The 72,089-nt window shown below is 39.7% G+C and overlaps 1 protein-coding gene across 2 annotated transcripts; it reads right to left on the reverse strand.

Annotated features, from left to right (window-relative positions):
• Positions 1 to 13,620: 13,620 nt before the first annotated feature.
• BTBD3 (BTB domain containing 3) lies at positions 13,621 to 49,429 on the reverse strand. 2 transcript variants are annotated; one of them, XM_047745421.1, is made up of 5 exons: positions 49,279 to 49,429; positions 22,936 to 23,233; positions 22,341 to 22,431; positions 21,636 to 21,754; positions 13,621 to 18,134 (listed from the first exon to the last, which is right to left on the reverse strand). In XM_047745421.1, the coding sequence occupies exons 2-5, from the start codon at positions 23,076 to 23,078 to the stop codon at positions 17,102 to 17,104; spliced, it is 1,386 nt and encodes a 461-aa protein (XP_047601377.1). In that variant the 5' UTR covers positions 23,079 to 23,233; positions 49,279 to 49,429; the 3' UTR covers positions 13,621 to 17,101. The 2 variants fall into 2 exon arrangements, with proteins under 2 accessions (XP_047601377.1, XP_047601376.1); XM_047745420.1 differs by having other exon boundaries at positions 22,936 to 23,859; positions 49,279 to 49,396.
• Between the last annotated feature and the right edge of the window lie 22,660 nt (positions 49,430 to 72,089).

The raw sequence follows: 72,089 nt of genomic DNA on the forward strand, positions 1-72,089 counted from the left end.
CCCGTGAGAATACTATAGCCATAGAATCTATGAGAAGACACATTCTTAAAATCTTTAAACGATCTGTTGTCTGACTTCATTTCTGGTGCCAACTCTGTATTCGCTATCTCTCGGGGCATAACAAATTACCCTAAAATGTGAAGGCTTAAAGAACTATAAGCATTTATTATCCTGTGCAGTTTTTGTGGGTCAGAAATCTCAGTGCAGCTTAACAGGGCAGTTCTGGTTTGGGGGTCTCTAAACTGATGAAGTCAAGATGTGGACTGAGGCTGTGGTCAGCTAAAAGCTTGAACAGCGGCTGGGGGATCTGCTTCAAGATGGCCCACTCACAAGGCTATTGTCAAGACCCTTTGATTCCACACCATTTGGGAATCTTCATGGCATGCATGGCATGGCACTTCATGGCTCGAGTGTCGTTATCACATGACCCATGGCTGGGCACAGTGTGAATGATCCAAAAAAGTATCCCAGAAGCTATGACGTATTTTATGACCTAGCAGCTAAGATTATTACCTAGCAGCACCATGATCTGTGTGACAGCCTATTGGTTTCACAGGACAGCCTATGCAATGTGTGCAGAACCCCACAGTGCTGTGAATAGTGGGACCCGGGGATCAATGGAAGCCATCTTGGAGGCTTACTGCCACAAATAATTTTGCAGATTTAGATCTACAAGTTAGTGCTCAGAGAATTATTTCCTTCCAGATCAGTCTTTTATATCATCTGAATTTCCTCTTGCCCCCCAGCTTGCTGCTCCCAGGGAATGCTACTTCAGTAGTTTCTCCTAACATCCATAGGTTCATTGACTACCACAGCCAAATGGCAGGATCTCAGCCTACCCCTTTCCTTGTATTTCTCTAGCAGTCACCAGGGTTGGAAGAGGCTGGTTTTATTTGTCTCATGTTTAATTCCTTGCAACCTCCATTTCCGTTACCTACAGTTTTACCTCTCCTAGTTCACTAGTCCACACAGATATTTCTATGGGAACCTCTCCTGGGCACCTTTCCTATCTGAATCTACTGCTGTTGATGTTACTGCATCTGAAACTCTACCCCCAGATGCCTCCAGATGCCCTGGTGTAGAAGAGCCTTCCCAGAAGTACCACACACTCCATGAATTTGGGTGTTGACCTCTCCAGCTAATTGGAAGAGAATTCTCTTTCTGCTCACATGTGTGAGCACACACACGCATGGGTGTGTCTGTGCTCACAAGTGGATGAAGATGCACAGTCCCTTAGTGAAATGTATTTTCCCATTTTAGGCTAAATCTCCCTCCTTACCATGGTGCAGAGAACCCTCACCAGTTGGAACTTTCATACTAATATAACACTTTTGGTCCCCTCTCCCAGCCCATTCCCACTACTGAGAATGAATACTAACCTTCGTTACAGTGATTTTGTTTTCCCTCTTGACCCCAATGCCACTTCCTGCAATCTGACCTCAAGCATCCCACCCTTCAGGTCTATCAAATGTATCTCTGTATGTTTGAACTTGATTGTGGCTCATAAATTCTTATTCTCTTTCTAGTGCAAGTAGATCTATTTGATAGAGAGATCTTAATATTGAAAGTTCTTTGGGAAATATTTTATAAAACTGTTTAAAGCAACTGAGTTTTGGGGTGTTTTGTTTTTTGTTTGTTTGTTTTATTTTTACAAGCAATAACTGAACTAACACACAGATCTCCTAAGAATGAGTTTATATTCTAATGTCTTATTTTATTGTCCTTCTTAGCCCTGGATTCTTTCTTGGATAGGGGACTTTTAGTTTACAGGCCTATTTAAAATGGGAGATTCTCCCTCAACACATGCGTTTTTCCTTTCGTGTGTAACTCTCACTGTCTACACTACAGTTGCCTCCACCTGGATCTCCACTCCCACAAGTCAGAACTCGATCTCAGATGGTGGTGCAGAGCCAGTGGTGGCTTGGCTCAGCTCTTGATCTCTAGGAGGTATCTGTGTCATCCTCTCCCCCGTGACTTTATTTGTCAGGAGCTATAATCAGAGGCAGTAGTGGGGTGGTCCTTTTCCACCTCATTTTAGGACTTTGGAAGACCACGTCCAGCCTATACTTCAAGCAGGGGTCTCCTTAGAAGAAATATGTCATGGAGCACATGTGCTTTTCCAGGACCTCCTGCTTGCTTTGAGACTTGAAGTCTGCAAGGCTGGAGCTCCCATCCCATGTGTGGGTGTGTATGTGTGTGATTGTGTGTGTCATTCCGTTTCCTTTTCCTGGACTTGCTAATTCTGTATTTAATCCTAGTTTTGTTGTTTCCATTTTTCACTTGGAATAGATAACATTCTCACTATTATCTGTTCAGAGAATTGGATGGTAGGGGTGAGGCGTGGAGGTTAGAAAGCACTGAGGTCATCAATCACTGCACCATCCTGGTCTGGAAACCCTAATTTATGTTTTTGAAGATCTCCCCGGCTGCTGTTCAGAAAACAGACTAGAATGGCTAGGTTTGGATGCCGGGAATGTGGTAGAAGGCTGTTCCAGGTGAGAGAAAATGGTGATCAGGGCTAGCGTACAGGCAACAGAGTTGAGGGGAAATAGACAGATGAGAGATCTATTTTCAACACTGAAGCGGCAGGATTTGCTAACGGATTAGATGTGGGAAATGCTAGAAAAAGAATCCAGGATGACCATGTCTTAAGCATTCGGATTGGAGGTCGTGACTTTTACTAAGACTAGGAAGATGAATGAGTTGTTTTTGTTTGTTTGTTGTTGAGAGGGAGTGGCAGCAATGAAGACTTTCATTTTGGAAGTGGACATTTTCAGATGTCCACTTAGAAATCCAAGTGGAGTTGTGAGAAGGCAGCTGAACATGCAAACCTGGAACTCAGGTCTGGGCTGGAGACATACATTCAGAAGTCACTGTACATCTTGACCCAAACCTTAGTGGAGTGAACAATAACCACTTTATTCTGTTCACAGATATCATGGATAAGTTTTGGAAAATGCACAGTGAGGACAGAACCTCCCTCTTCTCGAATAGGGCCTCAGTTGGGAATGATGTAAATGGCTGAGACAGAAACAGCTGGGCTGGGAGGGTCTACTTCCAAGGTAGCTTCCTTCTCCTGTCTCATGCCTGGGCTGAAGGACTGACTCAGCTGGGAATGTCGACCAGAATACCAACATGTGACCTCTCCAGCATGGGTAGTCTAATCCCTATGTGACCATGCAGAGCTCCAGGAGTGAGCATTTCCAGTGACCAGTGTCAGAGCCTTTGAAGACCTAGCCTTGGAAGTCACACAGCATCATTTCACTAGGATCTATGGCCCACCCAAGTTCAAAATAGTAGACTTTGACTCCACTTTGCGTTAGATGGAATGCCAAAGAATTTAGGATCATGATTAAAACTGCTACATCTTCCTTATCATCACTCATTAGAAAGTGGGCTCTGTGGCACAGATTTTTGTCTTCTGTTTTATATACTACTGTATCCCTACCTAGAAATATGATGTTTGTTGGATGAATGAATGAGGGATATAAAGTCATGAAACCAATGAGATCACTCAGGAAGAAAGTATGAAAGGAAAGATTACTGAGCCCTGGGTGTGAGAGGAAAGATTACCGAGCCAACATTTAGGGCCTGATGGAGGAGAAACAGACAAAGTTCTTTCCCATGGATTTTATTAACACTTGCAAATCAGTCAAGGGGACATGCTTATCTAGAACCAATGCCTCAATCTCTGCATCATGCAGTATCTGGGATCCTGGAATTCTCTGTCCTCATGACCTTCAAGGATATTTCCTCACGAGGACAGACATACCACCAGTGTGTGGTAGGCTCCAAGTGTGGCCAAGGCATAGCTCTTTGCTGCTGGATTAGGATGAAGAAAGTTGAATGTATGGGCTAAAGAGACATAAAATCAAGGAAAGGATATGAATTACAGATAGGGACCACAAGTTAGAGTCCTCTCAATAAACCAACATTCCCCAGTAGAGAACTCTAAGAAGCCAAGAGTTTGAAATCTGAACCTGGCCTTCCACATTCCTTTGGAGTCATATTTGTCAAGATACAATGCTAGAGGGGTGCCTGGGTGGCTCATTTGTTTAAGTGTCAGACTCTTGATTTCAGCTCAGGTTATAATCTTAGGGTTGTGAGATTGACCCCATGTTAGGCTTCATGCTGGGCCCTGAACCTACTTAAGGTTCTCTCTCTCCTTCTCCCTCTGTCCCACCCACCTTGCTCTCTCTCTGTTAAAAAAAAAAAAAAAAAAAAAAAAGAATGCTAGAACACATTTTATTTTGTATTTGTTAGCTTGATACATAACTTAAAATTTAGACACATAATATATAGGTCACCATTTGTACCATTGCCTGGGCCCTATAACTGTTAGGGTCAGGCATGGCTAAATTAGAGGGTCTGAGATAGAGGGGATGGTGGTGTTACTTCCAGAAGCTAGAATATCTCAGACTCAACTCCAATCCACATAAACCCTTTCTGCACTTGCAATTAAAATTTGCTAAAATTAGATTATGTTGCCACCAGGGGAACTGTAAGAATGCCCTAATTAATTCATGATCTAAACTTCCAGGCTTCTCCCAGATATGATTAACAAAGATCAAAAATTTAGAATGCCTTTCCCATTTAATTAGGAATCTTATGAAGTAGGAGTCTTGATTTAAGCAGCTAAGCATACCTGTCAATCCCTGCATTTAAGCAGATGCATAATTTAAATTCTAAAATTCAGACGTCCAGCATTTATGAAAACCTTAGTCTATGTTTATACAAATCCAGAGGTTGGTCGATCACAGAGAACCCTTTGTCCACGTGTATGTCTCAAACAAAGTTTACTTTCAAACATGCTTTCAACTATAAGTTATGGGAATGGACCCCACTAGCACTGCAAATATAAATATAGGAGGAAATGGCCTCTGTCCAGGACCTACCTGACATGTATGAGCTCACTGATCCAATTCCTATCACAATTAAAATAATTTTTTATTGCGGGAATTTTTAAACCTATGCAAATATAGATTGTACAGTGAAACCCACATATGCCTCAGCCACGTCAATGATTATCAACATTCCCCTCAATTTTTAGTTTGGTGGAAATTCTATAATAGCCTCAAATCGAATGCTTCTCTTGACTGATGGCAATGGGTTTCTTCTTAGTTTGGACTTGTTTTTATTTTACTTCTTTATTTTTCTTTACTTATCTTACTACCTGAATGAGAGTCATCCTTCTTTGTGTCCTCTCAAACGATGGGATGCACAGATAAATAAATGCATTCAACCCATTTAGGGGTTTTCGTAGCATTCATGTTTGGCCACTTTTCTCCCTTGATTATTGTACAAATGTTTCCATTGTTAACCAGAAAGGAAAATGCTTCTTGGAAGAAATTGGAAAGATGACATCAATTTAACACTGCTTTTTGGGGTTAGCACAAAATGACAGGACAGCAGGAAGCAGTTAAAAAGCTTCCCTTGACAAGAGAAACTAAATGATTCTGAGAGCTGCTCCCAATCAGGCATGGTATTGACTAGAGACCCGCTCTGATAATGACCTATGAAAGACCGTATTCTGGACACGCGCAGCAATTTGTTTTTCTAACCAGGACATCTTAGGGGGAGTTTGGGAAGACTGCACAAACCGTGTGTGAATGGCAGACACACTGCAAAACCTGACCATTTTATTTATTTAGGGGGTAAGGAGCCACTTGTCTTTTCTTGTCCATGGGTCAGGGATCAGGTGTCTGGTGGCGTTCACCTCTTTGTTCCCACCCATTTTCATTACTGTGACAACATGGCACCTCGGGGCTCTTCCACCAGCCTCATCCCTATCTATTTTCCCACCTCTTGTGAAGTGCTCTTTTAGCTGGGAGAGGTGAACACAGTTCTGGAAGAGAAAATTCCCTTGCCTTTCAACATCTTCAGCAATGAATGTGGGGATGGTGGGCAGGAAATGGAATGGATTTTTCACATTCAAAAGCTATAGCTAGAATCCAGTGAGCAGCATGGAATGAGGCCAGTGAGACAAGAAGGGTAGAAAAGGGAGGAGGAATGCATGCAAGCCAAGAGCACCTACCCACATGGGGGCAGACTTCACCCAGCTGTGTGTGTGGGCGGGGGGCATAGCATGCCACCATGTGACAGGTCTCCAATTCACACTGAATGTTACCTCTTGCTCAAATTATGCCTACGGTCATGGAATTTTTTATAAGGGGTAACAATACCCTTTATGGGTGGATATGAAAATATTTAAAGCCTATCACAATTGTCCTATTTCAGCAATTCTTTATATAAGGTAAGTAAATGTTGGAAGCCTAAACAAATGGAATGGCATGAGCTGCTTCTCTCTTGCTTTCTGATAAACCTATTTGGCAAGTAAATCTGAAATTTGGGGAAGGAGTGGACGGATTCAGCAAATCTTTCAGCAGTCAAGATTCTGAGTGCTCACTAGTGGTAACCAAGCATGCCGCTCAGTATGGAAGGATCTGGGACCCTCTGGTAGTTAGAACTTTCTGTACTGTGGAACAGACACAGAGACAAAGTGGCCAGGGCTTTCCTCCAGGAGCACTAGTGAGGAAGGCATTCTTCAGAGAAGAAAGGAATGGAAGCGGCATCAGGGGTATTGGTCGTATTCCCCCAAAGACCAGTGGCAGCAAACAGCTTACTTACAAATGTGCACGTGAGGTGACAACACAGTGCTGGAAAGGTCACATAAGCAACTTGTTCCATTGATGAGGCCTTGGTGATATGGTCACAATGTACAGAGAGATTAAGCAAGCCCTTGGCAAACAGATATTAGAGGAGTATAAATGATATGCCCAACCTTCTGGCTGGTGGACTCGCCCTCAACTGTCCTACCTGCTGAACGTTCCCAGATCAAACACTGCGGGTAGGTCCCAGGTCCGGAATTCCCAAAGAGATGAGAAATGGGAGAGAGGCTCCAGGTAGAAAAGCGGGGGAGACTTCCTGCTTACCTGAGACCTCATCTTTTCTTCGTGTTCCATCCAAACCCCTTTCTCCAGTCCCTCCTGGCCCCAAGGGATGGCTAAGCTGTTGTATCAACCTACAACATCACTTTCCTTCCTGACCCTCTGAGGGCAGACACAGTCTCTCCCCATCTTCCTGTACCTGGAAGAAGCCCATAGACCATGTAAAATTTCCTAGGAGTGCTGCTGTTAATGATAATGAAGAAACGCACAAGGGAAATGCTCTTTCCTATCCATCTCCACTATCTACTCCTGCTTTACTAGGGCCTGGTGTTCTGAGTTAAATTGTACAGCAATACTAATGGGGAGGTATATGAGAGTGGAAGTGACTTAGGAGACAATATCACATCTAACGAGTTGTCCAGTACTCCAAGTGAAGGCTCTGGTTTGAGGAGCTAAAGCTAGGGGGTGAGAAGATATAGTTGTGCCTGGAGGATTGGGACCAAGAAGCAACTTGTTAACAGAACCAACCAACTATGTGGTGTGGACATTTGCCAAATGGATACTTGGGAAGTTTATGCTATGAGTATGAGAAAGATTCCTCCTCCTCTCCCCTATAAAATCTTCATGTTAATTAATGCTTTGGGGGCTTGCAGATTCTTTGTGGGTAACTTTGAGGGGCACTGACTCTGGGGTCCAGGTTACAAAGGAGCACAGGGTCTATACTACATGTGGGCACCTCCAACACTGATGACATGACTAGCCCAATACGATACTCTTCTTTTTATCCACATCCCTTCCTATGTGACTTTGAAGCTCTTCTCGGTAAAGAGGTAGAATCTAATTGACCACCACTTGCTTCTGGGTGGTCTTGGGACTGCTTCTGGCCAACAGAATGCAGAAGTGATGGGGCACAAGTTCTGAGCCCAAGCGTCAAGAGGCCAGGCATGGTTCTTCCTGTTGCAGGTGATTTTCTTGTGCCCTGGACACTGCCATGAAACCATGCCCAGACTAGCTTGCTGGAGGATGAGAGACCATCAGATCAAAGTTGCCACAGTGAAAGGCAGCCAACAGCCACACGTGAGTGAGCCCGATCCAATATGCAGAACTGACAAGACAACCCACAGCTGTTTTTAGGCACCAGTGACTAAATGTATTGCTGTGTGCTCCTGAGTTTTTGTGTTTGTTAAACATTACCCGAGCAACGGGAAGCTGCCACAGAGGTCAGAAAAGAACTGAGAGTGGGGGCAATCAAAGAGCCTGGCTAGGAGTATCCACCTGGGAGAGGAGACCCTACAGGTTGAATGCATAGGCCAGCACATGTCTGAAGGAAGTGACATGGTTACAGAGATGGGGCTCAGAACTGGGATCCCAAACACATCCAGGCACCAAGACCAGTTGGTTAATAATGGTGATCAGAACGCTGGCAGGTGACATGGTCAACTGGATTGGAGTTGGGACCAGGGCACCACTGAACAAAATGGATCTCTGGGCTTTTGAGGTGCAGACAGAGGGCTGGGGGGACACAGGGAGGCTGACCAGAGCAAGAATAACAAGCAGAGATCAGGGTCAAGAAGTCAGAGAATCAGAATCCTTGGTTTATCTCATCCACTAATTCTGACTCTGGTTTTGCTTGGGGCCAGTTCCAAGCTTCATGGGTGCAGGCATAAGCATGAGACTGATTTCTGAGAGTGCAGGTTGCCAGGATCGCCAGCAAGGACCAAGGTGCTGAAGTTAGATATCCACGTGGGTGTGAGGAAAGGTTCCAGGAGGCGTGTCTATACCAGGGATTCCCAACCTGTCATGTGAATCAGGGTCTCCACGCACCTGCCCTGAGCTTCAGATAGAAGTGGCCCCAGAATGAGAATCTCTGGGGTGTGAGGCTCCTAACGGTTTATTTTGCAAAACAGAGAATTCAGCCTTGAGCGAGGGATGGGAAATTAGATGATGTGAAGGCCCTTGTCCATGGAGGCCGTAGCTGTGGCTCAGGAGGTGAGTCTGCAGAGGGGAAGGCAGTGGAAGGGAGCCCTTAAGAACAAGTAAACTCAGAGCTGCCAGGGCTTGGGGGACACCTGTGCTTACTTCAATAAAGACAATTAGCCATTCAATTGCCCCCCTGGGATGTTCACATCCCTCAAAACAAAGGTCAAACCTCCTTTCAACGTACAACAAATAATGTCAATACTTAAACTTATTTCAGTTCCCAAACATCTGGAGAAGGGGTGATACCCAAAATTGTCTAAGACTATCAGCCAAGAATAAAGAGCTAATTTTTGACTCTAGCAGAACCCATACAGGGGTATTTTTTCTTTTACCCGCAGATAGACTCCTATTGGAAAATGTCTTCAAAGGGTATCAAACACACGTGAAATGTACTCACAGTCAGCTCTTACAGACGAGTTTTCTGAGGAATCCTATCCAAGGGGCTAGAATCCACCACATCATTTATCTTTCATTATCATGACCAAACAGAAATTCTTATAAGAAATCTGGTTAAACCAGGAGAGACTTCCTCAATAATACAACTCTTTGTAAACTCTATATGTTCCTTAGGTCTTGACTAGTGACTTAAGAGAGCAGTAACAATGTGATGCTTTTGAATTGTCTGCACTGGCGACTTGTTAAGTCTGTGTCAACTGCAAGTAAGCTTGTTCTCATAAGGGCATAGATGAGGAAGATGGCATACACTTAATTTGTGGCCTTTCGCATTTGGTTTTACTTAACACTTACATGGCACTTCTTGTTTGCCAGGTGCTGTTGTAAGTGCCTTCGAAATTTTAATTTCTTTCATCATCATAATAACCGTCTGAGGAAGGCCCTGTTATTACTGCCCTCTTTCTTGAGCAAACCGAGGTTCAGAGAGGTTAAGTGACTTGCCTGGAGTCACACACAGCCAGAGCCCTGTAGCCTTGCTCAGCGGTATTCTTAACCAGTATACGACGTTTGCTGTTTTTCCCTTCTTCCTAAAAGAATCTTAGAATCAAGAGTGGTTATCTATAGACCAATTCTCTACTAAGGAAGGTAGAGCAAAACAAAGCAAAACAAAACAAACTTTTGTTCTCCTTTAGGAGAAATGCAAGGCAAGGCTTTCCTTCTTCACCAAGCCCTCCTTTAACTGAATGTTACAACCAATGCACACTGGGGACCACCCTTCCACATTTCTAGAATCTTTGCCATTCTCTCCATTCCCTGGCCCCACTGTTGGTGGGAATGCAACTTGGTGCAGCCACTTTGGAAAACAATGGGGAGGTTCCTCAAAAAATTAAAAATAGAGCTTCCCTATGACCCAGCAATTGTACTACTGGGTATTTACCCCAAAGATACAGATGTAGTGAAAAGAAGGGCCATCTGTACCCCAATGTTCATAGTAGCAATGGCCACAGTCGCCAAACTATGGAAAGAACCAAGATGCCCCCTTCAACAGACAAATGGATCAAGAAGATATGGTCCATATACACAATGGAGTATTACTCAGCCATCAGAAAGGATGAATACCCAACTTTAGTATCAACATGGATAGAACTGGAGATTATGCTAAGTGAAGTAAGTCAAGCAGAGAAAGTCAATTATCATATGGTTTCACTTATTTGCGGAACATAAGGAATAGCATGGAGGACATTAGGAGAAGGAAGGGAAAAAAGAAGGGGGAGAAATTGGAGGGGAAGATGAACCATGAGAGACTGTGGACTCCAAGAAACAAACTGAGGGTTTCAGAGGGGAGGGGGTGGGGGGATGGATGAGCCTAGTGATGGGAATTAAGGAGGGTATGGATTGCATGGAACACTGGGTGTTATACACAAATAAAATCATGAAACACATCAAAAACTAATGATGTACTGTGTGGCAACTAACATAACATAGTAAAAACAAAAACAAAAAAACATTCCCTGGCCCCCTTTGGTCTTCATTTGCATTACTCACAGCCCAGCCCTAATTACTTCTGACCCAGTTTATACTTTCCAGAGTTCAGAAAGATGTTCCTGTAATGCAAAGCTGTTTTCTGCTCTATCTCAAATCTCTTTAATGTCACTGGCTCATTCTGTGATAAAAGCCAGATAATTTAGCCTAGCAGATGATGTGCTTTGTGTACCAGTGGTCCAGTTCGTTAGCTGGCTCCATAGTTGGCGCAGAGTAAGTGGCCTCGTTCCTCCACATGTTCCTTTGCTTAAGCCACACTGAACTGTTTGCTGCTTTGCTGTATATCTCCGGAATTCCCTTTGTTCCCCCCCGCTCCCTCCATTGGCATCGCCAACCTCTTCACTAGATAATTCTAATGCATCCTTCAAAACCCATTTCAACATTACCTCTTCTTCCACTGATCTGGATGCCCTCTGCCATGCTTGCACTAGGAAGAGCCAAGGTATTCCTCTCCTACCCTGTATGGGCCCTTCAAAATGGGAAGGACAGATGGCAGCAGCAGCCTACGGAAGCAGTTTCCGTAGTTTCTCAGGCTCCACCTCAGACCCACCCAATCAGAATTTCTGGAGATAGAGCTTGGCAAATCATGATTCTTCTGCATGCTAAGGGCAGAACAGCACTGCCCCGGATCTTTTGAGAGCACATATGTTACTGGGTCTCTGACTCCCCAGGGTCTCTCTTACTGACTGAGATAAAGCAAAGGATCAATAGATGATCAATGGGTGAACAAACATTGGGTTAATCCATTGATTCATTAAACCTTAGGTCTTTGATCTAGGAAACACTGAGTCCACCAATGCCTCCAAGTATTCTTAGAATTGGAATTTGTCTTTAATTTTGAATTGGCTAGGGCTCAGGTGTACTGTTTGTTTTGGCACTATTCTAAGGGGCACTGAAATATTTAAAGTTTAAAATCTGAAGTTTAGGGCTGATCAAGAGAAGCACAAAAATGAACAGAGTATCTCTCAAAAGTACATTTTTACGTATTCTACTGTACAGCAGAAGGTGGTACCCTCTGCTTCAAGCTCTGAAAGATTATTTGTAGCTTTCCTTAAATTGTCCTCTTTGACTATTTTTTGAATATAGTAGTTTAGGAAGAAAAATGCAAATTGCACAGCAGTAAAGACTGCTACATATCAAAATATCTCAGATTCTCTGGTTTCTCGCAACAGTCTTTATGCTATCTGCTGTTTGGGAAGCTTTCTTGCAGAACTTCATGCTAAAATTAAGAAGGCTACTTGTAGGACTTGTTTTTCAACTTTTTTCAGGTGAAATTTTACTCCTCTAAAACAAACTGATGTAAGACATAGCTTGTTAAATATAAACTGCTCACCATCATAAATTTAAAAAAAAAAAAAATTCCTGGATTTTGAAATAATTTTCAGTACTATTGTTCCACAAAGGGAAAAAAAAAAGACACTGTTCTTGAAGTCTAACACACAGGCCCTCCTTCCTTCATAGCAGTTGGACTTGTTACTACCAAACCACCTTAAAGAGAAAGTAGCTGGGATAAATGAACACCGAAGGGTTGGTAGTTGAATAGATAACTTGAATCCCATCCAGTACACAGAATTGTTTAAAGTATAGGTTAAACAAAGTAAAGAGCAGGTGTTTTGTTTAACTATTTATCTTGAGGTTAAGGACTCTATAGATGGCAGAGTATAAAATAGCATCTGCTAGTAAAACTGCTATCTGATGGACATCAGCATGAACAAGCAAATAGAAAACAAGGGTCATAAGGATAGTTAGGGTTGGCATTGGTGGCAATTATACCTCCCCTGCCACACTCCTTCCTTAGAAAGGCTTAAAAGAGGCAGCAGAGGAGAGATGTCCAAGTGAGAACTGCACCCAAAGGTGCAACTGATCTATGTGGCTTGGTGTGTGACAGGGTCAACCAGTCTTCAACCTTTCCTCACAAATACTTCCATCTCACCCATAGGACAGTATCTTGATAGAGAAGGTCTTTTCCCCAGCACTTACAGTGGTTATAGAGATAAGTGAGGAAATTTTATTTTAGAAACATTTACCCAGTTTTTAGTTTTGTTAGATGATATATATTTTTAAAAATGGAGGATAACACTCAATGAAGTGTTGACCAAAGGGAGTAGTTGGCCAATAAATGTAAATGGCTCAGAAAAAAAATGTTGAAATATATTAACTGAAAATTGAAAGTGTAGTCAACTTTCACTGACACATCTCAAAGGCGCCCAGAGTCCTACTCTAATAAACACTTAGGGTAAGCACAGGTTTTCAGGGCCACTTGCTTGTCTTGGCCTCCACATTTCATATGATTTAATTCCTCAGTTTCTGTTTTTTCCTAAGTTTAAGTTCATGGCTTTTGTAGGCAAGCCAGAGTCCACAGGGAGAAGAATATAATTTCCATGACATGTTGATCCTGGATGCCAACAAAGGAAGAGTATCATCTCCAACTGTTTTGGGATATTAAAAACAAGCATATGGGGATTAAGTTTAACTAGCAACAGAGAAAACAGCTGACTTTCCTGGATTAAAGACCTTTGCAATTTAGGTTTTATCTGTAATTAAGCTGATTAGAAAGAAATTTCCAGTTTTTTATTCTCTGGAATAATTCCAAAAATCCTCTGAGTAGGTATGCTACAGAAGCTGAGTAGATAAAGTGATTAAACAAATATATAGGGTTTCATGATAAACTCTAGTATAAAACCAACAGAAAACTGCAGAGAAAAAAATATATGTACATGTATATGAATTATGTACAAGTGTGTGTGCATGTGCATGTGTGTGTATATATTACTCAATATGGGCAAATATAATGGAAAACTCGTTGAGCACATAAAAATTATATTCAAAATTCCCATAAGTTATTTATTTTTTTCATTCAGAGACTTAAGCTATTATAACACAGCAGGAACAAGCAGCACAGGTTACATCTAAAGCTGGATGTATCCACACCCCCTTAGTACAGCCAGATCCACAGACATGTGAGCAACTATAGCATCAGAATGCCAGCAAAGCACGGTTCCATATAGGGAATATAAATGCACCCATTCACTTCCTCTCATTAACGTCACAGTCAGGCTTTGAACAATGCAATTGATTAACATATTCATTGTTCTCGTATGCTTTTGCCTCAAATTTTTACATCTTTAGGGATCAAAGATATGTGAATACTTAGCAAACAAATAGTCCTGCAAAACCATCTCTGTAAAACGTAGTGGCACCAAAAGTGTCAGAATTGATTTTTTACTGTTTCAAGGGACCTAAAAAAATGCTAAGGAAAACAAATCTATGAACCAATTTTATTTTTATTTGCTTTTAACATGATTATACACATTCATGTGTCTAACAAGATCTGCACTGTTACATTAAAAATACAGTACAATAACATTCAACATGAGGTACTTCATATTTATATATTTTTCCTTCATAAATAATGCTGTAAGCTACTAAATTCAAGCACTCTGATGCACAAGTGGCCAGTGTCTTGAATTAGCCAAGCTTATTTAAACACCTTAAAAAAACAAAAAAAAAAAGAAAGTTCAGTGCAATAATTATGTAGAAATTAGACCATTTACTTAAATACTATATTAAGATATGCTTAAAGAATGTTACATTAGAACCGCTAGCCTAGTTCTCCTTTATCCCCAGTATGAACAACGACAAAGACTGCCAGATATATTGGGATAAGCATCTACAGAATATTCTGTTTAATAAAGTTGTGTTTATACACTAGAGTTGCCTGCCTTGTCAGAACAATGGTTTCTAGTTTTTAAAAGCTACAAAATTCGAGATTACCAAAGAAAATAAAGCAAGCATGTTAGCTTTCATTCCATGTTGTTGAAAATGCAAAAGGGAGAATAGGATTTAAAATACAAAATTTCTTATTCTAAATACAGTTTTCAAATTTAACCCACGGCTCTCAGCACCAGCCAATCAGGTGGTGGATATGTCTTTTCTTTTTTAGCTAATGGTAATTAACATAAAACCAAGCTCTCATACCCCCAGTGTACACGATCTACCTCAGCTTTCCCCCCACAGCAGTTCCCTACCCACGTGGAGGGCATCTTGCTAACCAGAACACTGACAGTGAATGTTACCAAATGAACAATCTTCACTCTAAGGTTATCAGACCCACCTCAACAATCTGAGATGATGACATTAGTGCTAAATCAAGTTTCTTCTCCTCTGGCTTAAAAATGAGTGCCTTCTAACCAGGTATACAGCCTACCAATTTGCATGGTAGCTTTGAGTTACTGAAATGTTTAATCATAATTTAGAAGCAAAATCCTTTATAGAAGTATTTTTTAAATTGGAAACATAACCTTTATTTCATAGATACTTTGCCAAAACTACTCTCTGTCATCTTCCTAATAAGAAATAATTGTTAGGTAATTTTGGAAAGTTGTCCTGGGAGTACTCATCTATAATCACCAGTAACAGCTTTTGATCACCTATGCTAACAGCCATAGGTAATGGCAAACATGATTAAAACATTTCCCATAATCCAGTGTTCTCCTCCACCAGGGAAGCTGGCCAAAAGCAACGTCTATGGGGGAAAAGGTGGCCCAGAAGCACAGTGAATCAGATAAGGGTAGTCACTTCCCAGGGCCTTGCTAGGGCCAGCAGGGGAACCATTTCTGTCCCACCTCTCACTGGCCAGGCAGGGAGGAGACAATTCCTGAGTCGGCAAACACACTTGCATGCACATGGACGCACACGGACGCCCACAACGCGCACACACCCGCCCACCCCAGGACTAACCCCTGGCTCCAGACAAGTCAGCTAGGGACCTGCAGAGCAGGAGAAGGAGGTGGCCAGGGACCACACTCTGGGTGGTGGGGGAAGCCATCTCAGGATCACACTGAGCAGAAAAGCTGCCCAGAAACACATGGATACTTCAACTGGAAGTGAACAAATTGGACACTACCAGGGTCACAGGCACTAAACCATCACAAGCCATCACTGAAGGAGAATGTTGAGATGAGCTTTTCCCTCCTTTGTTTGCATGAACCATGTATAAATAAGAGGGCTGGATGTGATGCTGATGCAGTGAATATTTAGGTACCATCAAGTGTATTGCTCAGGACCTTTTTTTTTTAAAACCCTGCAGGCATATATTGGCACTTTACAATGGCCAAAAGCCAAATTCTAGCAGTCTAGGAACAGGACATAACTATAATTAACGAAGATGATAGTATGTGGTCAAAGCAGATCAGGTAGAGTGTATTTTGGAATTTAAAAAAAAAAGAAAAATCAATGAATAAAAGTATCTTATTATATTAACATGTAGTGCTACAAAACTAGTGGTTATTCCATACATCTGAAGAATTGTTTGGTCCTCTTTTCATGGGAAAAAGGGATTAAAAATTCCATACAGTATAACATAAAAACAAGCAAATAGTGGGGATCAGAAGCAAAGTGGGGAAAAGACTGGCTTTTTCAAACAGTGTATTCTATTATGCCATTAAAGAAACTATTGGTAGAATGGGACTTTTTTAGGTTTCCTTTATAAGCTGTTTTAGTTTAAATTAATAGGCCTGTGATTTTTCCCTATTGACAATAAAAATGTGTAATTTAGTTAGTTCTAAAAGACGTGTCTGTATTACAGGTTTGTCTCCTAAACTAAAAGAATAAAAACCTGGTTGTAGTAGAAGTCATGGCCTAAGTAAGCAAATATCCAATTTCCTGTTCTCCTATTTTACATGGATACTTTGCAGTGTTTAACATTTAATAACCTTATGAATTTAGGATTTAAGAAAAAATAATGCCCAGAGTAAAATATTTAAAATGAAGTAAAATAAGAGCTAAACATAACTATTGCCTACTTTCTAAATTATTACTTATTACGAAGGAAAACTTCTTTCAAAATTGTGCACTGAGGTTTACCTGTAATGGGGGGGGGGCAGGGGTTCTCTTTAAAAATAACTCTTTTCATTATTATTTAAAAGTCTTTATTTCTATTTGTCAAAATAAAACCCTAAAGGAAATTCAAGGTGATCTAGAAAGTTTTAAGAGGGACAAAACTGGGAGGTCAGTGGGGCAGTTGGAAAAGAGCACAAATTCTCTCCAGGTGTATAGACGTTAACTCTAAAAACCACAAAGCCTTGATAAGAACTTGGCTCTTTTAAGCATATAGTTAGAAGCTGAATGCTGCATTTTTGCCTGTACATAATTAAAAGGCTGAAAGAAATGAGAAACTGCCTATAGCTTCATTCATTACAAATTACCTGCGCTGATCACATCTCTGCAGATGAGCTAAGCATCAAGCCAGTGGGAACCAGATGTGCACCTCAGAGCTCACACTGGTTCGGGAGGGGTTTTCAAGCATAGAATATGAGTTCAGGGATCTGCCCGCCCTGCACCCCAGTGCCATTGGTGCTATCTGAGGAGCACTGGAACTGGACAGTCACCTTGCCACACTGAACTTCCGTCATGCCTTCCTGTCCGAAGTAGCTGAGTTCATTGCCGTCCAGTATCACGCTGGCTGTGTAGAAGGTGTCTGGCTCAATCTGCACCGGGTACTCGAACCACACAGGGAAGGTGTTGCTGGAGCCGTCTGAGAAGTACTTGCTCAAGTTCTGCCCCAGAACGACACCCTGCCGCTTGAGTTCGATCTTGGCGCTGTACTCCGCAGAGCCGCAGCTGGAGCCGTAGAGCCCAAAGCCGGCAATGAACACTCTCTTATCAACCGCAAACTGGATGCTGTCACAGCGGCCCCGGTAACGCCACTGGTTGCTTCGATAGGCACAGGACTGGAAACGGTGACAGCGCTGGGGAACGAGGCCCTTGCGGGCTTTACTCACAAACTGCAGCTCGGGTTTTTTGGCTGCAGTGTACCAGAGGAAAATGTCGTTGGTCTCATTGAGAGTCAGAACTCCAGACTGGGCAGCACCATTTGCAAAATCATCCAGGGCCATGGTGGGGATGCGGATCAAGTAGAGTGCCTTTCCCAGGACCTTGCGCTTATTCTCAATGCTCAGAGCCAGATCTTGTCGCTGGCATTCCACTTCGGCCCAGTTGAGTGCTGCCTCAAAAACCACAATTTCTTTGGCATTCAGAGTTTCCCTGCGGAGGATACTTTCTAGAGTTTGGAAGTCGATATCGCAAAATCCCTCAGACTTGAGAGCTAACTCGGCCTGGGCATCGATCACCTCCCAGCAACGCTGGGTCAGGTCTGGCTCCTCAAACAGACAGCTCTGGGAGAGGAGCACACAGGCGTTCTTGGCGCTCAGGCTGGTCTCCAGGAAATTAACGCAGGCTCTGGCGAGGTGAGGGACAATGTACTTTTTGGCAGCGTAAAGAGTGGCCAGCACTGTGTCAGCAGCCAAGTCAATTTCATCACAATAGATATATCTGAAAGAGAGCACCCAGCATATAAATGGAACTTTCACAAAATGAGCGTGTCTAGCAAGAAAAGATGCAACTACTTTCAAGTTAGTTCCAAAAAAATCATCTTATGTGACAGTTATTACAAAAACAATTAGGGATTAAAGAAACATCTGAAGTATGTTCATAAATTATTAGTATTTCAACTCAGCACTAAGTTTGTATAATTAAAGACATTTACTTTGTGTTACCATTCTAGCTTTTATTTTATAACCTGCATTCAATGTCTTCTCAAAAAAGAGAAGATACTAATACTAGACCTGTTTGGAAAAAAAAAAAAAAAAAAAAAAAAACCCAAAACCAAAAAAACAAAAAACTGTGTATCAGAGTTAGTATTAGCAAAAAACAAAACAAAAAAACAACAACAAAAAAGGCAAAATTTCTATTAAATACACCATATTATATTTAATCAAATAATCTCTGGAGTGCCTGGGTGGCTCAGTCAGTTAAACATCTGTCTTTGGCTCGGGTCGTGATCCAGGGGTCCTGAGATTGAGCCTGGAGAGCCCCATGTCCTGGCTCCCTGCTGAGAAGGGAGTCCTTCACTCCCTACCCCCTCATGCTCTTTCTCTCTCTCATTCAAATAAATAAATAAAATCTTTTAAAAAAGAATAATCTTATGTTTCAAAAGCTCTCTTTCTATATACATAAATACATATACATAGTTTTATTTTAAAAATTTTCATATATTCAGAAAGAAACAGATGCCTTTAGGGGTACCCAGGTGGCTCAGTGGGGTAAAGCCTCTGCCTTCATTCAGCTCAGGTCATGATCCCAGGGTCCTGGGATTGAGGTCTGCATGGGGCTCTGTGCTCAGCAGGGAGCCTGCTCCCCCACCTCCCCCCACCGCCTACCTCTCTGCCTCCTTGTGATCTCTGTCAAATAAATAAATAGAATCTTAAAAAAAAAAAAAGGAACAAATGCCTTTAATACCATATTAGCAATGATTTACATCTTAATTCTTTTAACCAAGTAAGACCTGAATTTTTCCTAAACACAAAATAAAACCTGAGATTAAGAAAGATATTTTTCAAGTAGTTCTAAATAGACTATCATATATGGATTTCAACATTATCTTCCAGTTGCCTTTACATAGAATCCAACATAGGCTTTGTATCTGGATTTTTTTTTTAAACTCTAAATTCTTTCTTCTCTCCCCCATACATTTCTTCTACCTTCAGAATTAAAGAATGTATTATTTCTGAATACATTTAATTAAAAGACAAAAGCAAGAAAGCCCAAATATGTACTATTTTTATGATTCTGTGAAGTATCTCTATGTCAGGAAATAAAACACTCCTTGGTGATTTGGGGAGATGGTGGCAGTCTCCCAAGATGGTATATAAAAGCAAAAATCATCTGCTTCTTTTAGATAGCCACAGATGAGTACAAGAGTTCAGTGAGAACTACATATGGGTGAAAAATACATAGTGATAACACTTAACTTTTAATTTTTTCCAGTCAAAGCTAAGGTGTTTAGCTACTTGCTGTGAAGTTTTACTTTAGTTACTATATTTTAACTCAGCGAAACACATGTAACAAAAGATTAGCAATGGCTTTTGTAAAGAAAGTTAAAAAAAAGCCCACAGTGATGACAAAAAGAAAAATGTCCACAATCACAAATGAAACCTTCATTTTTGCTCCCAGGAAGCTCTTTCTCTTCATATACCACTGGTCAAGACACACGCACAAAATACTGGAAGCTCAGTACTGCTCTGACCCTGGAACTGTCAAGTGAGCGGTCTTCCCTTTCTCTTGATGACTCCCTTTCTAGGAATACCGGCTCCTCAGCCATACAACACAGCTGTCTGGAAAACCTGGCCTCCACCAGCCCTGGCAACAGTGCAGTCTTGATCAACTACGGCCCGACAGCAAACGGCACCTTACTACATTTCTGATTCTTACCACTGCTGGTGGGCTACACGTATAATTTTAAAAAGCTGTATTGAGATATATTCTAGGTGATATATTTGTAAGAAAAGATGTGAATCAAATGACTCGGGTGAAATGTAGTTCTGTAATTCTTACTCGTGTTTCCTCACCATGAATCTCTCTGGCTGAAACAACACAACACTCCACTGGACTGCAGTGCAGTCCCAATGCTGAACTAGTGTTAGCGTTCTCCTCTGAGACCGAAATGTCAAGTACACAAAGCTGACGTGATCGGAAAAGAAGAGAAAAGAAAACAAAACAAAAAACAAAAAACAAAGCTAAAACTGGTTTCTGTACATTTATCTCTAAAAGATTAGAAAGGTCACTGACTGTTGGTTGCTTGAAAGTGGTGAGTTAGTTTACCTTTTGATACTTCACGTGCTCACTTATCTTTAATTTCCCTATTTCCCACTGTGAAAGTTTCAGTCAGAAGCAATTAGATTTCAAAACTACAACATAAATAAAGAATTGAATACTTTTAAGTTCTACAGCTAACTGCAGTACGTATTTTTCAGTAGGAGCAGACAATAAATATCTTGCAACCTTTTAACCATTTGTGGGGTTATTGTCCAATTATCGTCCAACTTGTTGACACACAGAATGATTTTTTTTAAACAAAGATGTTTTTTCCAGGGAACCTAAATCCCCACAGCAGTAGACAACCTTGAACTCTGTGTATACTTGGTGTGCTAGAAGAAGGATTTAACAAAAATCATAAAACGTTATTTAAAATAATCACTGCAGGTTAATCACAGAGTAGACTACCACTGTCCAGCAGCAGTGCACATCAGAGGAGTAGACTCTATTTAGCTAGTCAACACGTAATGGAGTTTAAAAAAGACCCATGAGACAAAAAACTATTTTTTAAATAAGCATATATCTTACAGCTTCACATCTGTATATTATTAAAGTTTTCCTGTAAAAATACATATAAAACTATAAAAAACTATTCATCTCTCTCAAAAATGTCTCCTCTACCATCAAATGCAAATGCTTTATCCTTGAGAAATGGTATCTGATTTTATATAAGGGTATGCACATGTACATATAGGCAAAGATCAGATTATTTTAACACAGTAAGTTTTACATTTACTGAGAGGAAACAGGAACTCCTAAAAAAACTGAGAAATCTCTTAACTAGTCGTACTTCAACGAGGTATATAATTGCTCAAATTGTGAAACAAAAATATAATTTATGTCTTTGGAGACTTCATACACAATGCTGTCAGAGAGAACATGCGCAATCAGATAATCCTACACGAGAAAGTGATTTTTCTTTGACTGTGAGTCGTTAAAAATCAAATCACTATCTATGTCACTTGCTCCCAAATCCCATGCCAAGGTGTATTATAGATGCCCGCACAGTTCCACATGCTTTCCCCTGAAAGATGCACAGGAGTTTTCTCCAAAAACATTTACAAGGTAAGCAGCACCCTCTTTCTTCATCGGTCTCCCTTTCTTATATTTAACTGAGAAACCAGCAGAGTACAAACACAGCATAAACAAACTCTTTCTAAACAAATGAACGATGCTTACTTCAGCATAGCGAGAAAAGCAGCAGGTTCGACATCTGGTATACGGATTTCATCTTTGTCCTCAGCAAGTTCTCCGTAAAACATTGCATGGAACACAGAGCTCCCAACAGCTAAAACATACTGTGGAGAAAGGGAAATCTTATTTCATGCACTAAACTGAAAGCATTTTCAGCAAATCAGCCCAGAAAAACAACTCTGAACAATCAGGTTTGGTGGACATGGAGCACCTACACCTGCTCTTTCTTCATAGCCAAGGTATAGTGTGTATCTTGCTGTGAAAGCAGAAGATATCAGATGCTCATGCAAGCCAGTCTTTAGGCTGCTAATTACCTCAAGGCTTTAAGAGATTAATGTCTAAGTTCCCTCATTACAAAATAAATAAATCAAATAAAAGCTTACCGAACCAATTTCTAGGGGAAGAGTAAACATGACTTTCCTAACCTGTCGCAACAACTTCCCAGGACTGGAAAGTTGAGAGGGCATGTTTTTGTGTGGGATGTAAAGCAGGGTAGAAAGAAACAAAGAAAAAAAAAAAAAAATCAAGCGTGGCCAAGACCCTTTGGAGAGGCTGTGCCTTCTCTGTGATGGCTGAAACACGCACTGCCTGCCATCGGCAAGCTGCCCACCCCAACCAAGTTTCAGGCTTATGGAGAGGGTCCCTCTTTGTAAATCTCAGGACTAAACCAGTAATGCAGCTGTTGCTTACTTTGTGTCCTGGCAACCGCTGAGTCCCACCTGGTGGCCCAACCACAAAATGTACATCTGCCATCAAATCATTATTGAACATCACCGCATTTCTACAAACAGAGGCAATTCATTAATGTACAGCAGCCAGCATTTTTAATACCTCTCCCAACATACAAAACCCAGGAAAGAATCACAAGCTAAGCAACAGTTTAGCAACTTCAGGGTTAAACTACAAATAAAGATTCCAACTAAACAACTGTTTGTGATCATTGCAAACACATGAGAAGTAACTAGAGTTAAAACAAAAACCCAAAAAGTAATCCAAACTTTTCATTAGACTAAGGACAAATAAGAGGCTTCTATCTTCAAACCTTCCATGGTCCGTGGACACAAGCCTGTCACTTAAATGTTACAGCTTGCAAAAACATTTTTATCTAAGAGGAAAAAACAGCTGTACTGTTTTGGAAAAGATACAAGGCAGTTTTCCATTACCAATAAAGCTTCTGGGAAAAGAGGAAACACAGATTTATGTTAAAATACATTATAGGTTGTGCAAAAGCAGAAACTTCAACACAGGAAAACTTTTAAAGTAAATATGCTGGCTAGGAACTTACCTTTCTCTAATGGTGGGATAGAGACCCTGCCAGTTTGGGGCTGGAATGAGGTTGTTGTTACTGAGATTCTGCTGGTGGTACTGCTGGACAGTGGTGCTGCTGGAGTTGGCTGGTTTTTTACGAGGGAATATATCAGCAGCCATCTTCTTCTTCTTTTTAGTCTTCAAGGTAATTATTTCATAACAAACTGGGGGCAACTTGCTGCTGCTGCTGCTGCTGCTGCTGCTGCTGCCGCCGCCGCCGCCACCGCCACTATTTGTCTTCTTTGAGCTTTTCTTGGACCTATTCTTTACCGTCTCTGGAAGCATCAAGAAGAAGGTGAGACATTTCATGTTCTTTTCCTTGTCATCTACCATGAGTACAGTATGTCTCTCTTTACAGCTAGATATCCCAAACTGGTGCGCACATCAAGGGAAAGAGGCTGGCACGAGCCAAGATGTTAACAGAAACCAACAAGCTGCTATTTTGCTTCTTTTCTCAGCCGGACAAGGTGACCTTTTCACTATGTTGAATAGAAACTGGCTTTAAGTTTTATCCAGAACTGGGTCTGCAAAATACATCTCCATCATGATTCCTATTTCTCTTATTTGCTCATAAAAATAACCCAGTTTCCTAGATCACCTGAAAAATGCTAGACTGAGCGAAGATGACAGGCAGAGAGCCGTAGCGCTTGTTTTCTGAATTAGGTTAGCAAGATGTGCTGGAGCCCTGCGAGTCTGTTCAGCCGGCTGAAGTTGTGTGGTGAATGGATCGGAGGAGAGTAGGTATTACAGCCCTGCAGATGGAGTCAGACAGCCAGTGCTCGGAGCCAATAGCTGAAGTCACCAATCATGATTGGACCAAGCAAAACAGTGACACCTATTGTAACGTGCATAGCTCTGATGTTAAAGGAACAGCAGTTGCATTCTGTTGTCTCCTGTATTACTGTATATTTAAATAAAATAAACAACCTATGAAATAGATCTGCAAACAGGAAAGGAACAGTTTGGGCTCACAGACATCTCTTCAGTAGATGTACATTTTTTATTTCCCCAGTTAAACAAGCAGGATCGATTAACAGAGGGTAGGGACTGATATCTACTCTGTATTTCTAGTAAAATCTTTATCCTGGCAGCATTTAGTTTCAAATACTTCAAACAAAATCCTCCTTTCTTCCCTCTAAAAGGGATTATTATAGCAAAACCATACCAAATAACACACTTACTACAGCTTAATGGAAAGGAATATTGTTTTTCTTTTTGCAGTCCTTTGAATGCAAGTTATGTTCCAGTGCAAAATAAGAGAGATGAGGTCATGTGTTCGTTTTACCTCCCAACATTTTCTAGTTCCTATGATGATCTTTGACAGGAGTCCCAGACCGGAAAATACTTTTAAATTAGACTAAGATTATACCAGTAGGTTTAGCCGCACTGAAACAGACAGATTTTAGACATAAAAAGTAAGATTCAAATTACACAAATCTGCTAATCGGCATTTAAAATTATAATTCACTAAAAATAGGTCAGATGGGCCCTGCTCAGGATCTCAAAATCCAGCCTAAATGTTATGGCTACATTTAACTTGTCATGATTTTAAAGAATATAATCCACAACTTCTAACACAAAACCAGTAATAAGGCTATTCAAAATGATAAATGTTCTGACGCTGCTTAGTTAAAAATGCAAACAGGTTCTCCCTCCTTTGAATCAGAAGAACATATACTACTATGTATATGGTTTTCATGCAGGTGAATCCCCCAACAATTTCTAGCCTTTGATGAGCAAGAAAAAACAAAACACCTGCTACGGGTGCCACACATGCTTATTTATTTCTAAAGACGGACTAATGAGGAGACTGAATCTCACCCTCTACCTGGATTACTCTCATTTGTTTCAGTACAGCAGCCATTTGCTCCCTGTCCCCCCAGCCCTTCACCTAAGGCAGTCTTCATGGCCACAGTCCTGCTTATAGCCCAGGAGTCGTCAGAATAATGACTGCCTGACCAAGCGAGGGCTCTACGAGGCACTCTGATGGTTATTATAACTAATAATCTGAAGAGAACACACTGAAATCAAACTTTTAATCCCTGGACCCTAAATCATGACACTGAGCCAAGGAATATCCTCTTTATTGTCTTCATTATCACGCTTAAAACTGCAAAGCCAGGACAGGACTGACTGTGTAAGAGAACCAACGGTCTTTTCCACAAGGTTATTCATCCCCATTTTAGAAGGACCCTGAAGTGCTGCTTATTTATTACAATTATTGTGTGTTCCCAATCACAGGGCTACAGATCCTTTCAAATCACACAATGTTACAGAGAGAGATCTAGTAGACCAGTTTTTAAAAAGCATGCAGTGAAAGGTATAAAGAAGGAGCACATGTGTTCTATTTGAGCTGATTACCCAGGATATGGATAAAACCAAAAGATTTCTCTCCTGCTCAACTGCTACTGAACTTCCAGACACCAACCTCCTTAGAAAGCCCCCACAGCAGGGAGGTCCTTCTGATCAGGATTAGTCCAAACATACCTGACTTTCAGGTCAGATAGCGACCAATTAGATTGCAAAGGGAAATGAGCTGCTTTACTACTAATAATTGTCATCTGGACAGACAAAATAGTCAAAGCACAAAAAGCAGATGCAAGAACTTAAGAAGGCGTTGTGGCTTTTATTCATTTCACATGCAGTTCAACACCTTTTTCCAAGAAAATCTTGAACAACCACTGCTCTTACATCATTAGAACAACAAGTGCACACGATAGCTTAAGAAAATTATATAATATTTTAGAAAATGTTCTTCCTGAAATTCAAGGTTTTGGGTATTTGGAAAATTAAGTTCTGTGGAAAAGCTTGAACATTCTATTTACATGAAGCACTGCTCATTCTGAATCCCCTAGAACAACACTGCACAGAGGGCCACTGTCACTCATGAAATGTGGGGGTTGATGAGTATGGCTCTTTTAAAGGTATGTTCTTAAATACAAAAAGTAATACAATTAAAATTTAAATGACATTTTAATTTTTGTAGCCCATTTGAAAAGCATGAAAATGTTAATAAAAATCAAGACATGGAAAGCTTCTTGAAAGCTTTATTTTCCTACCATGGTTTAAAAGGTAACATCAAGCCCTTGCTACTAGAAGCAGCGGCACCTCCAGACAGTCTGTTAGAAATCCAGAAACTCCTCCAGATTCTGGATGAGAAGTGCATTTTTTTTTTTTTAAAGATTTTATTTACTTATTTGACAGAGATCATAAGTAGGCAGAGAGGCAGGCAGAGAGAGAGAGGAAGAAGCAGGCTTCTTGCCAAGCGGAGAGCCCAATGAGGGGCTCGATCCCAAGACCCTGGGATCATGTGAGCTGAAGGCAGAGGTTTTAACCCATTGAGCCACCCCGGCACCCCCAGAAGTGCATTTTAACAAGACCCTCTAGGCAATCTGTATGACATTCAAATTTGAGAAAGCCTCCTGTCAGATTAAAATAAAGAAGGCTACAAGGTCTCCCAGTGATCCAGTATCAAAAGCTGGAGCTGCATTTTGCATTTAGTTATCAACTGAATGTAGAAATAATTCAAAATAATTAATTTGGTTTGGTCATAAAACTTAACCTTGGTGTCTTATTCTAAAATTCTTCTGATTAGGCCCTAAGTGTCAAAATTCTAGGATTCAGGTGTGTGGAGAGCCAACAGAAAGGCCTCGAAATATTTTTCAAACTCTGGAAAAGCAGCTCAGGCTCATGATTATTTTATAGGACAAAGACAGAGGTCATTTTAGTGGGAAAAATAAAGGATTAATGAATGCCAAGTGTGAAACAGATGACCACTTAATATTTTGAAATAATCTACTTCACAATTCTATTTCGAAAACTTAGTATTGTGGAACAGCAAAACTAGTAATCGAGGAATGTGGTTTAGTACTGGCTCAGCCACCAAAAATTAATTGTATGTGTGTGTTGAAGGGGAGGGGAGTCTGACAAATCATTTAGCCTTTAAGGGCATCAAGTTCCTCAGCTACAATATGAACAGGTTCTCTAGAACAGCTGAGTGTTTCTCAATCTTTACCTTCAATCCTCAGTTAAGAAATGCATTTTGGGGCGCCTGGGTGGCTCAGTGGGTTAAAGCCTCTGCCTTCGGCTCGGGTCATGATCCCAGGGTCCTGGGATCGAGCCCCGCATCAGGCTCTCTGCTTAGCAGGGAGCCAGCTTCCTCCTCTCTCTCTCTCTGCCTGCCTCTCTGTCTACTTGTGATCTCTGTCTGCCAAATTAAAAAAAAAAAAAAAAATGCATTTTATATCTGGACTCAGTACAAGCACACGTGCACGCCACCAGACGCACCCATAAATGTTAAGATGGTTCACAAAACAGAACTCTTAGCCCGTTATGATAGCACAGATATTTTCTATCCTATTTTTCTCTTTTCTTTTTAATGTTGGTCTTGATTCATTCCACTGATTTCACAAGCACAGTTTAAGTAGTACTAGTTTAGATGATTTCTAATAGCTTTCAAGGTTTAACATTCCAGGGTAACTTTTCTATCAAGAACTTGGGACTAAGGGGAAGAAGGCAATGGTTGCATCAACAAATGGCATACACAACTGGGAGTGTGCATTTATTTTTCTGGGAAGTAGAGCCACAGTTATCATCTGTCTTTCAGAGTAATCCATGACCCAGAACACAATGAAATACTATGAAGATTTATGATTGATTTGAATACACAAAATATTTATATCACTTTCCTCTCTGCTTACGTATCTATAGGCTATTTCATTAAATACAAATCATGGTTTCTTTCCCTCCCTGAAATTAAACATAGAGTTAAAATTCCATCTATTGAATCTGCAACGCAAAAACATCCCCCATTAGGTTGAAGGGTGGATAAATAAAGGATACCAACCCAAAATGTATTTTTGTATTTCATTCTAATAATTCTTTTCAACTAGCATTGTATCATTTTTTCTTACGTCTCCTGAATTTTTTTTTTTTAATTTTATTTATTGTCTGAGAGCGAGCAAGCGAGACAGCACAAGCAGGGGAAGAAGGCAGAGGGACAGGTAGAAGCAGACTCCTCTCTGAGCAAGGATGACCGACGAGGAACTCTATCTCAGGACCCTGGGATCGTGACCTGAGCTGAAGGAGACGCCTGACTGACTGGGCCTCCCAGGCGTCCGGTCCCAGACTTCCTGAATTTTAAAGCTGTTATGAGACGTGGTTAATCTGCCCTAATGAATTAAATTGGTCAAGAAGCCCATTGATCTTTTATGAAAGTACATATGTATCCCTCACTTTCTGAAAGTTCATGTTATGCACTTTGCTTTTATGAAAGACCTACATTAATATCTGTTTTCACTAGCTAAAGGAAACCCAAAGAATTTTTGCTTTCATGAAAAAAAAGGAAAAAGCAAAAATAGCATTCAGCATGTTTTGCAGGGAGCCATTAGAGGCAGCACACATCCCGAGAAAAGTGGCACCACCAAGCTCCTTTCCCAGGAACTACACTCAGCATCAAGCTGCCATACCATTACCACAGCATCTATGCTTTACCTTGGTTTACTCTGTGCACCCATTAGGAAGATAGGTCCTAAAGTACCAGAAAAGCCAAAGAGACGCTGTTTTTCAGGTCTGGGAAAACTCAAAATTTTTCCCTGATAAACTAATGGTAATTCCTTCTTTATGCCATTTTGGCTTATAAAAGGTTTCACAGGTACACTGTACTTTGGATAGTAGGGGAAACCTGTACCTAAAATTCAACATCATGATCTTATAGCGTGCTGGTGACTAGCATACAAAAGTGAGCAAGACCAAGAACCAAACTTGAGGTTAGCTAGTCACTGTGGGTTTCTGATGATTTCTACAATTGTCAGAAAGTTCAACCACCTTTATCTCTTTTCATTCAATTTCCAATAACAACAAGATTATCTGAATTTAAGCTCACTTAGATCATCTTTTTCACCACTGGAAGGTCTGCCAGGAATCCCTCTTTGTTTAGGAGAATCCTGTATATTCAGCACAGAGACTTGAATGAGGTTCAGAAAAGAAAGGGAATCTAAAAATTACTTAATACAACTCTGTCAACAGATAAAGCGAGTAGGTGTCCAGAAGGGGTTTGTGAATGGTTAAGCAGTGGGGCGATGGCTGGACTAGAACGCAGATTTCCAGATTGGCTGCCTAATTTTGTCTGTTCCACTGACTCTAATTTCCATCCACAGTTAATTACCCCACATTTTTACATAATGCTTTATCTTCATACTTCTGATCTACTTTAGAAGACAAAAATATATGCAAAATGTACAGATAAGAAAACCGTGAACATATATACTCTGCACCCTGCAGGAAGAATTCTAGGACACTTTCTGGAAAGACATGGAGAGGAACTGTAACGGAAGGAACGTAAATGCCTAACAGTAATGAGGAAGCTGCTCAAGAACAGAAGGGGCTTGCCAGGTAAAACCAAAGTTGGAAAAACCGGGCACTTGTGATTTATACTAACAAATCCTATGTCAACAACTAACAATGCTGGCAAGTCTTGTTTAACTTGCTCTGATTTTGAAGTTCTTGTCTGGACTTGTGTATGGTTTACCACAAGTTACCTAAACAGCTACAGAGCGAGGTTAACTGAGGCTTAAACAAGTCGGGGTAGACTGTGGAAATGAGTATCACTTCCAAAAATTACTAACAGACCATCAGAGAGGAGAGTAATTTTAATTTAACCTGGTAATCACGATGGAATAGTGTTTTGTTTTTGTTTACTTTTCAATACTGAGCAGAAATTATGTTTGTGATTAAGGAAGTAAAAAAGGTAAGCAACAAAATGTTGGCAGTTCTTAAGATAGCAAGAGCTGCTGGAAAATAGGCTAGGTGCTTTCTAAATTTAGAAATAAATATGGGGTCAAGCATTGGCAGCATGGTATAGTGAAAAAGACCAACAGCCAACAAAAAGTGACCTTAAGAGGTTACTTAATATCCAGAAGCCTTGTTTTATTCATCTGCCAAATGGGATAATTATACCCATTCAACCCTCTCAGGTTTACTGTGAAGGCAAGATTACATGTTTGTGAAAACATTTTGATAAAAGTTGAAAACACTTTTCAAAGGTAAGCTTTCACTATTAGTAACAATTGTACCCAAAGTGGGAAATATTTGTGATACAATCTTCCAAAACAACAAAACCCAAAGATTAAACTGGCTCCCTCCCTTTATAATCTTTCAGGCTTTGAAACTACTGACCTTTCATCCCATCTGCAGGCTTGCTCTGGCCTTACTCACAGGCCAAGAGGTTGCTGAGGATCTTGCTGGAATTTTGCAGGTGAGATCCAATCACTATGATGTGTGTCGCATACTGTGATCAGGTCCCCACCTGATGCGCAACCCTGCACCTGAAACCCCTACTCTAGGCATTGTCTGCTTGACTGAAACTGAGAGCAGATGCTCTGCTGTACCCACTTTCTGAGAGCCCAAAGCTGCAAGCTGTCCATCTACAGAGCACAGAGTCTACACTAGTAGACTACTACTATTAGTAGACTACTACTACTACTACTAGTCTACACTATCAAGTCAACTTGGCCTCTTTCAACAATGACCTAGTTTTAATTGTGGCACCAAGAGTGATAAGCAACACAAGTAACTGGGCCTGGCATACCCCAGTGCTGGCTGGAAGGATGAGGCTCATGGACAGTTTGACTAAGTCATTTCCTCTTCATCACACAGAGTTCCCATTAACATTAAACTGTACTTTAAACTTGGGAAATATGCCCAAAGGTTGAATTTGACTGTTCTCTGAAGGAAGGAAAAATGATTCTTTAAAAAATTTTGTATGGTATTTAACATGATATTTGATGCTTATAAGCTCTGTTGTATGCACTTGTCATATGCACTTGTATGGGATACTAAACAAAAATTGCTAATTTTTATATACTCTAGATGATCTCCTAGGAAATTTCCTCTTGTGTAAAAGTGTTGACTACATAATCTCTTCTTTTTTTCCAATTCTAGTTTTCTAGGATTAAAGAATCTGTGTGTGTGGCAGGAATACTGATTTATTTAACATAGTTTTCTTTACATTTCCATATTATGATTATAACCAATACCCAACAAAAAACTATGTACATACAAATGTGCCATATTTTATTGATTATTACCCTCTCCCCCATTTTAACATCTCTGAAATTGGGTTTATCTTATAATTGATGGCATCTCATGAGTACAAGTACTAGGACCTTTTCTTCCCTTTCTTCTTGGAACATAAATAATAGCATGTCTTACAACCGATGGCTCCTTACGGTCAGTGACATAAGGTTGAAGATATATAATTCAACAGAAAGAAAGGGCTCTCTTCTTTAGATTGGTTAATTACTCCCTTAATCAGGCAAGATGGCAGCTCAGAATTCTGACTCAACTACATTAGAATAATTGAGCTTTTATCAAATAGTCATTTGATAAAGCATATAATCATAGTTCTCAATTGAGACTGCTACAACAACAACAACCGATGATACAGTAGAAAGTCTAGATGGAAATTCCAAAATGAGAATTTCCATTGGTAAGAGTTCCAGTATTAATACAATGCATTTCTAATATTTTCTCATGGCACACAATTATACATGTACATAAACTTGACTAACAGAAGCCTATTAATTCTCTGGGTAATATTCACTAAGGATATTTTATCAGTCAATCAAAGATTAACTTATAACAACACTATATATAGATTAAACCTGGAGCTAAATGACTCCTTATTTTCAAATAGAATCTATATTAAAATGTCAGTTTAAGAGGCAAAAATATTATTACCATAATACAATGATCCCATTACATGTATGACTTTCACCTAGGTACCTAAAAAACAATTTTTCCAAAGAAAACTAAAATCAGGCTTCAGAAAGTCACCTCTAAGAAGGCTAGAAGGGAGACTATACTGATCCAACAGGGGACATTAATTCCACTGGAAATGCTAGAATGGAGTAACTTTGCTGTTGCCTTCTCCAGGCTGGTTGGTGGCTTCAGTTGATAGAAGAAAACTGTGTGCTAGTCAAAGAGAAACATTTTTTTCACTGATTTTTTTTTCCTTACTTTAGCAGGTGCTGTTTTTTTCCCCGATATTAGGAATACCCAAAAACATTTCCACAATCAGATCATTAAGATAAAAGCCAAAGCCCTTCTTCATTAAGGGTTAATTAAACTTAACTAAAGAATCCCTTGCTCTATTTGGGCAAGTAATCCTTTTCCAATAAGCACATGGAATGAGTCAATGGGAAATGTGCTCAAACCACCAGACAGTGTATAAATGGCATAAATGTCACAGATTAATTTCTCCCAACATCCACAACTCTTATTTAAAAAGCTCTATTAAAGAAAAAAAGTTTACCAAACACAAGTCATCTAAATATATATGTTGTGCCCTTTATCACTACAGAATGCTTAGAAATGAATAGTGCTCTCCTATCAATGCACCAACTACGTCCTAAAACATCTTAAGTAATGATATGCATTATCTTAGGTTAAAATTTTTATCACTGTAAAGTGAACAGTATAGGTTTGGTAAAGGCAAGGCCAGGGGAGGTGGGGGTGGGGGCTTTTATTTCTTATTTTAACAAAATCATGTAGGAAAAAAAATAGTTAACAATTTTACGATTTGGTCATCATCATAAACACATCCACAAGGATCTCTAATAATGAAATGCCTTCTTTCCCTTTTACAATGTACGTGACTAGCATGAAATATAGTTATATTAAGCAAACAGTGCAAGATCTAAAAATAAGAAATCCGCTCCACTGAGAGAAATCGTGCTATGGGAAAATACAAATACATGTGAAGTTATACAAGGCATCTTCACACCCAATCTCTAACCTAACTTTTCTGGAGTAGAGACTATCAAATGAAAATGAAAAAGGCACATACAGTTCTAAACTAAGTCACAAAAATGTTTCCTAACAAAAAATTCAAGCAGAATTAGAAACCTGTGACAAAAGATTATTATAGCAACCAACTTCTGGCAAAAACTCAAAGTAAAATCTGTTCTAAATCCAAATTTAAAAAATAGGTTTTATGCTACTTTTAATTAGCTTTAAAGTATACAATGCCCCATGACTGTTGTGAAGGACACAATATAAAGGCACGCTGTCCTATAAAGGTTGGCAAAACCTTAACTATGTCAACACCAAGTAACATTCAGAGACGGCTTCCATTTGCTGCAGAAAATAATTATCTGGCATTGATAAAGTACCCCCTTGTTGCTTCCATCCCTCATGCTGCCGTCATCAGAATAAAAGTTGAGACAGTTCTGTACTTAATTTCACTGCATATGCCAGAACTAAGAAAATAAGGCATTTCAAACGAAAATTCAAATTCTAATATATATTCAGCAAGCATTTCTTTTTTTAATTAAGAGCTACTATGTAAGTAGGTCAGTACTTGAACTGCCCAGAGGTATAGAATAAGATAATTTAATTGCTCATAAAATAATGCTCAAATGAGTCTCACTTAGAAAGTCAAAAGTATTCATAAAAATGTTTTTAAATTCGGGTTTCCCTAATTTCTGCATCATAAAACAACAGGCAGACAGTATTTATGTGTATACCTTAACTATAAAGAGCAGATTAAAGGTTAATAAATATATAAATCTAAATATATCCTCAACAAGTGGCAATTCAACTGTTTTTTGTTTTGTTTTGTTTTTAAATAACAGAACCACCATTTCACCATAGTTGAGAGCTACATGGACCTATTCAAGGTCTACGGTAATGATGATAACTGAAACCAAAGGAAAAGCAGTCTCTGAAAATGGTGATTACAATTTACAGGCGTTAGAGCTCTGCATAAGCATTTTACTAGCTTGCCACAGCAAGGCCATGGATCCACCAGGAATTCAGTAGAGGAGCCTTGGTTGATATCAGCATTTAAGGTAAAACTCTCTCATAAAATGTAAAAGACAGAGGTGCCTGGGTGGCTCAGCAGGTTAAAGCCTCTGCCTTCGGCTCAGGTCATGATCCCAGGGTCCTGGGATCTGCCCCACATCGCATTGGGCTCTCTGCTCAGTGGGGAGCCTGCTTCCTCCTCTCTCTCTCTGCCAGCCTCTCTGCCTGCTTGTGATCGTTGTCTGTCAAATAAATAAATAAAAATCCTTAATTTTTTTCTTAAATGTAAAAGATAGCATCAAAAGGGAAACAAAAAGGAATATTTAGTAGGTGGTGTGTGGCCACGTTTTAACCAACTACTCTGTGCCACTCTTCCTGAAGAGGTACAATGTGAAACAAGGATGGCTCAGTCTCTCCTGCTCCACCAGCATGATAGGACGGCAGACCAAGAGTCCATCCAGGAAGAAAAGAAATTCTCTTTCACCTTTCTCACATGGTTTGCAATGCATTTTGAATTGCCATGACCTGGCTGTGAGCTCTTTATCTTGTCCTCTTCATGAGCTCACCTAGCAAACAAGACTATTCCCATACTGCAAATGAGCCTGTTGCCTTTTGCCATCCTCACTACTCCTTCTTCCTGGCAATTCTACCTACCAGAAGCCTACCCATCCTTCATAATGCACCCCACAACCCCTCAACAAGGAAGATTTCCTGGTGCTTAGAGACTCTCCATGCAGCACTCTCTCACATTTCCTCCTGCCCTACGTGGTCTAATGAGTCGGAGTTCTCTGAGGGCTCCATCTCCACATCTCCCAATAAGAGCTAACAGCACCACACCCACACCTGGCTTCCAATCACTGTCTAACAGGGAGGACTGTGACCAACACATCCAAGTCCATCTAGAACCCTACAGTGCATTCATGGAGTGCAACTGATTCTGGGTTTAAAATGGTCTGAAACTGAGGTCTATGATGTTTTTAGCTGCCTGAGCTGCAGGTTTATGTGAGGTACAATGGTAAAGAACCTAGACATCTTTTAAATGTGTCCCGAGGCTCTCTTGAACATGTCTAAGCACAAATGTGGTTTTGTAATATTGCATTCATCTTGCAGCTAGGTCAACTGACAATTCTAAAGCTCTACTTAAAGCAAGTCCCCACATGTGTCTAAAGCAAGGCTTTGCTTCATCAGAAGTCTAAAACTTACCGTAGTACAGATAGTCACATATTCAAAGTTAGAATATGCAAGCAAGACCCAGTTACTAGGACAAAGCTGCCTTTATCAACTAGTCTCAATTCATGGTCTGGCGTATTTATTTATAGCACCAGTAGAGAATTTTGTGATTTAATGAACTGGAAGGGATAATAAATTCTCAGCAATTCACATGAAAAGAAGAAAGCAGTCATATGAATAATCTAAAAAAATAGATAATTACAGAGACTTTTGCTTTGAAATGCATTTTGTCTGTACTTAACACTGAATGGATAAATTTCCACTACATTAGACACACCCAATCTTCAAACAAAGTAATAAAACAGGCTTGTGTGTACAGGGCGCAGTATATGAACAGTCTGGAAACTCACACCTACGTGGCAAACAAACCACAGTGCCAGGATGGGCAATGTCACAACAGGATTACTGCAGAGCATGAGCACAAGTAGAAAAGTGCACTTTTTACACGTGTGCATTTCCATATCATCCTTTACCAAGAAGAACTAAAATAGTATTTGATTTTTTTCCACCAAAAATAAAGAATTCTCAACTTCTGTCTATATATTCTCTTAGAACATTGGAGTAAGAATAAATGAAGACGGTAATATCAATACCTTCTCCATGGCTGCAAAGTCTCTTGCATGTTAATAAAGGAAACTTTTACCACCAGCAATGATTTTAAAAATCATAAGTAGGGTTGATAACATTAACAAACTGTTATAAAGCAATGGTTTGAATTGTGCGCTAGCAAAAAAAAATAAAAATAACTTGGATTTCCAAGTAACTTAAAATGGCTATAAGATGTATTTTTTTGGAAGGTGGGATAAGGTTAATATGTTGTTCTGTGCCTGTTGTTAAAAGTATGCATGACTTTAAGGTATGAAGCATTTTAAGCAGTTTTGAAATGAACCAGTTAAATATCTGAAGTAGGTAGAAGAGACTGCGGCCCTCTGAAACCTCCTAATAACATTGGTAGTGCATAACCAAAAGCCCTCATGAGAGGAGCCATCTGCTCCAAATCAGAAGAGGGAGAGTTCGCTCCAGAAGCTCAAAAAGAACTGGTCCATAGCCTGGCTCTGCGACTCTTATCACTGTTGATGCTGCTGGTTCCTAAGCCACCTGAAGTGAAGATCACTCCAGTGGGTCCCGAACAGCCAAAGGGAACAGCCTTCAGACTGCACTGAAGGACCTGTCAAATTGCCTTTCTCTTCCCATTCCTCCCTGCCCACACCTGGGGAACTGGAGGATTTAGCAACAGTGGTAAAACAGCTTCGATGAATGGAGATTAGCTACTGTTCCTTCCTTTGCCATAGTCAATGTACTGTTTCGTGGGGGAATCTCTGGGAGATGCAGCAGTAAAAACTGTTGGAATTAATTAAACCTTGACCCTTGAGCATATATCTTTTTAATATTCTTTGTGATGAAATGGGAAGTACCCCTAAAGCATATATAGTGAAACAGAGATAGAATGGTTGCCTTGAGAAAAAAATAACTCATGCAATTGTTTGTGTTAGAGCTGAACGAACCACTTTCTTCATGGAATACCATTGTACTGGAGAAAATTTGCCAAATATGCTTTATGATACTTAAATATCTAGCTGACATCTTCTCAAAAATGAATAAAGTGAGAGTGTCACTTCAAACAAAACAAAACAAAACAAAAAAACCTACTGCCAATGATAAAATTCAAACATTTAAGGAAATTAAAATTTCAGAAATCTTGATTATACCACCATGAGTTTGAGTTTGATAGCTTCCCAACACTTACTTTAAGACTGTTTCTGATGAGGGGCGCCTGGGTGGCTCAGTGGGTTAAAGCCTCTGCCTTCAGCTCAGGTCATGATCCCGGGGTCCTGGGATCGAGCCCCACATCAGGCTCTCTGGGCAGTGGGGAGCCTGCTTCCCCTTCTCTCTCTCTCTGCCTGCCTCTCTGCCTACTTGTGATCTCTGTCTGCCAAATAAATAAATAAAATCTTTAAAAAAAAAAAAAAAGACTGTTTCTGATGAGATTGGTGATGATATTAAATGAATGTAATTTTAAAATACTGTATAATGAAACATAACATTTGAGAAATTTGCATAACTCACTGAACCAATGTTTTCTAATAACAGTGCAATTACATTACAAAATCAGGCAGAGGGGGAAAAAATGGTCCATTTGAAGTACAAGACAGAACAATGGATTTCAGTGTAACAGAAGTACAACAAGTTCACTGATAGCTTCAGATTTCACATGGCAATTAACCTTTAAAAAAACTAACATTCAAATTTTGATAAGGCAGCAAAGAATATTCACAATAATCCGAAAAGGGCTATTAAAATATCTTTCTTTTCCCAGCTACCTGTCTGGGAGACGGGATTTCCGTCACATAATTCGACCCGAAATAAACAAACATACATACATACATATATACATACATTTGTTTAAAAGATTTTATTTATTTGTCAGAGAGCGAGAGCACGAACAAGCAGGGATAGCGTTAGTGGGAGAAGCAGGCTCCCCACTGAGCAGAGACCCGGATGGAGAACTTGATCCCAGGATCCTGGGATCATGACCTGAGCTGATGGCAGACGCTTAATCGACTAAGACACCCCAAGAGTCCCAAATTTATTTATTTTTAAACACATAATACATAATTTTTTTCTTTGCTTTCATTTCTACTCTAATAAATAACAAGAGAGAAAACCCCTATAAACAAAACTTCCCTGTGTTTCTCAAAATAGGAGTGTAAGAATCCTGAGACCAAAAAGTATGAGAACCACTGACACCCGCCTAGCATCATCAGGATAAAGAGTTTGGATTTTATTGTAAGCATGAATTGTGGTCAGCTCTTAAGTGTTGTTTTGTTTTGTTTTAATTTTATTTACTTGTTTGACAGAAAGAGAGAGAGGTCACAAGTAGGCAGAGAGGCAGGCAGAGAGAGAGGGGGAAGTAGGCTCCCTACTGAGCAGAGCCCGATTAGGGGGCTCAATCCCAGGACCCTGAGGGACCCTGAGATCATGACCTGAGCCGAAGGCAGAGGCTCAACCCACTGAGCCACCCAGGTGCCCAGCCCATAAGGGTTTTTAACAAAGTTTCTTTTAACACAACAACCTTTCGGTTTTATTCTTCTAGAAAACAATAATTCCCAGAGCGTAATTCTCAACTACTCAATCCAAAAAAAAATTTTTTTGCACATTAGGTAAGTAGAATAGAAAACACAAGAGAAACAAGACAAACTGCCACAAAAATTAACAGCAAAGAACTAATATTCTATTTGTTCTATGACCCTGTATGGTACCTTATTAGCTTTGCCCCAACCTCACAAAATTCACAGAGCATGAGGTACAAGATTTATCAGTTGCTACCTTCTCAGAAGAATTAAATTAAGAGAAAATTTTAAATAGATTTTGAGTTGACAACTATCCTTAGAAATTTCACATAAATTTTAGCACTAAGAAAGAAGTAGATGTTTCTCCCTGATAATCTGCTTTCTCTTATACCACATTTCCTTAGAAGAATTAAAAGAAGTAGCAACCCCATGGTTCATCTTTCCCTCTGATTTCCAAACCATGAGAGACTACGGACTCTGGGGGAACAAACTGAGGGTTTTGGAGATGGGGAGAGTAAGGGGATGGGTTAGCCTGGTGATGGGTATTAAGGAGGGCACGTACTGCATGGAGCACTGGGTGTTATGCAAACAATGAATCATGGAACACTACATCAAAACCTAATGATGTACTGTATGGTGACTCACATAGCATAAACAAATAAATACATACATACATACAAAAAGAAAAAGTAGCAGTCTCTGCTGTCCCCCCAAGGTAAGCATGGCTGCCAACGTAAAGAGAATTTGCTGTTCACTTTCTCCCTTCATTTAGAGACATACATTTGGTTAAACCTGGCTCTCTCACACTAATTTAATACATTCCTATGAACTATGTATACACAGTACAATATATTTGGTTCTATATAATAACCAAAATCTTTGTAACATATTAAGTAGTAGAAAATAGTTTGCTGGAAATAAAGTTCAGGTTAGGACTTTGCTGAAGTCCAAAGGAAATACTTCATCTACAAGCAGTAATTGCTCACTTAAAAACAGCCTTTACTGGGGCACCTGGCTGGCTCACTTGGTGGAGCACGCAACTCCTGATGTCAGGGTTGTGAGTCTGAGCCCCTTGTTGGGTACAAAGAGTACTTAAAAATAAAATCTTTAAAAAAGAAAAAAAAAAAAAAAAAACTTTTACTGAAGACCTGGTGTTCAAATACTTTCTTAGCTTCACTTATAAAAGGATTTTAGAGGTTGTGTATGTTGGTCTAATTGTAATCCTCATAATTACTTTATACCCAATAATTATATGTTATTATACAAAGACAGTAAAATCAAAATACAGGTTGTCCCAAACTTGAGCATCTGATTCTCCTATTACTCAAGCCAGACACCATTATATATTGACATCCCTAACCAACACCCACTTCGCAGAATGTATCAATGCCTTGTGATGATTTTGAGTACCTGCCAGCAGCTGTATGCTAGCAAGAGTTTAGGATCAAATTTGGCATTTTGAGGAGTCTTTCATGGCACTAACAAGAAAAAATAGGTAATAAAGTAACCCAGAATCTCAGGTAAGCATGGGCTGTAGGTCCCACAGAAATACTGTTGAGTAGTATTAAATTAACTAGAAAACCCACTAATTCACATAAATAATTCTACATATTGAAAGGTGTGTTGACACCATGTGGGGGAGGGGTGGGGAGTCTGCTGAAGAATGACCAGAAGGGACCAGAAGTGACTAGACCACACACTTACCTCCACTGCTGACTGCTCACTCTCCAACAAACAGGTGTCAGTTTCTAGTACTTACTTACCCTATCTCCCAAGGCCCCAGGAAAGGGAGAGAGAAGAAACCATGGAAAGGGCGGGGATGCACCCCTGCCAGAATGGGTGTCCGACATGGGGACATGGGGAGAGAGGGGACATGGCGGTGATGGGATGGGGCCTGTGGGAAGAGGGGACAGGGCCTGGGGGAAGGGCTATACAAGAGAAAGCAACAGCTGGCAACAGCTGTTTGGAGCTTGAACTTACATCCTAAGCAAGAGGTGCTTCTGAGTAGCTTTTCACGATTTTTAATGATGACAATAATATTATTTCAGGAAGAGAAGCCTGCTATAACACTAATTAAAAATGTTACCATTTTCTAGACTTTCTAGGAATGTAGACCATTCCCCAAAAAGGCCCCAATAACACATCTAAATGTAGTTTGACTACTATACCTGACTTTTTAACTACATTTTTCATGAACAGAGATATGAAAATAAGTACGACCTTGGTAATCCCTTGTCATCCAGAGACCTAAAGTGCAATAATGCCTAAAGGCCAAAATTAGTCCCTCACTATAGAGCAGGTATGTTTGCTGGTGTTGGGTAGGCAAGATTACCACTTCCAAAACCACTGGATGAATATAAAAAGAGGTGGCAATTTAAAAAAAAAAAAAAAAAAAAAAAAAAAACAACTTTACAAAGAAAACAATTGCTACATATGTCCCCAAACCAACTGCAGAACTATAAAAACAAGGTATATTCTCCAATTGAGCTATCAATTAATAAATAGCCTAATCTAAGGGTTATTTTGTGATTTGGCAGCAGAAAGACAGGTCAATGCTTTCTGTTCCGACCTGGCCAATAACACTGTTCAGGGTTCAAAATAAAATAAACTATAACAGTGATATTTGCAAAAGAATGAATCTTCACAATAACAAAACCCAGATATAATGTTCGTCTGAGTTTCAAAGGCAAATCAAATTTTTCAGGCAGATGCATTCAGAACAGTGGTGCTTCAGAAATTCTACTCCAAATGTGTTCGGTAATCATGTCTAAAACACTTACACCCTCTAACTGAATATGGGGATTGCTCTTGCCCATATACTACTACAGAAAAATTCAGGAGGTAAAATATAAGGAACTAGACATGTCTAGAGGAAAAGAAAGCACAAATTTAAGAAAAAATTCAGAGATTTTGTGTTTAGGTAATAGCCGTTGAGCTTACGCATTTCTAGAATTACATACATTTTGGTTTATTGTCTATTCTTTGGTTGCTTATATGATCTCTAAAAAAATCATCTTTTTCTTGTATTTGACATCACTTATTTGCACAGCAACTACAACAGCACAAACCATACACATAGCTCTTACTCTACCAAAACAGAAGGGAAGGGAGTCTGATGTTTTTGCCATACTCTGGATTTGAAGGACGTAAGAGGAGACTCTAGAAACACTGTAAGCAAAACTCTAACAATGACTGCAGCAGACTACTGTCTGGGAAGCTGAAGGTAAAGGACTGAGATGCCTAGATTTTGTGGATTTAGTACCATGTTCAATTACATAATTGAACATGTACTGTGGCTCTGAGTGGTTTCAAAATCACTTTATGAAAGAACTTATTGCAACCTCAGAGGAAAAAAGTTTAAAGGGGACATAAGAGACGGAGGATGTCCTTAACAGCAAGCAAGCACAAAAAGAGAAAACAAATGGTTACATACCACTTTGAGGGAGTGGTTAAAAAATTTAGTAACAGTGTATCACTGATATTTACCAGGGAGCTCAGACATGATTTTGGAAAGTTTCCAAAGTGAAGCCACTGTACCCTTGGTTAAAAGCTGAAATCCAGAGAGCAGGTTCTAGAACTTAACTCAACATCATTCAAATGCGAATCAAGGCAGAGCGCTAGGCTTTTCTGACAGTTAAGCAACTTGTCCCCACACACTGGCACAATTCAGCACTTTACAGTCTCTGACTTAATCCTCATATCCAGTCTACATATTATTACATCCACTGTAACTCACATGTTCTAGAACTTCTCCCTTGCTGGTGGGATGTTAAATAATTAATGTTGGACCCACTGATGCCAAGGTTTATACTACTTTATAAGAAATTTATTGAAAAAGCAAAAAAAAGACAAGGCAGACTACATTTATTCATTCAAAAATATTTACTGAACACCTACGTACCAGACACATGGAACAAATTAATGAACAGACATAAAATATTTGCCCACAAAGAACTTGCAGCCTAGCAGGGGTAGGGAAAGAGACAATTCACAATCAATCAATTAACAAGTTAGGTAGTATTTTAGAATGTTAAGAGATGCTACAGAAAAAGAAAATAATGCAGAGCTCTGTAAGAGGGATACAGAGCTTAACATGCACTTACAAATGGGGCAGACCACACTGACAAAGTGATATTCTAGTGAAGTCTAGAAGGAGGTGAGGAAACTGGCCATGAATATACCTGGGGAGAAAATATTACAGGCAGAGGGAAAACCCAACACAAAGAACTCAAAGTGGGAATGAGTCTATTATATTGCTGGACCAACAAGGAGATAAAGATGACTGGAATGGAGGGAAGGAGAGGGAGAGAAGTGGGAAAAAGGGCAGAGTTAGTGGTAGGCAGATTTGTATTGGGCTTTGTGAAGCTTTATGAGAAAACAGACTTTAATCTGAGTAAGGTGGAAAGCCACAGCACAGTTTTAATCTAACCTGACTCCTGTTTAAAAAGATTATTCTGGTTATTATGCTGATAACATACTAAAAGGAAGCCAAGGAATGAAAAAAGAGGGGCCATTGTAATAATCCAGTCAAGAGGTGCTGGAAACTTGGACAAGGGGGTGAGGAGTAGATAAAGGTGGGGAAAGGGGCAGAGATCCTGGATTTATGCAGACGACAGGATTGTGGATACATTTTGAAGATAAAGGAGCAGGATCTGCTGACAGCCTTGATGTGAAAAGAAGAGAATAAGGATGATTCCAAGGGTTTTAGTTGAATAACCTGAGAAATGAACCTACCACCCACCAAAATGGGCCAGGCTGGAGGAAGAGCAGGTTTGTAGAGAAAAATAAAAACTCAGCTTTAATCCTGTTAAAACTGAGGTATCTTTTATGTATTCAAGATTTCAAAAAAGTAGTTGACATGTGCTTCAGAAGTTTCAGAGCACTTTCTGGAAATACACAATTGGGAGTCTTATGCATGCTTTTTTATTAAAGTCTTATAACTGTCTGTGACAAGAGTCCTACAGGAACTGAGCCCGCATTCCAAATTAATAGGCTAGTGAGAAAAAAACCAATGCAAATTTTAAAAAATGACTGAAAAAGTGAAACCAGTGGCCTAGTAGCATAGAAGGAAAAGCAGCAGCATGTGGTGTCCTTGAAATCAAGTGATCTATGTAAAAAAAGAGAACGACCAATTATATCAATGCTGCCAATAGGTGAAGATGAGAAACGAAGGTTTAGCAACTTGGAATCTCTTTAGAAAATGTCCTAGTGACAGAATGGATTGAATATGATGTTATCATTTCAATTTGCATATGAACTGAATGTTTTTCTATAGAATTACCCATAAGAAAGGATTTACTACAATTTAATATTTGGGACTCAAATCAGTTGATCTGTTAAGAAATACTATTAAGAAAGTGATAATCTATAAATTCTATCAGTAATTTGTCAGTAATTGAATAACTGAATCAGTAATTCAATTCCTATCCTTTAACAAAACAGAACAAAAAAACCTCTAGGTAAATTGGAAATAAAGTATAGATTTTGTCCTGGTGAAGAATTATGACAAACCAAAAGCCACTATCACACTATTGTTTTTCCTATTAAATAAAGAACAACACAAGTTTGCACATTACCACCAATACTATTCGGTAATGTTCCAGAATCATTTTATCATGTTCTAGGAATGTTAGCATTAGTGCAGCATGCCATAAAACCAAAATAAAAAGTATAATTATTAGAAAGAAGTAGAAACAAGCGTCATTATTGGCAACTGATTATATAACTAGGAAACCCAAGAGAATAAACTGCTCTTAGAGTAAAAGCTCTTAGGGTAAAAGCCAGCTATAAAATAAATATACAAAAATCAACGACTATTTTATACTAGCAGTAGCCAATTTGAAGAACCCATCACAACAGCAACAAAAACATAAATACCAAAGAAGAACCCTAACAAGACATGTTAGGATGTAAATGAAAGAAAACAAAACAAAAAAACAAAACCTCTTCTAGGAGAGCTAGAAGGTCTAGATAAACTTCTAAGTCTCGTAAGAGAGACAGTGACTACATGTAGATGACAGTCCTTGCCAAAGAACAAGAATACTCGTTACTGTAGTGGAAAACTGCAACAAAACCAGGAAAGGGGAAAGCAGATAAGACAAGCAGCAACTTAGCCCACCTAAAAGAATGAAATGCTACACCTTAAGTGAAGAAAACTGAGAAGTACTCCAGTTTACTCACAAACTGGAAGAGAAAGGATGTCAGGCTAAAATAAGGTTAGTAAAAGCTGTTTATGGAGCCCTACATCCCAGGATGCCCTTCCAAGTTAAGTTGCTGCAAAGGTCTGGCTGACAGTCCCAGAGCTCAGTAAGACTGGAGACTGATTCATAGGAGAGTAGATAAATCAGTTAAGTCTCTGGGCTGTGAGAGCTCAGGAACCTTCCCCCAAAGTGACTCTATACAAAGAGAATGCTGAGACTCCTGCCAGATGCCTCCAGGAACCTGGCAGCTAGATCCTTTCCACAGCTCAGGATGCTGGAAGACCATACTCTCTGAGCAGCCCAAGAGGAAAGACCCTACAAAAGGCCCCAGTGAACAATTCCAAAGAAACAGTGAACAGTCAAAAGGCTGCCACTGGGGAGGGAGACTCAGGGGAATGGGGGAGAGGTAGAGGAGAGAGGGGCAAGGAACCATTTATTTTACAGTAAGCCTTTCAGTGCTCTTAGAATTAAACTATGTGCAAGTATTAGTTTAAGGATAATAAAATAATTATCTTTATCTGCAAGGACAGATGAATGTAATTGTTTTTCTAAGGAGTATCCTAACTTGCTCTACCAGGTATTTCTACGTATTCTAAATCTACAATTTAAAAGACTTGGCATTAAGTTTAGAGATCAACACATAGTTGAGTAAGACCTAAAACAGAAGCAAACCCAAGCTAGCCATTATCTTAATATGTAATAAAGGAAAGACCACAACCAACAAGGAAAGGATGGACTATTTAACAAATGCTATTGGTGGAACTGACCAGCTGGTGAGGAGATGGTGTAAGACAATTCACATCCATACATTAATACAGAATTAAATGTAAAAATCTAATATATTTCCAAAATTTCTATTATATTTACCTCACCTCTACACTTTTCAAACATAAATGTTTACAAGGAAAAATCATAAAGGACAAGATAGAGCTTGACTACATAAAACTATTTTGCTGTTTGGAAAATACCATAAAGTAAATAAGAAAGACAAATAAATCACTGCAAATATGATAAAGACATAATACTCTTTATATGAAACAGGTATTTAAAATCATTTTTTAAAATCATCAGTTAAAAGTAAAGGGGGCAAAGTACCTGAACAAACACCTTTCAAAGGTAAAATAAGAAGCAAATCACTAATTTCACTAGTTACCGAGTGTTAAGACCGCATTTTTATAGAAAATTAGGAAAGATTGAACACTGGAATGCCGCCACAGTAGGGAAACCATTAGGTGCGTAAGGGAACCAATGCGTCTTGGCATAAGCAGTTTGGCAACATGCCTCAAAAGTCCTAAAGAGTTCACCTCTGCCCTAGGAATTCTGCTATAAATCTAGCCCAAGCAAGTCTGAGATACTAAGAAATTAAGGCATAGGCATTTATCCCAGTTCTGCCTGCGAGTCTGCTCTTAACTTTCTGAGCCTACGAACTCTCTTGCCAGATTCTGTTGAAGGCCTTCCTCTATTTGGCTCATTCCATCTTTCCAAAACTCTATGTTACAGGCACCGTTATTACCCTGATTCCACAGATAAAGCAAACCCAATAAAAGAATTGGGTAGTTAATAAAGGCCACTTAGATCTGAAGTGGCTGAGGTAAGATTTACAACCAGCATTTAACACCATTTTTTTTAACCACTAAAAAAAGGAAATGTCAGACAACAGAAAACTACTTAAAGTTTGACTTATCCATCATTAGAAATCTTACATCCAGGGGCACCTGGGTGGCTCAGTGGGTTGGGCCTCTGCCTTTGGCTCAGGTTATGGTCTCCAGGTCCTGGGATCAAGCCCTACATCGGGCTCTCCACAAGGTGGGGAGTCTGCTTCCCCCTCTCTCTCTCTCTGCCTACTTGTGATCTCTGTCTGTCGAATAAATAAAGAAAAATCTTAAAAAAAAAAAAAAAAAAAAAAGTCTTACATCCAAAGATTTGAAGGCATGGAAAATGTCTACTGTATATTAAGGAAAGGGCAGTAGGGGCACCTGGGTGGCTCAGTGGGTTAAGGCCTCTGCCTTCAGCTTGGGTCATGTTCCCAGGATCCTGGGATCAAGCCCCACATCGGGCTCTCTGCTCAGCGGGGAGCCTGCTTCCTCCTCTCTCTCTCTCTCTGCCTGCCTCTCTGCCTACTTGTGATCTCTACCTGTCAAATAAACAAATAAAATCATTTAAAAAAAAAGAGGGGGCAGTATTTAAAATTGCAGATGAAATTAAAAATGCCAATTTTAAAATATTCAGACAAATAAAGCATAAGTGGAAGTATGCCATTTCATGAACAGTTTATTTCTGATAATGTGATTTTAATTTTAATTTGGGGGGGTAATTCTCTAAATGTCTACAACAGGGACAATTTCTTTTTATTTCAAAATGTTTAGAAGCCATAAAACCAACAGATTCTCTCAAATGTAGGTGCTCTGAAGGCCTCAATTTTGAAACGTGATGAAAAAAGGAAAGAGTAGGTGAGAGTTTATGATCTTAGCAGCAAAGCATTACTGCTGAACTACAAGGTACATCAAATGAGAAAGATTTCCATCATTATTTTGAGTAAGATGGGGGGAAAATGATCCTTTCAGAATTTGCTTGATAGTCCAGTTAATGGATATCTAATTAGCACCTAAGACAAGAGATAGTTGCAGGAGAAAACCTCTTCAACTCCCAAAGCATGCTCAGAAACACTGGTCTACTAAAAACATTTTGGAATTGATGGACTGAATTCTGATTATTATTTACACAGTAAAGTTTGAAAGGTTTCAAAAAGCAAAAGCCTAAGACATGTAAATGACAGATTTCTGTACTACTTTGTTCAGAGCAGTTTCAACAGTTCCTTGCAATCCAAACAGGAATTAGAATACCTGTTTTGAGCCTAAAAGAGTGAACGTTTTCAAAAATTATCTTTGGACGTATGTATGTTGGGAAGGAAAGGAGTGGGCAAATTTGTAGATTAAAAAAAAAAAACTTTCTTTTATTAAAGTATAATACTACAAGTCATTTAACTTTTTGGAAAGAATCACAGCAATGCACTTTCTAAGAACAAAACAAGTTAAGGCTGATGATGACTTCTTTCTTCTTTTTTGGCCACAATTTACCGGAAGATTTTTTGGCTGTAGGATTGTATTTCACTTTTAAAATTTCTGAAATACCTTAGGACTTTGGAGAAATTAAATATACAATATTTAGGCTTCTGTGCCCCCCAAAAGACAACTGTTAAAAAAAAAAAAAAAACAAAAAAACAGTCTCCACTACATTTTAGAACTTTGTTAAACAAGTTCTCTGCGCAAAGACTTGGATAATGAATATTCCTCATAGCTGCGAGCTGTATCACCCCATTCAACAGCATTAATAATTCTGTAATCACTTAGAAAAACTGAAACTGTATGAGCTCACCCTTACCTGAGCGGAGGCCAAGAACTGAAAAGGGTGATTCAAATTCTTCAGAAAAGGAAGAGTCCTATTCTGAAACCCAAAGGTAGGAGGACCCGCCCACTTCCCCTGGAGGACTCGTTGCTATAGGAACCAGCAGTAACCCTTCAGAGCCAGTACAGTCTGGGGGAGGGGGGATTCTCCCAGAGGTTGGGGGATGGTTAAAAGAAGGGAACGGGGAGAGGGTAAAGAAGGGGGGGCGTTGAGAGGTTAAAAGACAATGCAACTCCTTGAGGCTGTGGCAGGGGTCAGAGAAGGAGGGCTGCAACCCCAAAGAAAATTCAAATCATCAGTGAGAACAATGACCCGGACGCTGGAGGTACAGTATAGTTAAAACTTAAGTTTGAACCATTAGACACTTCCCTCCCTACCCGGTGGGAAACAAAATACCCTTTGTCAGTTCCTGTCTCTGGAAACTGAAGCTAGACTTTTATCTCAACTACAAACAGAATGCTACTTCGTAAAATTGAAATCTTGACTTTCTTTTTATTAAACCAGAGTATCCCACACTCTGTTGCAAATTAGAAACACCTAGGGATCTTTAAAATATACATCGTTTTAATTTGTCTGGGGTGCTATTTAAGCTGAAGAGTTTTAAAACTCTCCAGTGATTCTCTTCTGCGGCCAATTTTGAAAACTACTATAGTCCGTGATTTGGCGAGGTGGTAGAATGTTTAAAAAAAAAAAAAAGAAAAAAGGCGGCACAATTATCTCCCTTTGTCTTTTTAAGGCTAATAATAGAATTAGCTGGCTTTCTCCAAGCACACACAGGACAATAGGTTTCTTGACAAACAGGAATCCCCAGCATGCTCTAACAGTACTTTCTTTGAGATAAAAAGACTAGGTAGTATAACCTTTTTCTTCCCAAGATAGCAAACATCCTTCTAACCCAAACACTAAACTTTTACACCGATTTTTTGAGCGAATGTGCCACGAATGCCTCTTAGAACTTGGAAGGACGAGTTCCAGCACCAGAAGGAAATAGAACCCCCGTAAGATCACCAACATTCGACGAGGTTCTGAGGCGACCAGGTCTGGGAAAGGCCGGGATGTACGTCCCTGGAGCCCCCAAGCGGCCCCGCTGGCAGCGCCTCAATAAAGTTACTCAGGGAAGTTTGCTCTGGTTTCCAACCATGCGCCTCGCCGACCCAGGGGCGCGGCCCCCGCCACCTGCTCGGCGCCAATGCTCCCCAGCCGCGCCCCCTCCCTGGACCTCCGCTACCTCCGCGGGTCACGCACTCTGCGGGCGGCCGTGTGGTCAGCAGAGGCCTGGGGGGGCTCGCTTCGCCCCTCCCCGGCGCCCCATGGCTGCAGCTGGCCCTGCCCCTCGGGCCACGGCGCCGGGACCCCCCACGCGGGCCCCCGCACCGTCCCGCCTGGAACCCCTCGGGAAGCCCGCTCGTGCAGCCAGCGTCTCTCCAGCCTAGGCTGGGGATCCCGGCGCACCCACAACCCCCGGCTGGGTGCCTGCCCCACAGCCCCGTCCCGGCCCAGAAGCGCTCCGCACCTTCGGCCCGGGGTCGGGAGCGCGCCCCTGGCCGGGCGGTCCGGTGCTGCGCACGCGCGGAGGCGCCCGCCAGCTCATCCACGGCGCCCTCCACTCACCGTCCGCGCTCTTCGTCACCTCCGGCGTAGCCGCCGCCTGCGCTGCTCGCCGCTCGACGCCCAGACCCGGTGCCCACTCCTCAGGCCCCGGCCCGGGGACTCGGGGATCCAGCGCCCGGCGGGCTTTGGCGGGCACCCGCACGCAGGACACGCTCCGCGGGGCCGCGCGCGCGCGCCCGAGCGCCGGGAGGGGGCGGGGCCAAGCAGGCCGCGCGCCCGGAGGCAGCCCTGGATAAAGGGCATGCGCAGTGCCTGTCCTTTCCTACAGTCCAGTTGCGAAGAGGGCGGTGACCCTGGAACTGGGAATGGGATCGAAGTGGAAGAGGGGTAGGATTCCTCCTCCCGGAGAGGCAAGTTCACCCTTGTCCCATAGACTGCAGGTTTTTTTCTCTGGTTCCTTCAAATAATGTGTTCAGCATTTATTGAGCACCTACTTTTGCAGAGCTTTTGTTCAGGATACAGGGCATTCTCCGATAATGGGGAACCACTGGCTTGAAATTCCTTTTTCCTGCACTGATTGTGTCCTTCTCTTTGAACAGATACTACACTCTTAAGTGGTTTGGGGAAGGAGAGTTGCTGCTGGGTTGGGGTGATGCCGAAAACTTCATTGAGAAGCCTGGAAGAATAAGAACTGGCGTCAGAAGTTTACCTAGAGAGAAAGGTGAACACAAGGGAATTAAGTTGCAAAAAAAAAAATACACACACACACACACACACCCCACGGAGACAAGTTTAACCAGAGTGTATTGTTCATAATGAAGGGCAAATAGAATGGCTGAAAGGGCACTTGAAACTCATCTGGAAATTATTTTTAATGCTTGACCTCAAACTTACCTTTTTTCAGTGGGTGATTGAAAAATGCTAAAGATGGTGGGGAGAGAAGAGGTGAGGTCTGATTAAATGCAGAATTTAGAAGTACAAAGACTAGAGACGTACAATGTGTATATTAGTAGGGAGTGGTAGGGTCCTAATTCCAGTGTTGGCACCAGGCATAGAAAACATGGAGTAGTTTTCAAAGATTGTGAAGGACAGGAGAATTCCTAAGCTTTTGTCACTGCCTTTTTGTATATACAGGGCAGTTTATTAAAGATACCAACTTCATTAGATTAGATCATCATCCTTGGTAAGTATTTATTAGTGGATAAATTAGACTTCTAAAATACATAGCTGCAGTCACTAAATGTTCCTTCTAACTGGAATTGGGCCCTGGTTGGGCCCTTACTTGCCCACAATTGAAAAAACTTAAATTTGAGAGACTGTGTGTGTGTTTGTGTGTAGACACATGGGCTTTGGGAAACAAAAACCCCCTTTCTAAAGCCCAAATATTCTGTAACAAACCATCTGATATTGTTCAAATGACTAATATCTCTGAGTCTTACTGTGCTCATCTGCAGAATGGAATCATAATGGTTAATTTTAATGTGTCAATTTGGCTATGCCACAGCCCTGAGATATTTCATCAGACATGTCCTAGAGGTTTCCAAGAAGGTATTTTTTCAAAGTAAGGAAAACATTTCAGTCAGTGACCTTTGAGTGAAGTATATTGTCCTCCATAATGTAAGTAGGCATCATACAATCAGTTGAAGGCCCTAATAGAAAAGTACTGACATTCCCTGAGTAAGAAGGAATTCTGCCAACAGACTGCACTTCTTCCTTTGGGTCTCCACCGAGCCAGCCAACCCTCCAGATTTTGGACTTGCCAGCCTCCACAATCATATGAGTCAGTTCCTTGAAATAAGTCTCTCAGTTCTCTCTCTTTTGATAGGTAGGTAGGTAGGTAGACAGACAAATGGTTCTGTTTTTCTGGAGGGCCCTGACTAGTATACTTTGCAAGTTTATGAAAATTACATAAGTCAATTACCATCTGAATCTGAAACATGGAGATTCTAATCTTTAACGTGAGAGGTTATGAAAAATTAAATGAAAGTAGGTAAACATGCAGCATATGTTAGGGTCTGAATTAGTGGCAACTACTGTTGCTTGTGAATGAATAGCAAAGGCAAAACCGAAAGAGGAGAAAAGATGGACATTGGCACTGAAAAGCATTTTCTCAGTTCACTGAGTAATAATATTAAATGTAATAAACAAATTTAAGAAGTGACAGAAAATTTTGATCCTCCTAACTCAGACATGCTAAAAGGTGATACATATGAATATTTTAATTATTTGCAAATAAACGCCAAATGAGCTATTAAGTAAGGATAGACTTTAGGTGTACTTTTACTTTATTTGAAAGAGGGAGAGCGCCCGTGCATCTGCATGCACGTGCGCACACACGCACAAGTAGGGGAGGGAGGGGAAGCCGAAGAGAGAAAATCTTAAGCGGGCTCCCTGTCCAGCTCAGAGCCCAACCCAGGCTCAGTCTCTGGACCCTGAGATTGTGACCTGGGCCGAAATCAAGAGTCAGACGCTTCACTGACTGCACCACCCAGGCACCCCTTAGCTGTACTTTTTAAAACACCAAACATGCAAAGCAGAGATATGAATTGACATCTGAACTTTTTATTCCAATTCAAGCCTCAGTTCGGTTCACTCTACTTGCTACTTGGGAGGGAGAAACCAAAGAGGAGGTTACTTTTGAGATAATTCCCAGTCTCAGAGTAGGTACATGATAAAGAACTCAGTATATTTATTGAATTCCTTCTGGGGCAGGCCCGTAGCTACTGGGAGCAGGCAAAAAATGGATAAAATATTCCATTTAATCTACAAATATCGCCACTTACTATGTAGGAGGCAACATCCCAACCCTCAGGGAATTTATCAAAGAGCCTAGGAAAAAAGGAATAATCATAACTGTAATTTAAGGTAGGGTGTGGCTAGTTCCTTTGTAAGGATGTGAATGATTGGGCCAATTACATTTTGTTCAGGAACTTGATGCTGGGGACTCACTCTCCTAAACCTGTCTCCATTGTGGCCCCCAACTTTGCATAATTTGGTATGGTACGAGCCAAAGGGGTAGAGAAGCAGGCATCTTTTAAAACTGTTTTGAGCAAAGCTGATAAATATCAAATAAAATAACATTCCACTGACTCACTTCTGAGCTACTGGAAAAAGTCAGCAGGGTGGGGGAAACATTTACCATTCATTCAGATGTAAAAGCTCCAGTTTTCTTTATTTTCTCTTTATTATCAAGCCTGTTATCTTTAAAGGAGAATGTAACTTTAGAGTTTAAAAAAAAAAAGGCTGAGATAAATTTTCCCTGACCTAATGGAGATTTATTAGGAAAATACATAAAAACCAAAATGAAAATAACAAAAGGTGGGGGTTTGGGTTTATAAAAAGACAAGGAATGATTGAGTTGGAAACCATTACACAGGTGGACAAAGATGACCGTCATGTTTGTCCTGTAACCAGTGCTGTCATAACGTACCCTCCTTTTCCCTTTTGGCTGAGAACAAAATATTCCACCATGGGTGACAGTGAACCAAAGCCAGCATTTACAAAAGCAAGTGATTTGGGGGAAATAATCTAGCATTTTAGTAACTGTTAATACTCAGGATATTTTATTTTGAGAATTTGTGAATATATTCATTTCAGGAACTTTGCCATGGTGAATGGGAAATAAATTAATCTGGGATTAAAGAAAACCCTATAGTAGAAAAGGAAGAGTTTTAATAAAAATCAAAAGGAATGGCCTCCAGCCATGGATGTTAATTATCATCTGATGAATAATAATGATAATAGGAGATGTGAAATAAGTTAAAATACACCCTGGGCCAGATTTTTTTTTTTTTTTTCAATTACAAACCCTGGAATGTTGCCTTGAAAATTTAACCAGTGTGCTAGCATTAAATGGTTTAAAATTAGACTTAAAACGCAATTAGCTCTACACTATTCATATGTAGAGTCTCCATGATTTTTTTAGTAATGTTATTCAAATGAATTCAGTTTACTCAGTATTACAAGTAGAATGTTGATCACCCAGTGGAGAGAATGGCAATATAAATGTTTCTTTCTATAAGTATGTTTGATCATGAAAAATCAAAATTTAATAACATGGCACAATATTGGTTATTCTTTATAGGCTTTACCTCCTTCTAATATTTTACCCACTGACAAAATGTGATTGATTGACACAACTTTCCAATTAGCTGACTTTTGCAAATTTTAATTATACCATTATTATTGGATATTAAACTTTATATCAGAGTGACATTTAAAATATCAAATTAAGTATAATCATAAAAATTAAATGCATATAAATTGTTTTGTATAAGCAATGTATAAAAACAGTATGACAAATCCAGTATTGGGTTACAGAGGGGTTTTTTCCTTTAAAAATGAACCTCTATTGGGCGCCTGGGTGGCTCAGTGGGTTAAGCCGCTGCCTTCGGCTCAGGTCATGATCTCAGGGTCCTGGGATCGAGTCCCACATTGGGCTCTCTGCTCAGCAGGAAGCCTGCTTCCCTCTCTCTCTCTCTCTGCCTTCCTCTCCGTCTACTTGTGATCTCTCTCTGTCAAATAAATAAATAAAATCTTTAAAAAAAAAAAAATGAACCTCTAACAGAGCATTATATCCGGTTTTAAAGGAAGTAAACACATACATTAAGCAAGGTTTTGTTAAGTCATATGAATATTAAAATAATTATTTCTATATCTTATATTCTACTTTAGTGGGACAGCCTAGGTCTCAGTGGCACTTCTGTATATGTTGTCTGGATTTTTTACATTGTGTTTATTTAGTGAATGTCCTCATAGAGAAACCACCTCTGACAACCGGGTCTTAAAACTTTTCTGTGATGCCTACGTTTATTTGATATGTTTAACTCTTATGTCCAGTATCCTATTGCAAGTATAAGAGCTAATGCACATTCATGACAAGTATTTCCCATCTTGTTTTCTATTCCAGCAATTACTGACCACCCGCACCTAATATATTTGGTACATCTAATTTTTTTCAGTGACAAACCACTCTAAGACTTAATAAAACAGCAACCTTTGTTTTTTCCATCAAGTCTGCCGGTCTGTCTGGGCTGTTCTGTGTCTGGGCCAGGCTTGGCTAATCTTGTCGCGCTCTCTCAAGCATCCACATTTAGTGGATGGGGTGCCTGAGGCTGGTTGGTCTAGGATGGTCTCAGCTAGAACAGATTTTCAAGCCTCTGATTGTATCAAGTTGGCATTGTTTTATTGGCCAGAGCAAGCCACCTGGGCAAGTCCAGAGTCAGTACAGGAGGGCACTCCCGAAGGGTGTGGTTACAGACATTAGTGCATTCAGTCTGCCATGTTTAGTGTTTTGTTTGATTAGTCCTATCATATTTCATTCTCTTCATTTCCAGTTCTTACTCTACAATGATCTTTTAATCTATCTTGGCTGCGGGGTTGAATATTTCTACCTCTTGTAAATGAAATCTTTCTTTCTCTAAGTTTTATTAGCATCTGTCTTTTAGAACTTTTCTTTGTGGTTTAGTCATTTTTACACTTTTTTGAAAACTCTTTTAAATTTGATTGTATGGATAAATAATGTAAATAAATAGGATGTTTGATCAATTAATCAGTAAAGAGATACAATGTGTTTAAAAGACTATACATTATCTTGAGTTCAAAAAAGTTTTTTTTTCCCAAAAAAGGTTTTAAATGCTCTATATTTTGTCTAAATTCTCAACCAGATTTCAGAAAGATTAAATAAGTAAAAATGTTCATATGCATATAATATTGGTAAATACTTCCTGCTTGTCCAGTACCCATTTAACATTTGTACTTAACACGAGCATTATCCACTGCATTTCTTTACAATGGATACCTTAATTTATCACGTAAAACCATTCCCCAGTTCATCATATAAAACCATTTCTGGTTCAATTTTGAAGAAAATATGCTGAAGGGTTATATATGGAGAGATTCATAAATACAGACATGAGATAAAAGCCATCATTTTTCATCAATTGGGTATATGACTAAGCTATGTTTTAAGAACTAGAACAACTATGTTTCCATCTCTGGGGGTACTTCTTTGGTGGAGATTCAAAGTCCTATGGAAACCTTTTTTCTTTTTCCCTGTAAACAGGCATTATAAATTATTTGTTACTGGATTATAACCTTATAAGAGTAAACTACAGTTCATAGAGCTTTGAATTGCCATGCAACATTTTGTGCCTACATGAGTAAATGACAAAAAATAGCCTAAGAAAACACCACATACTTACGTTGTGCTGTTTGCCCTTTTAAAAATGGTTATTACTGTGTAACTCCTCATAAAGCTGGAGAACGTATACTTTCTAATAAAGTAACTTGGACCAGGGGAGGCCTTATAGATTCTGATTCTCCCAAGGTTAGTTTTGTGGATTTGGAATATTCTGGAACTTAATATGACAGCATAAAACTGTATCTCACCCACCCCCCCACGCAGCCCCACTCTGATTTTCCTTAGAACCAAACCTCCAAACAGGATTCAAGTGCAAGTAGTTTATTTGGAGGTGATCCAAGGAAACGCTGGTGGTGAAGTGGGAAAGTAAAAACAATGAAGGGGAAGCAGCCAAGTTACAGGCTGGAGTTCAATCATGCAAGGAAAACTCTGGGACCCAGCACAGAGCGCATGCCTCAGGGATATTCCAGTCAAGAGTCCAGGGAGCTGGGATCATTATCCACTAACTACCATTCATCAAGGGACACAAGAGCTGGAATCATTACCCACCCATGCAGTCTATCCAAGATGGAGGGCTGCTCCCAGGGAAACTATTCCCTACACTTTGATTTACCCTTGCTTATAAACTAAAGGTGTTTCTGTGGCCAGCAAAAAAGTCAAAAACTATCAGTTGCTGGCAGTTGTAAGCCAGGCATCTGGAACCAGTACATGTAAGGAAGTAAGACCTGGGTAGCACCAGTATGCACCAGGTACAGAGGGACACAAAGTGGCATCATACAGTCCCTTCCCAGGCAGACCTGAATTTTATCTTCATTTCCTTTAATATCTCTTTCCCCATGTTTTCTATTTTCTTGTCCTCTCTGATACTCTCAGAATTCAATACTCTCAATAAAGTTATATTCTAAAGATACACATACTAAGGGATCCTGGGCGGCCCAGTCAGTTGAGCATCTGATTCTTGGTTTTGGCGCAGGTCATGATCTTGGGATCCTGAGAAGGAGCCCCAGGCCACTGGGCTCTGCACTCAGTGGGGAGTCTGCTAGAGAGTCTCTCCTTCTTCCTCTTAAGTAAATAAATAGACCTTAAAAAAAAAATCTATATACCAGATGGTGACCCACTATGCCGATGGGACAATGTGGGTTTCCCAAACTACCAGGCTATTTACATTACACACCCTTGGTGCAGGGCACTTTACTTCTAGACTGTTTCTAGAAAGGTTGGAAGAACTTGTACAAAGGTTTAGGCATCTTGGAGAAGACCGGAGGACTACAGTGTAGCTGATATCCATCAGAAGCACACTGAAGGAAAATTTGCCCCCCACTTCCCTCCTTGAAGATATTTGGCAGTGACTGGAGATGTTTTCACTTGTCACCGATGTGGGGGAGGGAGGGAACTGTTGGCATCAGGTGGTTAGAGGTCAGGGATGCTGCTAAACATCTTACCACGTACAGAACAATACCCTTCCACCCCACAAAGAATTAGCCATCCTAAAACTTCGGTTATGACCCCGTTCAGATATTCTGATCTAGAGAAGCAACATCAGTGGGAAAAGAAGCTATAGGTCATGCCTTCCAATTTCCTTTACTAATCTTTACTCCCAAGTTTTACACTGACCAAGTTTCCATTGATTTCTAAAGGTGTTGCTAAGCATGTTGGGAGGCATAGAAAGGAAGCTCATTTTGTTTTGTGAAACTTTACTAAACTGAATAAGGGAGTAGCAATCTGACCTTCTAAAATGTTGCCATATGCTGAGTGCAGGATTGAAATGCTAAATCCAGAGAACCAACTATTACTCATTAGTAGGACTGTGGCAAAAAGGGCAGTTTTCTTTTGACAAACCAAGTCATGAAGGACGGAAGGATACTGACACTCAGTGATTAATTTCTGGAAATGTAGTTGAACGAATCAAATTATGTATCATTTGATGCCATTAAATTTGAGTTCCTGCATTATATGTGGACCTTTCGCTTTTCAAACATTCTCAGTGTGTGAAATTGAATGTGCCATTTACAAGCTATCATGTAATTTTCTGTTTTCTGAAACAAAAGCAACAATCTGGGTACATTAAAGACCATTATATAATTGACAAACCTGCTTTTTAAAACTTGATCCAAAACACTTAAAATTACTATCATTTGTCAAAGGGAGTTATTCTTTAACAGTGTAAAATCATTTAAAAATTAGAATTAAAACCTCGTTTTGCTTTGTTCCAACAAGAATATCTTCCATGTGTACACAGTTTCACCATTTACAAAGTTTCTTTTCATGCCCACTAACTCACTTGATTTTTAAATCAACCTTATGAACAGAACAGATACCTTCCCCCCCCCCGCTTTTATTTTTATTTTTTTTAAAGATTTTATTTATTTATTTGACAGAGAGAAATCACAAGTAGGCAGAGAGGCAGGCAGAGAGAGAGGAGGAAGCAGGCTCCCTGCTGAGCAGAAAGCCCGATGTGGGGCTCGAACCCAGGACCTGGGATCATGACCTGAGCCGAAGGCAGCGGCTTAACCCACTGAGCCACCCAGGCGCCCTCCACCCCCCGCTTTTAAAAGGAGGAAGCTAAAACTCAGAGATGGTAATTTACTGATTCAGCTATGAAGACCGTTTTGACTATTTGTAAACAAACAAACTAAACTAAATTTTTATCACATCATGTTACTTTGACTCGATGCTTAATATCAAGATTTAAAATTTTTATCAAACTACTACATGTAAAAAGGCATACAAATCATTAGTACGAAGCTAAGGAAATTTTCCCAACTTCAAAATATCCATGTAACCATCCGAAAGGCCTACTTCAGACGTCTTATGGACACTACTGCCCATTTACCACAGGATAACACTATCCTTTGTTTTAACACCATTCGTTTATTTTGCCTTTTTGAACTTTACATAAGCAGAATCATATGGTATATATCTTTTGTGTCTTCTTTCACTTAATATTAAGTTTGTGAGCTCCATCCAGATTATGAAGTATGGTGTTAGATTGTTCGTCCTTATCATTGTATTGTATCCTGTGTATGAATATTTCAAAAATGTAATCATCCATGATCGTTGATAGGCATTTGGTCACGTCTACTTTTTTCCTGTTAGAAGCAGTGGTACTGTGAATTTCTTATAGACGTCTTTTGATGAACATAGGTACATGCTTCTGTTGAACTTGCATCCACATGGAGGATTGCTGGGTCAGAGGATTTGTATATATCCAACTCTGGTACACATCACCCAACAGTAGTTGTACAAATTTATACTCCCACCAGCATCGTTTGAGAGTTCTTGTCATTTCATAATCTTGCCAAAACGTCACATTATCTGTCTTTTTCATTGTATTCATTCCTTTAGGTGCAGTATGATCATGGAGATATGAATAGTTGGAACCTGAGCCTCTTGTCATCACTAGCCTGTAGGTTAAATGCTGATTTTATTTTTTTTATTTTTTTTTAAAGATGTTATTTATTTATTTGACAGAGAGATACACAGCAAGAGAGGGAACACAAGCAGGGGGAGTGGGAGAGGGAGAAGCAGGCTTCCCGCCGAGCAGGAAGCCCGATGCGGGGCTCAATCCCAGGACCTGGAATCATGACCTGAGCCGAAAGCAGACGCCTGACGACTGAGCCACCCAGGCACCCCTAAACACTGATTTTAACACTGAAATATGCTTTGTTGTCCCTTGTCCCCAACTACATAAACGCAGGGCTCAGAGGGACTTTCTTTTGGATTTTGTCTCTGACCATTCATTAGTGTTTGGTGTCCAAGAGGTATGTGGTGGGTAGTTCAATCGGTACCACAGATGCCAAGCCTTTTTAGTAAGTACTATGTCTCTACCAAGAGGGATTTTGCCCAGTACTTCAGATGCTATCAAAATCCAGGGTGACTGAAGATCATCTGCTGTGTTTCATTGAGTTCTCCCTACACAAGAGTCCGAGTCTGTGTTCCACCATAAAAGTCTTTGTTATCTGGGCTTTAAAGCACTGTCTTTGCTTCCACTTCTATCCCCTCCTTGATCCAACTGGCCAAATCTCACCCAAATCCCATATTCCAGCTCATGTCTCATGACCTTCCTCTTGCTCTCTAGAGCCATTATACTTGATTGCCAGAGAGAGTTTGGGAAAAAACATCCACCGCTGACCTCTATCTATACCTTCATCCGTCCCATTTCTGACCCAGAAACTAACATAGACAATTTCCCTGCAACATACCCCTGGCTCCCATGAGTGGGTACCCTCATGTAACAGTTCACCAGTCACAACTGGTCTTCAAATTGCAGTTTACCTTAGCATGGGATAATGTGCTATGAAAATATTTCCTCTCGGGGCGCCTGGATGGCATTGTTGGTTAAGCATTCTACTCTTGGTTTCAGCTCAGGTCGTGACCTCAGGATCCTGAGACTGAGCTCTGCATTGGGCTCCACGTTCAGTGCAGAGTCTGCTTGAGATTCTTTCTGTCTCTCCATCTCCCGCTTGTGTTCTTTCTCTCTCTCTCTAAAATAAATCTTACAAAAATATTTTTTCTCATTAAAAATGACTTTTTCTACTAGGAAGCATACTTTGGAGGTCATAAAATCATGAGCCATTCATGACATAAAGAAATATATCTAAACTCACCAATAAATCACAGAACTACTCAGGGTGGATAATACCTAGGAAATGAAGAGAATTCTGGACTCCTTATATGGGATATGTTTAACCTTCAAATACCTAGGCCCCTAATGTCTTTTAGGGCTGCCAATATCTGCAAAGGGTGACTACAGTAACAATATTTTGCTCATTATTTTATCTAGTGCTAGTTTTTATTAATTGCATGAATTATCACAATAATGCTTTATACAAAACCACCTCCAAATTCAGTGACTTAGAACAATAAGCATATAGTTAGTTCATGAGTCTGAGGGTTGCAGTTTAGTCTGGGCTAAGCTGGGGTCCACTCATGTGCCTAACCCATTAGCTGAAAATGTAGCCATGTTTTTGGATGACTGAAGTGACTGTTTGCTCCTCTAGGTGTTTTTCCTCCTTCCTCTGGGACCAACAGGCTAGCCTAGGCAGGTGCTTTCCATGGAGATGGCAGAGGGGACGATCAAGAAAGCCCAATTATTCATGCATTTTTCAAGTCTTGACCAGGATTATGCTTGCTGACATTCCATTGGCCAAAGCAACTCTGGCTAGAGCTAGAGTCTGTATGGAAGGTACTGCAAAGTTGCATAGCTGAACACTTGGGTACAGGAAAGAGTGAGGAACTGAGCTGTTTGCAGTCTGTCACACAAAATATACTTATATTTGACTTAATCTTTCCAAGCCTCAGTTCTATTGTCAGTAAATTGAAGATGATCATAATACAGAACCCAGCCCTCCTCTCAGATATTTCTAATGATTTAAAATGTGATAAATAGTTTGCAAGCACCCGAGTGCTTCATAAACTCCTCAGTGATGTTACATATAAGATGCCATAATTATTGTGTACTTTGTGTATTATTATTCTCTTTATTATATTTACATAGTGGCCCTAATAATTGGCTATGTTGACCCTAAACAGAATTCTGAGGTGGGTTAACTTGGCGTTCAGTGCCTCTGGCCCTGACAAATGAAGTGGCCTCATTTTTATTAAGCTTCCCAGGGGCTTCCATTACAATAGTCTACTAGTTTATAGGAAACACCCAATGAATGGATGAATAAATGAATGAATGAATGAATGAATGAAGTTTTCAAGGAAATGACTAGTCAGGCTTGTCCGTTCTTCCATTCAGTCAAAATGAATTGAATGCCTTCCTTGTGCACACCTCCCTTAACTTGTCAGTAACAAGTATCAGGGATGCAAAGAAGAAAAGAGATAGCTGCCTCCCTTGGAGGAATTCATAGTCTAGGGGTGAGAAACCCTTCCCAACAAGTTTTATTACAATGTGAGGAGTATTCTATTGGAAGTATGTACCAGATGAGGTGAGGTCCTTTTAGAGAAGGGAGGGTCGGTTTCAGAGAAGGCTCTTAGGAGCTGAGAGGAATGAGTGGGAGTTACCCAGAACTACAGACAGAAGTACACATTCCAGGCCAAGGAAACAGCCTATGTAAAGAAAGGGTCTGAAGAGATAGCATGTTTGGATTGTCCAGTAACACTGGAATTTATAATCGGATCATAGGTGGAATGGTAAATGAAGTTAGGTAGGCATGCGTTAGAGCATTCCTGAAGGTTATCATTTTGTAGGGAGGGGAGGGCACTGAAGAATTTAAAGGGGAGTGGTATGTTCAGAATTTGATATTAGAAAGACCACAGGGACAGGGAGGACTATAAGGGTGGTATTGTAAGAGTCCTAGTGAGAGATGAACAGTTCCTGACTGTGGGCCATAGAGGGAGAGGTGGAGAGGGAAGGATGGATATGACAGAAGGTCACTAATGCTAATGGAATATTGTGATTCACTTGACGGATGAAAGGGATATACCTACTCACAGTAGGAGCATGAAGAATATTCACTCAGGCTCTGTGTAAGTCAGTGGGTTGGCATTTACTGAGCCCTTACTTTGGGCAGAGGAAGGAACTATTCACTGTAGTACATCTATAAAGATGAGAAAGATAGAGACCTCTGACAGTGAACAAGTAGCTATAGTAAGTCATAGAATTTAAAAAAAAAAAACTTTTATCAAGTATCAATCAATATACTTTGATATCCTCAAGATAGGAATGAATGACCCTGATTAGTCAGCTTTTCTTTTAAGGAGCTGGAAAGTATCATTCTGAGCTTGAATTGTTTGTGTCTCTATTCTTTGCCAAAATAGATTCTATTCCTTTACTGGAAAACCAGCTAAATGCCTTTCATTCTCTCTTTCTAATGTTTGAAAATGAATTAGACTCAAAAGTACAGTTCTTCTAGAATCTTTACAGAAGCAGCTGAGCCAGCACTATGCTGTGCCCATCTTTGCTAGGCAATGGTTGTTTTGAAAGAGATGTAAGTAAGTAAACTTACTTATTTATCTAAAACATTTTGAGAATTTTATTGTTAAGCAAGTCAATTATGAAGCAAATCATTTACAGTTAGAGTGGAAGAATATAACCCTTCTCAGAAGGCATTGAAATTTGCCCACAAATACTAAGAGTGACTTCAGACAGATTATACACTTTTCTTAGAGAAAAGTGGACTAGAATTAGTGGGGATGATAAATGAAAGGGCTAGGTTTCTCAGCTACAAAGCAGATCACACTGGCACCAAGTCTGATAAGTGCTTCCATTAGGACCGTGGAAAATTCAGTGGAAATCTATGTAACCCCTAAATGGTGCATTAACTCACAGTGTTTCGGCATTAGGTTATCTATTGGGACAGGTAGTCCAAAAGAACGTAACGGAGCAATATTAAAGAAAAAAATCATTCCCTGAAATAAAATGTCTGAAAAGAGTGATAAAATTATTTGCTGTCCCTTTCAAGTATAATGGATATGCGAATCGGAATCCATCATAAGTTTTCATTTCTTTCCTCTAGTAATATAAATTTATAAGGAAATTCAAGATTGATTTACTTTCTTGAGCAAAAGGTAGGCAGGCAATATAAATGAATAAAAAAGGTGAGCTGGAGACCTATGAAATTTGCCCCTTTGTAAAGGAACCTGCTACTTATTCAGCCCCTTTCTATAGTTGCCGTGTGGGAATGAGAGGTCTCATGTTATCAGGTCTTCTGAGGATTCAGAAAAAAATGGGAAATTTGAACACTTCTGGTAGTCAAGTTTTGTCCATTATTAAAAACTACTATGCTCATACCAAGCCTCATATAGATAGCAAGGACATCATTTCCCAACAGAATAAACTATGAACGTACTGCTTAACTTTGCAGTTTTTATATTGAAGTTTATAATTTAACGTTTTGATATGAAGATAAGCTTGAGGAGGACTTGGCTGGCTCAGCTGTTGGGAGTGTGTGACTTTTGATCTCAGGGTTGTGAGTTCAAGGACCACACTGGGTATGGAGATACTTAAAGTCTTTTTTTTAAAAAAAGCAGAAGTTTAATTTGTTGTTTAGTTTTAATTTATGCTGATATTTTTCTCAGGTCTGTTCATTCTCAATGTTATGTTTATATTCCTGATATAAAACCCATCCTCTAACCAATATTTGTTAATCCCTGCTCTGTTTTGGGGGGATTCCAATGTTAGAAGCATCTCTAGCATGCAAAGCTCTCCTTACAAAGACCAGTATAAACATCTAAACACCTGTGGCCAAAAGCCAGTGAAAAGAGCAATAAATAGACTCTAAAACTTGTATTCTGTCTGTACAATCTCTGTTTCTGGTCCTTAAAGACAGAGGTAACATGATTGTTATGCAACAATTAAAGTCCTTGAAGAACTACAAAAAAGGCTCTTTGAATATGGCTTTCTGTAAATTATCTGACCTAAAAAGTTTATACTTACTAATGTAAAATAGAAATTTGCCATGATCTCTTATTTTGCTCCAGTACAAATTTAATCCAGTTCAACAATTCAGTAAAAAAAAAAAAAAAAAAAAAGGCAAAGGAGTATTTTACTTATTGGATTAGCAAAGATTAAAAATACCCACTTTTGATGTGGGGTCTGAGTGTGAGTTGTCTGTCACTCCAAGAGGAAGGATAAATTGTGTAACTTTCAGAAACTCAGTTCAATAATGTTACCAAATTAGAAAATACAAACACATGGCCTTACTTTGATTTAGCAATTCTACTTTCAGAAAGCACATTGTACACTCCTCATAATGGTAAAGCAAAAACAACAATTTATATGTTTTTTAAGAGTAGAATCATTATATGAATGTTGAAACAGCCAGTCACCGGAATATTCTGTATTCAGTAAAGGCGAAATGGTGTATATTTCCATGTGTTGACATGGAAATAATATATGTGAAGCAAAAAAGTAGGATTCAAAATGTTACCATTATGGTACCATTTTTGTTAAAGTACATGTACTGATATGAAACGGAGATAGAGAAGAAAAGAGAAAGAATGAATAAACAAGGGAGAGACAGGCAGCCCTTGCCTTGCATGGTGGTCTGGAACTCTACAACCAACAGTGCAAAGTCTTACTATCTGTTGTATGTGTCTACAAAAATGAAAATAATAGTAAAAATATCTATGTAAGACACTAATATAAAACATTAGCTGTATTGGACTTAAGCTGTTTTATTTCTTAATAAAAAATTATCAAGAGTAGTTTAAATAGGGCTTGGCTGCTTCTTATCATATAATATGGAGTCAGCATCCCTTTCCTCGGTGAATTGCATACTCCTTTTATAAATTTTTATAAAAGATTTTTTAAAAATTTATTAGAGAGAGAGAATGTGTGTGCATGAATGAGTGGGGCAGAGGAAAAAGAAGAGGGGGAATTGGGTTCGATCCCAGGACCTTGAGAACATGACCTGAGCTGAAGGCAGGTTTTTAACTGACCCAGCGACCCAGACACCCTTGTGATACTCCTTTTTAAGTTTGGGTTCTCTTCCAGCACTTTCTCCTTTGCATTGTTAGGTGCTCAGATATCTCTCTGAGAGGTTTTTTAATGGAAACGTTTTTGCTGACATCACTGCACCTGGTACATCCTCATCCTTTTGCCACAACTACATTCCCTATTCATGTCTGTAAGTTGGCCTTCACTAAGTTCCCCTCTAATGGCAAAATTGTTGATGCGCGAATATCAGCAATTTCTTTTATAACTTTTTTCATAAAAGCAATTTCTTTTATACTCTTTGAATTTCACTTTTAATGCTAACACTTTGCAGGATTTCTTTTCTTTTTTCTTTGGTTTTGTTTGCTGAACTTTCATTTTGTTGGCCAAATTCCTCTTTCCATTGTTTATTTTTCTAAAATGTCACATGGGTTTATTCCTAGGAAACAAGGAGGTAACACAGCTCCACCTTTCACTGTGTTTGAATAGAATAACCTCATGCAATGATCAATCTCTGACAGACTTCAAAAGAAGTGGTTACCAGTTGTGATGTGTATCTGTTATTTGTGAAGTGACTAGTGGACCAAAGAGCTAGAAACAAAGTTGCACTTTATAGTTACTCACAGTTAGTATAAGGTAGACACTGACATTTGAACCATTTGTTGGGCATTAAGTTATAACTGAACCACGGTAACACAGTTTTACCTATCAGCACCATGCAAATCAAGGACTACATTAAATCATGAAAGAGCATGCAACAAAATATTAAGAATGAGGGGTGGTCTCTGGGTCTTATATTTGCAGATGGTTTTATTTTATTCAAAAAAAGTCCTTATGTATATTCTAAGTTTTCTTGCAATTAATAGATATTATTTATAAGAGACAAAAGTAAACATCATTGAAACAAAATGTAATACTTTTTTTTTAAAGATTTTATTTATTTGACAGAGAGAGAAATCACAAGTGTAGGCAGAGAGACAGGAAGAGAGAGAGGGGGAAGCAGGCTCCTTGCTGAGCAGAGAGCCCCATGTAGGGCTCTATCCCAGGACACTGGGATCATGACCCCAGCCGAAGGCAGAGGCTTTCACCCACTGAGCCACCCAGATGTCCCAAAATGTAATACTTTTTAATGCCTATAAAATCCAATTAGGTTTTGATGTGAATCAAAATTTATTTTCTTGGAAGATTTTATTTATTTGACAGAGAGAGACACAGCGAGAGAGAGAACACAGGTAGGGGGAGTGGGAGAGGGAGAAGCAGGTTTCCCACCAAGCAGGAAGCCTGATGCGGGGCTTGATTCCAGGACTCTGGGATCATGATCTGAGCCGAAGGTAGACGCTTAATGACTGAGCCACCCAGGCACCCCTCAAAATTAACTTGATTCAGATAACTTGAGGATAGTTCAACTAATAAAAAGTTTAAAAATTATTCTTTCAAATTTCTCCCTCTGAAATTGGTTTTCATTTGAATGAATAAATTTGATTAAATTAATTTGAGGAGAACATGCTGTATTACAACATTTAGTGTTTCTGTCCAGGAATATGGATTGATATGTCTCTCCATTTATTCTTGTCTACTTTTATAATATTTAGTAACATTTTATAGTGTTTTTCATAAAAGTCCTTCATATATCATGTCTATTTCTGTCCAGATGTATTTTTCCAAATGGTACTGTGAATGGAAATTTTTCTTCCTCACTAGGTTTTTGACATAGGACAGCTATTGGTTTTTGATTAGTAATTTTGATTTTGATTTTGATGAAATGATTTTAATCATTGAAGTTGTCATAATACTGAACTCTCTTGTCAGTAAAATTTAGAAGTAGGACAGACATATATTTATTATGTCAATCAACAATCATGATCTCTCATATGATGGGTGAACTTACCATGTTGCATTTATAAGGCTTATATTTCAATTGTTGTTCTTTTCCACTTGAGTACCCTTTTTCTCCTGCATCATCAAATTTTCTCTCCTCACTTTATCATTCAAACATCTTCTTTTTACCTATTAAAAATATGTAGTTTTCACCTATTAAAAATAAGATAAAATAAACACTTTGACATCATATGTTCCCTCCAATTGCCACCTGGTTTCTCTTAACTTCTTTAAAGCAAAATTCTTGGAAGGAATAATCTCTACTTGCTGACTCTCCTTGGGCAGAAAAGAATTAATGTAGCAGGTCTGCTTTTAAAAAGCCTGCTTACAAGGGATGTTGAATTTTGGGACAGTTCTCCCTTCACTAATTATAAGAGTGGCTGACTCAGGAACATAAAGATAAAATGCAGTATTAGATCTGGAGTTAAGGGAGATGTTGACAAAAAATTGAGATATTCCCTTAAAATTAAAAAGATGTGGGTTGTGATATATACACAGGTTGATTAATGATTAACTTTAATAAAAAAGAGAGTGGCTGACTATGTCTAAACTGTTGGCATAAACAATGTGGCTTATGTTCAACAGCTGTTTTTACTCTGGGAGTCTGGAATTATGGTATATGGCAGGCAGAGGCTGCCTACATGACCAGCCTCCAGTAAAAACCTTGAGTTTAAGACACTTATGAGCTTCTCCTGTTGGCAAAGCTTCACCCATGTTGTGGGTATTTAATGCATTCTTTGTAACTCTACTGGGAGAGGACCCTTGGAAGCTCCTGCCTGGTTTCTCCCAGATTTCACTGTGTGCACCTTTCCCTTTCACTGATTCTGTTTTGTTTCTTCACTGCGGTGACTCACAGATGCCAGTACAATTCTGTGCTGAGTCCTATGAGTTCTTCCAGCATATTGTCAACCCCTGGGTGGTCTTGAGTGCTCTCTGTCCTCACTTCTCATTCTCTTCTGAATCCCCTCCATTGGGGTCCCTGTCTCCATGGGATCTACTGGTTGCACAGTCCTATGGTCATTTCTACCTCTCAGAGGCCTTTGGATCAAGCCATTATTTTCTTCCTTTTGAATTACTTTCTTTCTTTGGTTTCTAGGACAGCACACAAGCCTGATTCCCCTCCCACTTCACTAGCATATCCTTTTCATTCTTCTTTACTGGATATTGTTCTGCTTCCTAAATTTTGCCTTAGAGGAATGGTTCAAGTGATAAAGAAGTTGGAGACAGTGTAAAGAGTAGACAATTTTTCTGCAAAGTTTTACTATAAAAGGGAGCAAAATGGAGGTGCTACCTGGAGGGAGAAATAGGGCTGAAAAAAGCACTTTAAAAAAAAAATTTTTTTAATAAACATATAATCTATTTTTATCCCCAGGGGTACAGGTCTGTGTATTGCCAGGTTTACATACTTCACAGCAGTCACCATAGCACATACCCTCCCCAATGTCCATAACCCCACCCCCCTCTCCCAGACCCCCTCCCCCCAGCAATCCTCAGTTTGTTTTGTGGGATTAAGAGTCACTTATGATTTGTCTCCCTCCCAATCCCATCTTATTTCATTTATTCTTTTCCTACCCCCCAAACCCCAACGTTGCATCTCCACTTCCTCATATCAGGGAGATCATATGATAGTTGTCTTTCTCTGATTGACTTATTTCGCTCAGCATAATACCCTCTAGTTCCATCCATGTCGTCACAAATGGCAAGATTTCATTTCTTTTGATGGCTGCATAGTATTCCATTGTGTATATATACCACATCATCTTTATCCATTCATCTGTTGATGGACATGTAGGTTCTTTCCATAGTTCGGCTATTGTGGACATTGCTGCTATAAACATTTGGGTGCATGTGCCCCTTCGGATCACTATGTTTGTATCTTTAGGGTAAATACCCAGTAGTGCAATTGCTGGGTCATAGGGTAGCTCTATTTTCAACTTTTTGAGGAACCTCCATGCTGTTTTCCAGAGTGGTTGCACCAGCTTGCATTCCCAACAACAGTGTAGGAGGGTTCCCCTTTCTCCGCATCCTTGCCAGCATCTGTCATTTTCTGACTTGTTAATTTTAGCCATTCTGACTGGTGTGAGATGGTATCTCATTGTGGTTTTGATTTGTATTTCCCTGATGCCGAGTGATGTGGAGCACTTTTTCATGTGTCTGTTGGCCATCTGGATGTCTTCTTTGCAGAAATGTCTGTTCATGTCCTCTGCCCATGAAAAAAGCTTTTAAAGTGGGAGAAATTACATGTTTGAATGCTGAAGAGAATGATTCAGTAGAGAGATGGGGAGAAAGGATACATGGCAGAGAGTTAAAATTATGGGCACCCATTGAACAAGCAGAGGGTTTACCTTGGATAGGAGCAGGAGAAACACCTCTGTAATTAACAGAAAGGAATACACTCTACATGGGCTCCTTTGTTTCTAGGTTTGTTGATAAGATGGGAACTCAAAGAGTGTTTCAGGGTCCTTCCACTTTGTTCTTTCAAGAGTGAGTTTATGGGCTGGAGATTTGAGAAAAAAGAAGCCAATGGAAGTAGAACAAGCTCTAGAACTTGGTGATGGGTAAAACATGGGGAGTGAGCACATCAGGCTCTCTGCTCAGCGGGGAGCCTGCTTCCTCCCCTCTCTCTGCCTGCCTCTCTGCCTATTTGTGATCTCTGTCTGTGAAATAAATAAATAAAATCTTAAAAAAAAAATGGGGAGTGAGACTTGTGTAGATTCCCATTGTCCTTTCCTTGCTCCTTATAGAAGTTTTTTCCAAACTTGATGTCACTGGGATCTGCTTTGTTACCAAATAATCTGCTAATGTTAATTTATTAATCCCACTCATATCAGTTTAATTTTTTTTTAGGATTGCTGGTATTCCATCTGCCTGGCAGCATGTGAAATGTTTTGTAGGTAAATTTTAATGCACTCTGAGAAGTCTTTGGCATCTCTACTTTTACTATGTATAATTTGATTTATAACTGACTTGGCTAAGAAAACATTCTCAAAGACTTTAGAATTTGAAGGGATTTGGGGAGATCCAAGTAGGCACTACAGGGGAGGAAGTTGCTTGCATATTCACATCTGGGGATAAGAGAAATGGTTTGAGCTAGTGAGCTGCCTGTAGGTCTTTTGCATGTAGGTAGTCATTAAAACTGTGAGTGTATGGCTTAAGTCCAAGGTAGAATGGGCCAGAGCCTTGTGGACCACCATATTTACTATAAATATGTAACTATAATTATAACCTTTAATTTTTTTTCCCTCAAGTCTTAAAAATAGAGGTTTTAGATTTCCAACTGGTTAAGATACATTTTGGTTATATTTTCCTTATTAAATATTTGGTTTTATTATACTCTGTGAAAAAATGTAGATAGTATAATTTCCATAGTATAGAATTAATTAAGGTTGTATTTATCTTCTTATGTGTGGTTAGATTTTTTTAAATTTTATTTATTTATTTGACAGAGAGAGAGAGATGACAAGTAGGCAGAGAGGCAGGCAGGGTGGGAGGGAACAGGCTCCCCGCCGAGCAGAGAGCCCAATGCCAGGCTGGATCCCAGGACCCCGATATCATGACCTGAGCTGAAGGCAGAGAGGCTTTAACCCACTGAGCCACCCAGGCGCCTCATGATTAGATTTTTTTAAAGACTTATTTTATTTATTTGAGTGTTGGGAGGGGCAGAAAGAGAGGGAGAGAGAAACTTAAGCAGACTCCATGCTAAGTGCAGAGCCTGAGGTGGGGCTCAATCTCATGACCCTGAGATCATGAACCAAGCCAAAACCAAGAGTTGGACATTTAACTAAGTTCACCACCCAGGTGCCCCTTTACATGTGATTAAAATTTATAATAGTTCCACAGACTGACATTTGAAAACAATGTATATGGTTTATAGGGTAAAAAATTTGATAACCATTCCTTTTTGTGGCAAGCACTTAATTAATTTCTAATATGTATAAGGGATCAGATTAGTTATAGGTAATGTAGGGAGAACAAGAAAGTCAGGATCTCTGTCCTGATGGAACTTATGTTTTAGAACAAAAGTGGGGAGAGGAGTACATATCAAATAGAAATATTTGCAAGTTGCCATATATGCTATGAAAGAAGCAAGGAGTTGAAATAGAGATAGCTGGCTGCACTCAGATCAGATAGGTGGGTCAGGAAAGGTCACCCAGAGGACCCAATACTCAGGAAGAATCCTAAAGAATTATAAGCTGCTGGCCAAGAAAAGATTTGGAGAGAAAACATTTTCTAGAGAGAGAATGGAAGAGAGACAAGGGAACAAGGGGTTCTTGGAAAGTCATGATTATAATGAGAAATCATGGACATAGGTTTGGACAAGGAAGGGTGGAATAAATAGGCTGTGAGATAGTAAGGGAGTCAGTATTTTGGGTCTCCAAAAAACTAAAGAAGTGGAGCAGTTTTAAAAGTGCAGCAGTGGGAGTTTGTGAGTTACTGAGAGAGATGGAACAAAGCTGGTAGACCTGATAGGATATTTAAACTCAAGATTTTAGAGAAAGTGCAGGTTTTGGTGATAACAATTTCTAAGATGTGGCCAGGGGAGCAGGTGACTAATTTGGATTGGGAAGACTGCATTGGCGATAAAGGGGTTAGGATCTAGGGGTTTGGAGTGCCGGGAAGTTCATTGATGTGGATGCTACTGTAGGACTTGGGCAGAGAAGATAGCTAGCAGCCAGCCAAAATAAGCTTATTGTGTGGGTTATTTGGATTCTTTATATTTTAATTAAATTTAGTTTAATTGATTCGTTGAATTCTCAGAGACATGTTCAGTTCTCCAAATGTGATTGTGATTTTGTGCTCTATAAGAACATTTGATTGTCCTTATCTGTGGTTGTTATATTCTCAAAGTCAGCTTGAAGACTAAATTAGCAAATACTGAGACATTGCTCCTAGGGGGCATGTTAAGTTAGGTTCCTTCAAGCCACTGGTCGCAACATTTTAATCAACCAATCAAAATATAATCTTGTTTTATATGTGTTTCTGTTTAAAGACACCTTATTTAATACATATTATAGATTCATAAACATTGAGTTCATGGACAACTGCGCAATAACTCATGCCTGAATGAAACTTATCTAACACACATTTTGTCCATAAAGGATACTTAGGAGCCCTGGTGGCACTTTTGCACTCTGCTTGGGGGCCATTTTAAATCGTGAAATCACCAAGAAAAAGCATACAAAATAAAAAAAACATGCCCCTAAATAGGCCACGAAAAGGATACTTGTTTACAGTATGAGAGCTGAAATAAGAAGGCAGAGCTTTGCCTTATTTGTCCTCCACTGATAACTGCACATTGATAACTCTAATTTTTTGCCACTTGGTACATGTCTGTAAATAATTGCAAAATTACCATGGGTATTGATTTTAGGGTTACAAATAAAATTCAATAAGTAAGCAAACACAAATTTGGACTCTGTGAATAATAGGAAAGAACTGTATATTGTGAGATTATTAATTGACTGATTC

The sequence above is a fragment of the Lutra lutra genome, chromosome 9 (assembly GCF_902655055.1).
Source record: "Lutra lutra chromosome 9, mLutLut1.2, whole genome shotgun sequence".
Classification (NCBI taxonomy): Eukaryota; Metazoa; Chordata; class Mammalia; order Carnivora; family Mustelidae; genus Lutra; species Lutra lutra.

Coding starts and splice junctions, on each gene's coding strand:
- BTBD3 (XM_047745420.1), bottom strand. CDS start 23,291: ATGGTAGATGACAAGGAAAAGAACATGAAATGTCTCACCTTCTTCTTG. Junction 21,755..22,340: donor AGCGGTTGCCAGGACACAAA/GTAAGCAACAGC, acceptor CTTTCTCCACAG/TATGTTTTAGCTGTTGGGAG. Junction 18,135..21,635: donor GCTTTTCTCGCTATGCTGAA/GTAAGCATCGTT, acceptor GCTCTCTTTCAG/ATATATCTATTGTGATGAAA.